At 41.1% G+C, this 72,089-nt stretch overlaps 2 protein-coding genes across 2 annotated transcripts; both read left to right on the top strand.

The window, feature by feature from the left end:
- Positions 1–7,235: 7,235 nt before the first annotated feature.
- On the top strand, positions 7,236–40,467 carry LOC114278510 (vacuolar sorting protein 18-like). The gene is made up of 3 exons (XM_028220583.2): positions 7,236–7,354; positions 8,581–8,808; positions 40,091–40,467. Exons 1-3 carry the CDS (start codon positions 7,286–7,288, stop codon positions 40,307–40,309), a joined length of 516 nt encoding a protein of 171 aa, XP_028076384.2. The 5' UTR covers positions 7,236–7,285; the 3' UTR covers positions 40,310–40,467.
- Positions 40,468–46,211: 5,744 nt separating this feature from the next.
- LOC114278524 (uncharacterized) lies at positions 46,212–47,950 on the top strand. Its single transcript, XM_028220595.2, has one exon. It carries the CDS (start codon positions 46,332–46,334, stop codon positions 47,781–47,783), a length of 1,452 nt encoding a protein of 483 aa, XP_028076396.2. The 5' UTR covers positions 46,212–46,331; the 3' UTR covers positions 47,784–47,950.
- Positions 47,951–72,089: the final 24,139 nt, after the last annotated feature.

Below are 72,089 nucleotides of genomic sequence, written 5' to 3' on the forward strand. Positions count from 1 at the left end.
TGATTAAATTCTACAAAATAGATAAGGTAATTGGTTTTACATAATGGATATGAGATAATTAGTAAATTGAAAAACTAAAAGTACGAAATTCATCAAGACGAAATATATTTATATTTTATTGTAAATATAATTATTATATGAGAACTAATTATTGTTAAATAATTTTTTTTATATTATAAACAAAGTTTTTGTTATAATTTACTTTCAAAATTAATTTTTTATTATTTATTTTAATCCGTGCATAATATGGGTATTATACTAGTATCTATATATACAAATGTAGTATAGTTTTCATTGTTTCTAAACTCTCAAACTTGGTCTCTCATTCAAAGTTGAGATTATTTTTTCTACTTGGCAGCCTTATAAATATTCCTTTTCATTTTTCCTAATTTCTAATGAAAATTATTTTTTTATGAAAAAAAGAGTAAAATTTGAAAGAAAAAAAGATATGGATATACATATAGAACTCAAAAAGATATGATAAACACTAATTTAAAATATTTCAAATCTAATTATTAAAAAAATAAATGAAATATTTTACTCTCAATTCTTCTATTATTATTTTTCTATTTGACAGTCTTAGAAATCTTCCTTTCCATTTCTCCTAATTTCTACAAAATTTTTTTTTTATGAAAAAAAGTAAAATTTGAAATAATAAAGATATGGATATAAATATAAAACTCAAAAAGATATGATAAACACTAATTTAAAATATTTCAAATCTAATTATTAAAAAAATAAATGAAATATTTTACTCTCAATTCTGCTATTATTATTTTCCTATTTGACAGTCTTAGAAACCTTCCTTTCCATTTTTCATAATTTCTAAAAAAAAAATATTTTTTATGAAAAAAAGTAAAATTTGAAATAAAAAAGATATGGATATACATATAGAACTCAAAAAGATATGTTAAATTCCAATTTAAAATATTTCAAATCTAATTATTAAAATAATAAACAAAAATATTTTACTCTCAATTCTTCTATTATTATCTTTCTTACTTGGCAGTATTATAAATCTTCCTTTCCATTTTTTTTCTAATTTCTAATAAAAATTTATTTATGTTATGAAAAAAGGTAAAATTTGAAATAAAAAGGATATGGATATACTTATATACTCAAAAAGATATGATAAACTTTAATTTAAAATATTTCAAATCTAATTATTAAAAAAAATAAATGAAATATTTTACTCTCAATTCTTCTATTATTAGAGTTTTATTTAATTTATTTTTTTCTCTCACAATTATCTTATTTTTATACATATCGTTGAATTTGAACTTGAATTTTTTTTAATAATTCAAATCTAATTATTAAAATAAAAATATATATTTTACTCTCAATTTTTCTATTATTAGAGTTTTATTTAATTTGCTTTTTTCCCCCAAATTTATCTTATTTACCCTATTATGGAAATAATACATGTTACTATATAATATGTGTACAAAATATATTTACTAATAGCCCCCTTCGAACTCAAGGTGGTTTCTATTTTGACTTAAGAATGCAATAATGCTTTATGTTTGTTTTGTTGCATTTGTAATCTCTAATATTGTCTTTGTTATGTTTTGGGCCTTTTGGTACATGTTTGGAATATTTATGTTACGAATGGAGATACACATCAAATGGAATTTTATACTTGTCAGTGAGTTTGAAAATTGAGATGGCCCAATACCAAATTTAATAAATGCAGATTTGCAAATTCATTAGCAAAATGGTTCTCATTTAAGGAAAATGGGTGTTGTCATGGAATTTCACTTGTTCAAGATGCTCATGTTCCAATAAAATTGAGTTCAACTGGTTGTGTATTTTTTGGGGGATATTTGTAGGCTGCATGGGATTTGAGGAGAGCGTATAATCTCTAGTTACAATTGCATCGTGACATTGAACATTGATCTTACAAATTTCTTTAAGACATGTTTTCTTCAGAAGATCTATCTATTTACATATAACTAGTGAGATTATTGCATGATTTTTCCCTCCACAAAAACAAGCAATGAATGCTTAAAATGCATCTCAGTTTGATATTAGTTTTCCTTCCATGTCACAATTAGGAGGATGACAGTACCCTTTTTCGTTTCTTGCAATGCAAGTTTGGCAAAGGACGGGTTAGTGCTAAGATACATGCTCAGGTGCAGCAGCAGCACTCACATACTCAGGAGCAGCCTCAGGTGCAGTCCTCACAGTTAGACCAGGTGCAGGTGCAGGTGCAGCTAGAGACAGAGTCGAAGCTTCAGTCTCAGCTTAATAAGAAGTCAGCAGTGTTATCTGATTCATCACAGCCATGTTCTCCTAAGTGTTCTTCAGAAAATATCTGTAACAAATATAGCTACAGCTATAATGTTTGTTAAACAGTTAAAGTGTTTGTTAGCTGAGTTAGTTAGTTAGTTAGCTGAGTTAGTTACTGAGTTGGTTAATTAGTTACTGAGTTAGTTAGATATTTTTCTCTATAAATATCTTGAGCAGTGTATATGAGGATTGATTGAATAAAATAGAATAGCCTTTTATTCTTCACATGGTATCAGAGCCTTCCTAAGCTCTTCCCAGCATCCTTCAAGAGTCATCCATGGCAGATCTTGTTTCTTTACCTTCAAGTCTTCAGTCTCTTCTGTCCAATTTTGGTTCTCTCATCACCGTTAAACTTGATTCCACAAATTTTTTGATTTGGAGAAATCAACTCCATAATATTCTTCGAGCTACAGGTCTTCTTGGCTATGTGACAGGTGCAATCCCTTGTCCTCCGTCTGAAATTACTGATGCATTTGGAAAATTTGTTTCCAATCCTGCATATCTTCAATGGGAAGCCATTGATGCAAATCTGCTTACGTGTTTAACTGCAACTTTATCTTCATCAGTATATTCCTCTGTTCTTCATCTCCACAGTAGTTCTCAAGTTTGGCAAACCCTAGAGAAGAAATTTACTTCTGTCTCTCGATCTCATATTCATCAACTGAAGAACAAGCTTCATACCATTCGCAAACAATCTTCTTCAATTGACTGCTGTCTTTCACAGATCAAAGCAGTTTCAGATCAGTTAGTTCTGTCTAGTGCACAGGTTGAGGATGAAGATCTTATTCTTCTTACCTTAAATGGCTTACCAGACGAATATGATGCATTCAAAACATCCATTCGTACCAGATCCAATGCTGTCTCTATGGAAGAATTATGTTCCTTACTTGGCTCAGAAGAAATTCACATTGAAAGCAAGATCAAGCATTATTCCAAACCTGATTTGCATGTTGCTTATTCAGTACCTAAAGGTTCTACTTCTGGTTCTGGTTTTGAAGGACAACACTCCATTCTTGGATCATATCCTCACCCTTCTTTTACTGGTAGATCTCAATACAAAGGAGGTAAAAGTGGTAGGTCTTTTCGTGGTAACAGATCTCATAATCGATTTTCTAACAATCAATCCAGAGCATCAGCCTATTCTGGTTTTTCTCACAATCAATCCAGAGCATCAGCCTATTCTGGTTCTGCTTCCTCTATCTGCCAGATCTGTGGCAAATCTGGTCATCTTGCATTGGACTGTTGGTATCGACTTGATCCACAATATCAACCTTCAGCACCTCCCAAGGCCTATGCTGTTGCTGTAGCTTCTTTCTCATCAGATTCTCCTGTTCCATCTTGGTACATTGATTCAGGAGCAACAACTCACTTACACATGATTTGACCAATCTTCAGCAGTATCAAGCCTATCAAGGCTCATATCAGGTTACAGTAGGCAATGGCTCAGTTTTACCTATTCAACATGTTGGAAGTGGTATTCTTCCTACACCTCAATTTTCCTTTTATCTGTCCAATCGTTTGCATGTTCCTTCTATATCATCCAATCTGTTATCTATTCATCAATTAACCAAGGATCATAATTGTCGTGTTATTTTTGATTCTGATTCTTTTGTCATTCAGGACAAACACACAAAACAAATTCTGCATAAAGGCTCAAACATCAATGGCCTTTATCAGCTGTCTCCCACTCTTCTATCTATCCTAAGCAACCACAGGATTTTCAGTCATCCACTGGTTCAGTCTCTCCAATCTCTGATTTGCTGTGGCATCAAATATTGGGTCACCCTTCTATTTCCAAGCTTCAACACCTGGCCTCTCATCTTCCAAATAAAAAGAGTTTTAATAAAGTCATAGATTGCACTGACTGCTATGTGTCAAAAAGTCATAGACTTCCTTTCAAATTGTCTTCCTCTTCTAGTGATAGTCCTTTTTCTCTTGTACATGCTGATGTATGGGGACCTTTTACTATTAATAATGCTCCTTTCCGATTTTATGTCTTGTTTGTTGATGATTGTAGTAGATTCACTTGAATCTATCCCTTACATTTTAAAAGTGAAGTTTATGAAAAATTGCTTGAGTTTAAAGTCTATGCTGAAAATCAATTTCACACTTCTCTTAAAATTTTAAGAACTGATGGAGGGACTGAATTTGTAAACCAAAAGGTTGCTTCTCTTTTCTCTTCACATGGTATTATTCATCAAACCAGTTGTCCTTATACACAAGAACATAATGGTGTTGCTGAGAGAAAGCATCGCCATATCACTAAAACTGCTATCACTCTGCTTTATCAATCTTCTCTACCTTTGACATATTGGTTTGATGTTATTACTACAAAAGTTTTTCTCATCAATAGAATGCCTAGTTCTGTTCTGTCTCATCAATCTCCATTTGAGATTTTGTTTAAAACACTTCCAGATGTTTTTTCCTTCAAAGTCTTTGGTTGCCAGTGTTTTCCTTGGTTAAAGCCTTATACCACTCACAAGCTCCAACCTAAGTCCTTATCTTGTGTCTTTTTAGGTTATCATCCCACTATCAAAGGCTATAGGTGTTTAGATCCTATTAGTGGCAAAATATTTGTTTCTAGGCATGTCATCTTCAATGAAACCCGTTTTCCTTTTTCTTCTCCTGCTCTTTTCTCTTCATCTTCCACTAGCTCTTTGTCTCAAATTCATAATTTCTTCTGGCCTTCTTCTCTTTCTTCTGATTCTCTTACCAATTCTTCTGCATCTACATCTCCTTCTTCTCCTCATGATGCATCTACATCTCCTTCTTCTCCTCATGATAGTCCTATTAATTCTAGTTCTCCAATAGCCTCCTCACCTCTGAATTTTTCTCCTTATGCTCATGCTATTCCTATTCATTCTATTTCCATTGATCTTCCTCCACCTTCTGGCTTGCCTTCTAACCTGGTTCCTTCCTTGGCTTCCTCTAATGTTCATCCAATGCTCACTCGATCCAAAACAAAACCTCCTCTGTGTCTTACAGCCACCACATCTTCTTATCTTCACATTGAACCTCCTACTGTTCAAGCTGCCTTAGGTTCTCTTGTGTGGCTTACTGCTATGCAAGACGAATTTCAAGCTTTGCAGCAACAAGACACTTGGGATCTTGTGTCTCTTCCTCCTCATAAAATAGCAATTGGTTGTAAATGGGTGTATAGAATCAAGAGGAATTCTGATGGTTCTGTGGCAAGATATAAAGCTAGATTGGCGGCAAAGGGATATCTTTAACAAGAAGGTGTTGATTTCCATGAAAATTTTAGCCTTGTGGCTAAGCAGCCTACAATTCGTATTTTTCTTTGTTTGGCTCTCCATTTTAATTGGCCTATTCATCAATTAGACATATCTAATACCGTTCTTCATGGCACATTAGATGAGGAAGTGTATATGTTACAACCTCCAGGTTTTATTCAGTCTTTTAATCAAGTGTGCAAACTCAAGAAAGCCTTGTATGGACTTAAACAAGCTCCTCGAGCTTGGTATTCTACTTTCTCTAAAGTCCTCATTTCTCAAGGCTTTGTTAATAGTCACTCAGATTCCTCTCTTTTTGTTCAACACACTTCCATCAATTTGCATATTCTTGTTGTCTATGTTGATGACATTCTAGTAATTGGCAGTGATCCTGTTCTTCTTGCACAATTTATTCAGCATATGCCTACAGTGTTCTCTATGAAGGAATTGGGGACTGTGTCCTATTTCTTGGGCATCTCCATTCAAGCCTTATCTCATGGTTACTTCTTATCTCAAACTAAGTATGCCACTAAGCTGCTTCACAAAGCTGGTTTAACTGATTGTAAACCTTGCTCCACTCCTTTAACTGTCAAGACTTCTTATTCACTTTCTTCCTCTTCTTCAGATGAGCTTCCATTTTCTAATCCTTCTTTGTATATGAGTATTGTTGGTGGTCTCCAATACCTCACTATTACCAGACCTGATTTAGCATTAGCTGTTAACCAAGCATGTCAGCATATGCATCTGCCCACAAATGCTGATTTTCAAGCTGTCAAACGCTTGTTGAGATATGTGAAAGGTACTCTTCATCATGGCCTACACTTTACTGCTGGTCCCTTATCTCTCCATGCTTTTTCTGATTCAAACTGGGCTGGTGATGGTGTTGATCGAAAGTCCACTTCAAGTTACTGTGTCTATTTGGGTTCTAATCTAATTTCATGGAGTGCTAAGAAACAGCTTATTGTTTCTAGATCATCTACTGAGGCAGAGTACAGAGCATTAGCTAATGCCACTGCTGAATTAACCTGGCTGCAGCAGTTGCTAAAAGATACGCATATTTTTCCATCTTCTATTCCTGAGCTCTGGTGTGACAACATTTCTGCAATGGCATTGGCTTCTAATCCAGTTTTCCATTCACGCTCTAAACATATAGAAATTGACTGTCATTTTATTCGGGATAAAGTTGTTGCCAAAGTGATTGCTTTGAACTATGTTTCTACAACAGATCAGGTGGCTGACATCTTCACCAAAACCCTTTCTACCTCTCGGTTTCTTTATTTGAAATACAAGCTTCTTGTGCAGCCTTGCCCTATAAGATACATACTCAGGTGCAGTAGCAGCAGCACTCACATACTCAGGAGCAGCCTCAGGTGCAGTCCTCATAGTTAGACCAGGTGTAGGTGCAGCTAGAGGCAGAGTCGAAGCTTCAGTCTCAGCTTAATAAGAAGTCAGTAGTGTTATCTGATTCATCACAGCCCTGTTCTCCTAAGTGCTCTTCAGAAAATATCTGTAACAAATATAGCTACAGCTGTAATGTTTGTTAAATAGTTAAAGTGTTTGTTAGTTGAGTTAGTTAGCTAAGTTAGTTACTGAGTTGGTTAATTAGTTACTGAGTCAGTTACATATTTTTCTCTATAAATATCTTGAGCAGTGTGTATGAGGATTGATTGAATAAAATAGAATAGTATTTTATTCTTCATAGTTAGCAGCCCCAATTCTTCTATGGACCCAACTATGCCCTGCACCTTTGCCTTAAGGAAAAGCGGATGCGGGCTTGTGTTCATATACACAGCATGATGTCCATGCATGAAGAAGCAGTTGCTCTTGCTCTACAGGTATTATTATTATCCAATTGGGTTGGTTGTGTTCATTGGTTCTTTGATTTCCCTTCTTCCTCCCCCCCTCCATCTTCAGTAGTAATGGTATTCTTCATACATTACCTTGTTTTTGGCTAACGTAAGCTGTACTCTTTATGCCAATAACAATTGTTCCTTATTTGACTAAAAAACACATGGTCATGTGATTGTTTGAATCATACAATTTTAACAATGGCTCATGAAAAAGATTCATTCTAGAACTTTTATGTTTTTTATTGGTGTACATAAAGAGGGCATAGGAAAAACCACATCCTGCAGGTGCTTTTTGATGGGTCCGTTGTAAATAGACATTGAACTGAAGATGTTGAAGTAGTAGTGATACAAAGTTCACTTAATTGGTTGTATGGATGTGACTAAATTAGCTCTCTATAAAATTTAAATTCACCAAATTTCACCAGTTTTATTTTGTCATCATTAGTCTACTTTACATAACTATTGTACTTTACCACAAAAAAAAAAAAAAAAAAAAAGCTATTAAATTGTTAATCACCAATTGTCTAGCATCTTTTACATGATTTGGCAGTTAACCTTCAAATATTATTAATATTATTATTAGTATTATTATTATTATTATGGTTCACCTTTTTGGAATGATCAGTTTAATTTCTAGTGGGTTTTTCCAAATATTGTCATATGCCAGTGGGGCAACTGACAATGTTCAAAATGGGATCAATTTTACAATCAGTTACAATCAGAATGGCTGGATGATCATTGGGGTTCTATAACCATCAAATCTGTGTCCTTCCCCCTTTCTCCCTTGTTTCCAATTTACTTTTTGGAGTCTTTAAAATAGATTGAAATTGGTTGGCTGAAAAGCTTAAAATTGAGATGAGTTGTCAGTTCCCTTGTATCTTTACTATGGGTCTATTAAACTTATATTTATTTAATTCTTTTGTCCATGACTGCTACATGAGGAATTGGGTGGTTGAGACTTGAGACATACTTTTAAAATGACAAATGGACAAACTTACTTTGTGTCTAAAGGTTTGGAATTCAGTTTGCTGTCAATGTACTAAAGATGTATCTTGTGGTTAATTGTTTTTTCACTTAAAATATTTTGTGGCAGTTTCTTATTCACTTGCTTGTTCTTGAAAACGTTAATGGTTATTTGTGCTCAAATACTGTAATCTTTTTGGAAATCTTGTATGCTGTTGTTCCATGGAGTTCTTCTTTTGGTGTGCTAGGTTGACCCAGAACTTGCTAAGGCTGAAGTTGACAAGGTTGAAAATGATGAAGACTTAAGGAAGACGCTCTGGCTTATGGTTGCCAAACATGTCATTGAACAAGAAAAGGGAACTAAAAGGGAAAATATTCGAAAAGCAATAGCATTTCTCAAGGAAACTGACGGGCTGCTAAAAATTAAGGATATTTTGCCCTTCTTTCCGGACTTTGCTCTGATTGATGACTTCAAGGTAACACTTTTTTACCTTAGTTTTTCACTTATAACTAGGCTAACATTTGTTTTAACGGAAGGAAATATTGAGTGTTAGATTTTATTCTTATTTATTTATTTGTTGCTATCATAGTATCAAATTTTTGTGCTGCAATCAATGCAGTACTATATGTTCTAGTCATTCCATAGGCTTCCTTTCTTTATAATAGTGCTAAGTGTTCGTTTCTCATATAAACTTCAGAGTTTACAATGTCTAACAACAACTGTATAACTGTATATTTTTTGAAATACATTTCATAACTGTGTCAATAGTTGCTTTCATATTCCCTTTCTATATTCAATAAATTAAAAAGGCAAGTTTGTGTTCTACAATATTAGGCTACCATTGTCTCTAGGTCACTTGTGGGGGACTGCAATTGGAATCATCACGAGAGAACGCAGGAATAATTTGAGAAAAGAACAATCACAAATATTTTTGTTCTAATTCGTATAGCATATAGTGGTGGCGACTTGGGGTCGTGGGGAGGCGCTAGTGGTGGCAATTACATGAAGAGTAGGGAGGGGCTGGGTTGGCGGGAGGGCTTGGGGGTGGTACGGCAGGGTCGCGTAGTGGTGGCTAGCAAGGGATGGCCAGTGTTAATTGTTGGAGAGGGAAGAGCAAGAGAGAAGAGGAAGAAGGAAGATGAGAGTAGCTTGGTCAATTCAGGGAGTAGTTTCCATCCCTTGTTAATTATTTTTCCTTCTGCGCACCAGTATTACAATTTAAAAATTCTTCACTGATTTGAGATTACATTTCCTAATTCCAACTTACTTTTAATTTTCCTCTGTGTGTGTGTGTGTGTGTGTGTGTGTGTGTGTATATATATATATATATTAATGGATTACCCTTGGGTAAGGGTCAACTCTAGATTCCCTAGTTTTTCCCACTTGGCATTTCTTGACATGCTATGATGTATGTCCATTGTGAAAAAAAATCTCTCTTTTTATTTGAATAGCTCTGTGTAGACACCCCATTTTTGACCGTCCTTGAGACTTGGACGTCACCGCTTGGAACACTCGGTGATTATTCATGTATGTGTTCGTTTAGAGTTCCCGGAGGTTTCGGCTCGCGCGCCCTGCCTCAGGATCTCCGAACTTGACCGTTTAGTGTCTGGTTTCACACCGAACACTTGTGTTTTGCCTTGGAAGGGAAAGGAAGGCCTTGTAAGGCATCCCCACACACCATCGGCAGTGGCTAGAGGCCACCGGCTGGTCTTTTGCTTCCATCGGCACATTTTGATGCCGGTCGGCACATTTTATTGTCGGTCGGCATAGTTTGTTGCCGGTCGGCACCTTTTTTTGTCGAAACAACTTTTTTGGGCAGCCGACCACTGTTCATCCACTTTATGGAGATATTTTGTGCCAGCTGTGATAGCTGGCACCAACTCTGCCTCCCTCCATACACGTGTAGGGAGGGATCTCCCTCTAAGCAAGCTTGTTGTATAAGCTTTGCAAGAGGGAGTCTTATAAGAGGGAGGGCCTTCCTCTTTGATCTAGGTTAGAACTTTGGAACCAAAAACCAGAGCTTTGAGATATAGATACACATTATCTCTATATCTCCTTCTCTCTCCTCCTTTGTGTGTGTTTCTTAGCTCAAAAGTGTGTTTTTACCTTACTTTTGCACCATTACACACACTATTACACCTTATTCCGAGATTGAGGAACTTGGGGGGTTGATTCTTGAGTTTTTGGACTGGTTTTGATCAAAAGAAGAGGGCTAGACCATTTGTTCTTCAAAGGTTCTTCAAGGGTGAGCATCTTGCTTTATATTCCCCAAACTTGCAATCTTGTTTTACCTATTTTTCTTTTTGATTTAGCTTTTGTGTATAACATGAATAAGGCTTAAATTTTCATGCTTTAGAACTTTCATTAAGGTGGTTTGGTGTTTTGAGTGCAAACTCACTCTATTAGGCCTTGTTTGGCCACTTTTGTTGCCTCCTTGTTTAAGCTTTGGTCATCTTTGTATTTTGATCTCTTCACCACTGAAAATCAGTGTATTTTTAGTGTTGAAAAAGTCGGTTTGAAGTCTTGCATAGGGGAGGGACACCCCCCTCCCTTTATGGTCTTGTTTCCTTGAGTTGTGGCCCAAAAGGGTGACATGCATGCTTGCTTGGTTTTTGCTTCATTTCAGAACTTTTTGGGTGTTTTTAGGTCATGTGGGATCTCTGTTTTTGGCCGGATTTGTGCCTCCTTGTATGCTTGTAGCACTTGCTTTGTATTGCTCCATTTGGCCTAGAAATGTCCCTTATGTTTAGACCATGATTTTTGCATGTGTTGGTTTGGTTCCATGAAGATGTTAGCACTATTTTTCCATGCTTTAAGTCTGTTGGTTATCCATTTGGTCATGTTCGACATGTTTGATATGGTTGCCATGCATTTTGGCTTGTGAGCCCTCAAGTATATGAGTCACTAGCATGCCTTAGTTGATCCACTTTAATGAGTTGAAGTTGTTTGCCATGCTATTTCAGTCCCTAAATCATGCTTGCATTTATGATCTCTTTTGTGTCTTGAGGGTGTGCCCTTTTATGCCTACATTTGAGCCTTGGTGCATACACTCATTTGGAGTATTTTTTTTAGCTGCCATACTAAGAGGTCTTGGAGTCCCATTTTGCATGAAAAAACTCTGTTTTTACTTGTTTAAACCATGCCATGATTTGGTCTTGTTTTTGGGAATGAAATGGCCCTTTTGGTGCCTTAGCCTTGGGTTTATTGGCTTGCATGTTGACATGAGAATTTGTCCATCATTTTGAGCATTTTTGGTGCTGTTTTGGGGTGAATTAAGGCCTGCACCTTTATAACTTTAAGGCCCTCTTGCATGCTTGTCCCTTGTTTGCTACATAATTGTTTCATAAATGTGTAGTCCCATGCTAACTTCATGGTAAATTGGTCCATGTTTGCATCACACTTGCATCTTGCATGCTAGCATTGCATTCTTGTCATATTTGTTGCATAACATTTGGCATGTCTTGCATAATTAGCATCATGTTGCATCTTGAGTCTTGTGAGCATAACATGCATTGCATCATTTGGCTTGGGGTGTCAAGCCAAATATGAGGGTCAAGGGACATTCATACTTCGAGTGATGTAATGTACCTTGATTCTCGGTCACCGGGGCCTTTGACTCCAACTTGATAAAGCTTCGGTTCTCATTGTGTTTGTTGCATGCATCTTTATATCAAATGGAAAATTTGATTCTTTGAGCCACCATGCACCATTGATGGTTCGGGGATCGAGGGACATGCTTCCTTGAGTTCAAAGCATGATAGGAAGCATGACCATGCTCACATGTGCCTGAAAACCCCATGCCATGCATTGTCTGTTCTCTGTTTGCTGTCAAACTGTCTTTTGCAGGAAGTTTCTGCCGACCGGCAGAATTTTGTGCCGACCGGCAAACTTTGAAGTGCCGATGAGTCCAAGAACAGCCGGTGGAAATTGTAGAGTGCCGGTGGGAATTCTGTCTGGCCGGTGGTGCTCTGCAAAGTGTAAGGAACCTGCTCCTGGACTTCAGCAATTTTCAGAGAGACGAGGCAGTACAAATAGAGGCGGCAGGGGTACGGTACGGGTTTTTCGGGCGAGCCAAGTTCCGAGCATGCATCATCTGCGCACCCCGAGGCAGAGGCTGTGGCCACCCTCCTTTTTTTTCTTTCGCATCCTTTCTTTTAATTAATTAGAAAATTCTGTAATAATTTTATTTGTTTATTATTTGGGACTGTAATATTTATTTGGGCCCTCCGAGTGAGGGCAAATCTGTAATAAGTGTGTGTGGGTGGTGTGTATGTCTTCCAACCCCACTTCTTTCTTCCCTTTTATTTACCTGCTTACGATGGTAGATTAGGGCATGTTTAAATTCAGCATACCTTATGCTATGCATGCGTGCATTCATGCATTTGTACTACATGTATTGGGCTCGGTACATCACGCTAACTGCATTGGTACTTCAATTTACAAATCGAATATGTGATAATTGATCGCATTACATATGCCATGCTTAGGTTAACCGAGCCTATCTAAATTGCATCTTGTATGTGTTGCATTAGGCAATTTAACATGAACTAGGACACGCATATTTTTGCTAACTAGTTTACTGTTTTGGTATGAGTACTAGGTAAGCTTTTATGCTTTAGCATATCGCATGCGTGTGAATGTTGCCATGATAGCATGATCACCATGAGGCTAGCTGCTTATGTGATATAACTGCTTGAATGCCTGTGGATGGAGGCTGAATTACCTAAATTGGAATAATGCATTAAAACTGTGAGTTTTAAGCCCACTAGATAGTGGCAAAATCATCTTTTCTAAAAAGCCCACTTGAGGGTGGCAAAATCCGCATTTTAGCCTACTTGCGAGTAGCAAACCAATTTCAAAACAAACATGAAATGTTTTTGTTCCAATTTGGGCGATTTGGTCTATACTTGTTTGCTGCGCGCACAACATAGTAATTCTAGGCTAATAACCGGTTTGAGAACATATAACACTTTCAAAATTGGATATCACGGTTAGTAGAGGCCGGCCTCCAGACCGGGCGAGAGGGGGTGCTCATAGCTGACCTTCCCCAATCGTACCCAAGCTCCCGAGCCGAGACAACTCCGGTGATAACGGACATGTGGCCTTCGGCACCGAGTCGGGTTTCCTAAATTCCCCATAAAAAATATTTAGGTGGCGACTCTGTATCTGGCAAAGCAGTCCATGTTTGGCACTTCTTTTCAAAAAAATCTGTTTTCTCACAAACGATTTGCCAGATTTGGACTCTTTGGTTCAGATTAAGAACCGTGACAATTTGAGAGTCCGAGCTGTAGTGACCCCAAAAATGAACGGAACGGGAGCTCACCCTCCCGGGGCGTTCGGGGATGTCTACAGTTTCTGGCCCGGCGGGGGCAGAAGTGTCAATAACAGTCGGGAAGGTCGAAGAACAGAATACATCGCCGGAGGGCGCCGGTGTCGAGAGTTTCACTCGAGAATGGAGCATTTTGAGTACAGGGATCATTGAGCAATCTACTGCGTTGGCACAGTCAGAACAGGAAAGATTCGAAGATTCTGAGAGGATCAGGAAGGCAAAAGGCCATGTGGGGGTTGAGACCGCCACAAGTACAGAAATGGAGGATGCTGCGAGCGTAGGGATAAAAGGTACTGCAAGTATCAGGACAGTTATGCCAGAACCAGACAGTTGCCTGTCGGCTGCAGATGGTATGTGGTGGGAAGACGACGATCTATGTCTTGCCCACACGGACGAAGATTGGGAAGATAACCAACCAGATGATACCTGGTATATCGGCGAGGTCGATCACATGACCAGGAGTGGACGGTACTTCAAGCCTCCACACCTAGATCAACCGGAAGCGTCGGGGAAAGATAAGGAAGCAGAGAAGCAAAAGGAAAAACAACTCGAAGATGAGGCCGTATTGAGACAATTGAAAAAGATACAAGCAGACATCTCCATCTGGGGACTGCTTATGGCTTCTCGAGTACATAGACAAGCCGTCCTTACAGCCATGGACAAAGCCAAGCTTTCCATAGACACCACGCCCGAACAGCTGGTGGGCTTAGTCTTTTCGGGAGGAAGTTCCCCAGCATTGAGTTTTTCTGACAAAGAACTGCCACCCGAGGGTGCGAACCATAACAAGCCACTCTACATTTCTGTGGAGTGCAAGGATAAATGGATACCTGTGGTGCTTGTCGACACGGGGTCCGCCATCAACGTCTGCCCGGCAAGGACAGCTTATGCGATTGGTTTGAAAGTCGCGGATTTCGTGCCAACGGCCCAGGTAATTCGGGCGTATGACAACACAAGCCGGGAAGTAATGGGAACAGTTAAGATTCAAACAAAGGTTGGGCCGGGACAGCACGAGATAGATTTCCATGTCTTGGAGGTTCCTGCAACGTTCAACTTGCTTTTGGGGCGGCCGTGGCTGCATCAGGTAAAGGCGATCTCCTCTACCCTACATCAAGTGGTGAAATACCCCTATGGGAAGGGAATAGCCATTGTTTTCGGGAATTCATCAATTCATCCGCCGCCAGAAGTATCCACGCCAGTCCTAGAAATTGAACACGGTATGGAAGATGTGTTCATATCAGGCTTTACCTTGGCTGAGGCTCGGGTTGTACAGGACATCATGGCAGCTAACGAAGGGATATACGTCAGTGCCCAAGCAGTCTATCTCATGAACAAACTCCAGCACATCCCCAGGATGGGACTGGGCAAGAGCGGCAGGAAAGGTGTCGCAGCATTGGCTGAAGTGCCGCATAACTCCCATACCTTTGGTTTGGGCTACCTTCCCACCAAAGAGGATTGGATAAGGAAAGGAAAGGAAATGGCCGGCAGGGCTAGGGCGAAACAGATGGGGAAGCCCTTTGACTTGATGCACCAGCCCATTCGGGGGACCCTAAACGGACGCTTCGTCCGGGAGGGGGAGGACTTTCCGTTCTGTGGCTTCCCAGAGCCGTGGCTCAACGCGGAAAAGAAGCGCGTACCGGGGTTTGAGATCTTCTTTGATTTACAGTTACCTGAGGATGACATCGCCGAAGGACAGGCAGATCTATCGGCTGAAGCTGAGCAAAGTAAGAAAGTGCAGTCTGAGGACGATGAAAACGAAATGGGGGCAACGCTAGCGTGTCTGCTTTCAGATCCTCCGATCGAACAGAGGTGCGTGGGGGATAGCTCCTCGGTATGTGTGATTGGGAATGAAACGGCTGCGGGCCTGCCATCAGCTATTTTGGATGCGTCCATCGCACCTTCTCTCATCTGGCAATATGAAGAAGGCTTTTTATCTAGCAGCACCGGGTCAGGTAGTGAGCCGAAATCTGATTCCACTAATCTTGTGCGTCGGAATCAGGTTCCAGCTCAACTGAGTCTGAGTCCGGTATTCCTGGGGGTGATAACCCGGATGCCACAGTCCTGTCTAGGTCGTCTTTTTCATTTTCTTTTGAGTCTGTTGTAACAGAAGAATCCGACGGCTCGGAAGTATTTAATGAGAACGACGTGGATGTGGTTTCGGAGTATTTTTCTGTGCCTTTGATTATTGCTTAAATCAGGATTTTCAAAATTTTGATGAAAACGATGAGGAAGAAATTCCTCCGGTTTTGCAACAGTTAATTGATCAAGAGCAGGAAAGGTTTGTTAAACCCTTAATGGATGAAATCACTACTGTGAATGTTGGTACTGAGAAGGACCCGCGGCTGGTCCAGATCGGGTCCACATTGTCTTCTGAGGAACGCGAGCGCTTAGTCGCTTTGTTAAAAGATTTCAAAGATGTTTTCGCGTGGTCCTACGAAGACATGCCTGGAATCGATCCTGAGATTGTACAGCACCGGATCCCTCTTGATCCCGAGGCCCGACCTGTCAAACAGAAGCTCAGAAGGATCCGCCCTGATTGGGCCCTTAAGATCAAGGAAGAGGTCACCAAGCAAATTGATGCAGGCTTCCTGCTGGTGTCTGAGTACCCGACTTGGTTGGCCAACATTGTTCCAGTGCCAAAGAAGGACGGCAGAATTCGGGTCTGTGTAGACTTCAGAGATTTGAACAGGGCCAGTCCGAAGGACGACTTTCCCTTGCCGCACATTGATGAATTGGTAGATTTCACGGCGGGACACGCCTTGCTTTCGTTTATGGATGGCTTCTCAGGCTATAATCAGATAGTAATGGCACCCGAAGACCGGGAGAAGACTGCATTCACTACCCCGTGGGGTACATATTGTTATAGAGTGATGCCATTTGGGCTGAAAAACGCTGGAGCTACCTATCAACGGGCAGCAACTACAATATTGCATGATATGATCCATAAAGAGGTCGAGGTGTATGTGGACGACATGATTGTCAAGTCCAAAGAAAGAGAAGGCCACTACACCGCCTTACAAAAATTCTTCCAAAGGATCAGAGAGTTTCGGCTGCGGTTGAATCCCCAGAAGTGTACTTTTGGTGTTACAGCAGGGAAGATGCTAGGGTTTCTGATTACACAAAGAGGCATCGAGGTCGACCCTTCCAAAATCAAGGCCATCTTAGAAATGCCACCACCAAGGACTGAAAAGGAGGTGCGAGGCTTTCTAGGTAAAGTGCAATTCATAAGACGATTTATCTCTAAATTAACCTTGACTTGTGAACCACTTTTTGGTCTCCTGAAGAAAGGAAAGAAATTCCAATGGGACGGCCGATGTCAAGCAGCTTTTGAACAAATCAAAGAGTATCTACAGAACCCGCCCGTGTTGTCACCGCCAGAACCGGGGAGACCGTTGATATTGTATCTTTCAGTAACTGAGACCACCATGGGCTGCATGCTCGCGCAAGAGTCAGAGGACAGAGTGGAAAGGGCCATCTACTATCTGAGCAAGAAAATGCTGGATTACGAGACCCGCTACACACCACTGGAGAAGGCTTGTTTGGCCTTGGTATGGGCTACCAGGAAGCTGCGGCATTACCTGTTAGCCCACTCTGTAATGTTGGTTTCACGTTTGGATCCCATCAAATATCTTTTCAAGAAACCAGCACTTACGGGTAGGCTAGCCCGTTGGCTGCTATTGCTTTCTGAATTCGACTTGAAGTATGTAACACGCAAGTCAGTGAAAGGAAGAGCGGTAGCGGAGTTCCTTGCCGACCACCCGGTTGAGGGGGATGAAGCGGTTGAGTACCTATTCCCAGATGAAGCCATTCTGCACATCGAGGATGAAACTTGGACGATGTACTTTGACGGAGCGTCAAACCAGTATGGGTATGGGATAGGGGTGTTGCTGATAGCGCCTGACGATTCCCGTATCCCTTTAGCATTCAAGCTCCAGTTCAAAGTCTCGAACAATGAGGCAGAGTATGAGGCATGTATTGCTGGTCTGGAAGTAGCCCTAGAACTAGGGGCAAGACGGTTGGACGTCATTGGGGACTCGAACCTTGTTGTGTCTCAAGCAAAAGGAGACTGGAAAGTCAAGGAGGAAAGGATGATAATTTACCACCAAACCTTGGATTTGTTAATTCCCCGGTTTGAGAAGCTAAATTTCACCCACCTCGTAAGAGAGAACAACAGGTTCGCCGATTCATTAGCAACTCTATCTTCCATGATAGACATCCCGTCCGGAGTCCAGATGCGTCCAGTCATCATTGATCAGAAGTTTGCACCGGCATACGAGTCGATTTCCGCCATAGATGAGGCTCAAGATGACAACCCCTGGTATTACGACATTTGGAACTTCTTAGAAAAGGAGACGTATCCACCAGGGGCAAGCGCCAAGGATAAGAGGGCCATTAGAAGAATGGCTGTTCAGTTCATCATCTGCGGGGGTAAGCTGTACAAAAGGGGTCATCTGGGAATGCATAAGCTCTGTGTAGAAGCTGAAGAGTCGAAGCACCTAATGGAGGCCATCCATGGAGGGGAGTGTGGTGCGCACATGAATGGAGTAATGCTGGCCAGAAAGATCCTCAGACAGGGCTACTACTGGTCAACCATGGAGGAAGATTGTATCGGCTTTGTTCGGCGATGCCACAAATGCCAGATCCATGCAAACCGTATGAACATCCCACCGTCCAAGCTATACAACATGACGTCCCCGCGGCCATTTTTCGTTTGGGAAATTGATGTGATCGGAGCTGTTACCCCGAAGGGGTCGAACGGACATGAGTATATCTTGGTAGCGATAGATTATTTCACAAAGTGGGTCGAGGCCCAATCATACGCGATGTTGAAGGCGTCGCACGTCGCCAAGTTCATCAGAAACAACATCATTTGTCGCTACGGGGTGCCAAACAAGGTCATTTCGGATAATGGATCCCACTTTAAGAAAGAAGTGGTAAGGTGGCTTTTCATAAGTCATCTACGTACCGGCCGCAAACCAACAGAGTAGTTGAGGCCGCCAACAAGAACATCAAGCATATACTGCGGAAAATAGTGGAGACCTATCGAGATTGGTCAGATAAGTTGCCGTTTGCTCTGTGGGGCTACAGGACTTCAATTAGAACTTCTACCGGGGCAACTTCGTATTCGTTAGTTTATGGAATGGAGGCTGTTCTACCTATTAAAATTGAAGTTCCGTCTTTACGGGTATTGGCTGAGTGTCAGATAGCTGAGGCAGATTGGCAGCAGAGCAGGTTCGAGGAACTCATGCTCTTTGACGAGAGAAAGCTGAAAGCACTGTATCACGTTCAGGGTTATCAGCGCAGGATTGCTCGGGCTTTTAACAAGAGGGTTAAGTCCAGAAATCTAAAGGAAGGGGATTTGGTGCTCAAGGACAACCGAGCTCCCATCCACGACCCGAGGGGCAAGTTCAGACCCAATTGGACTGGTCCCTACATCATCAAAGCTATCTGGTCAGGTGGAGCTGTGGTTTTGATGGACTTAGATGGCTTGGAATTCTCCCAACCGATCAACATGGACAAGTTGAAGAAATACTACCCTTGAGAGGCTCGCTAGGCCGAAAACCCGAAAGGGCGACCTAGGCAAAAGTCAGAGCACAAAAAATTAGAAAATATAAAAACTGAGCTCGCAAGGCTGAAAACCCGCAAAGGGCGGCCTTGGCAAAAGTTAGAGCGCAAAAGGAGAGTGAAAATACTCGAGCGAACCTAAGCCGGAACTACGTAAGGCTTGATTCCCATCCTTGGGATACGTAGACAGCTTCATCCTGAAGTTCAGCCATAACACTTCCTCGATCAACTTTGTCCATTTGATCATCTCAGTCATCTTTGTCTATCAGCATTCGTTGGAATCCCCAGTACAGCGCTGCTCAGACTAGGGGCAACTTTCTGTTGCTGTGCAGTGCTGCGGCGCTCTTCAGACTAGGGGCAACTTTCCAGTTGCGGGGATCTGGGGTTGTGCATCTCAGTGACAAATCTCAGGCGTGTCCAGTTCTGATCCATATCAAAAATATTTTTGAGTTTTAATAAAGCTGATTTTGTTCGAATAACCTTTTACAACTTTGACCATTTTTGGACCAAACGGAAAATTTTTTAGTACCACAACTTTCAATTTCATTGATTTCAAAACAGAGTTCTCCTGCTCTTGCATACAATTGAAGTTGCTTTTTATTACATTCATAAAGAAAACTTGAAAGTACTAATAAAGCAATAAATCTGGGGCATAGTCAAGTCAGGTGTTCCTGTGCCCCCTCCCAGAGTTGGTCGAAGCCTCTGATGCCAAGCTGGGCCCAATCTGTGCTTCTTCGTTAAGCCAATCCACGCACTCGTCAGACAAAGTGCAACTGAAAGTAAGAGCGGGAGCCAGGAGTTCTCTCATCCTCCATGCGGTGGCTTGCCAAGCAAGCTGTGCACCTCGGGCCGGGAATGCAGCAGGATACTCTATCCCCTCTGGCGGGCAGGTCTGATCATGGCCAAATTGGCGTCGAATCCGAAATGGGAAATAGAATACCCAGTGAGTGAGACCAATCAATTGAATCCCAGTCTGCCGGGGCATGTTGTAACTCATTGCCGGAAGGTCCAGCCAAGGGCACCGCCAAGCAATACGGTCTGCGGACAAACGGCACATCCAAGCGAACCACCATCCCTCATCCAAGGCATTGACTAGACGGTGCCGGAAGAAGTAGCCGCGAACTGAATATGCTGGGCAAGAGTCCACAACTTGTAGCTTATCCATCAGCCATACCTGGGGGAGGGATTGAAAAATGAGAGAGTAAAGAATAGAGAGATGTACGAGGAGAGAAGAGTGAGAATGTGGTTTTTGTGAGAAAAGACCGAGCTTGAGGGCCGAGTGATGTGAGCAATACATGAATGCGAGATTGGGTGGGAAACATTACCTGTAGTAGTAGTGGACTTCCTGCTAATCTGGTCGTCTCATGGCGATAAAAGGCGTCTAAGCCCATTAACGTCTCGGCCAGAGCCATGGCAATACAGCTCTTGCCCTCTCTCAAGCCTTGGGCAACCTCAATCAGCCGGACACTAGCCCCTCCAGAGCCTGAGACAAATAGAAAATGGGATAGCATGCACAAACAGAGGGCGTGCCGCCGGAAACCTTGCCAGTGATGGTTGCTGCGATCACCAGCATCAGAAAATCGATTGGCCAAACTCGGAATGTCCAGCATCCCGTCACAAATCAGGGACCGAGCGTCACGCATGCTGAATCCGCACATGCGCCCTAAGGATTGGGCATGACCAAAATTAAGTTGGGGCAGGAGCTCCTCGTCGCGCTCGGACTCCATTAAGGCTCGGAAGTCTTCAAAGGTAGGACATATCTCTTGCCCGGCGAAGCTAAAGACATGTGTCACCGGATTCCAAAACCTTGCCGCGGCATGAAGAAACGGGAAGTGCAAGGGGGTGCGACCCAGAGTGAATAGTGCATTTATGCCAAAACCCCGGAAATTCACTTTTTCCGAGCCATCCAAGCTAGCAATCCAAGCTGTGAGGTTTTGAGCAAGAAACTCTTCCATTGGAGCAAATCAGTGTGAAAATGAGAAAAACTACGAAGTTGGGATCTTTTGTAGGAGATAAGGTTGAGTGGGGGACAGGTGTCAACATTCTGCTGATCCCCTCATTTAGTGCCGGCCGGCCAAACTGTTTGCCGACCGGCCATAATAGTTTGCCGACGAGGCAATTTTATAGCCGGTAGCCATTCTTTGTAGCCGATGGTCTCTCCCCCCAAGCCGATGGAGCTTCCTTCTGGTTTCCTAAGCTGTTTATACTAGGCATCAGGGAATTTCACCACCTCCAACCCCTCCCCGGTGATCGATTCTCGCAGGGGCACGCCTGTCCGATTGTCAACTTGTTGTGCATTTGCTTATCGAGTTGTATTTCACCCTCTTTGAGTTTTTGATTTGTTTATCGAGTTGTACTCACGCTTGTTTGGTTATATTATGTCTTTGTTTTGCTTATCGAGTTGTAAGTCGGTTCACTACCTGATTATTACGATGCAAATTTCCAAAATGAGTTCAAATTTGTTCACATTGTGGTGTGATACCTTGCGATGCGATGCATAAGAAGTTTACAAATGCAACATCTTTTGAACAAAATGAATTGTTTCACTCCCATCACGTGTTTTGCAAAAAGTGTAACTTTGAAAAAGAATAAAACCTGCCCGAGGCAGTGCAATGTGCTTAAATTACTAGTAAAAAGGAAAGTAAAGCATAGAGTGACAAGAAAGCAAAGTATCAGAATTGATGCCAGTAAAACTCCCCTTTGCGGTCAACGCACCCTACGTACCTTTGTTCGGGTCAACGATGCGTTTGCGCACCTTCGTTACTTTAAACCATGTGAGGACGCGCACTTTTGAAATGTGAACCTTCGAGTTGACCTCAGGCCACAACTTCTGCGAACAATGCTCGATGCGCGCGAGGAATGTCCCACCCTGTATCCTTTTCATACCTTGTGAATTCCTCGAATTGTTTCAATCATGTTGTGTAACAATACATTTCATTACCTGCGTAGACCGCATGTTTTTTATTGCGTAGACCGCATCTACATTTCATTACCTGCGTAGACCGCATGCTTTGATTGCGTAGACCGTATCTTAATTTCATTACTTGCGTAGACCGCATGCTTTGATTGCGTAGACCGCATGTTTTTGATTGCGTAGACCGCATCTTAATTTCATTACTTGCGTAGACCGCATGCTTTGATTGCGTAGACCGCATCTTAATTTCATTACCTGCGTAGACCGCATGTTTTTGATTGCGTAGACCGCATCTTAATTTCATTACTTGCGTAGACCGCATGCTTTGATTGCGTAGACCGCATCTTAATTTGATTACCTGCGTAGACCGCATGCTTTGATTGCGTAGACCGCATGCTTTGATTGCGTAGACCACATCTTAATTTCATTACCTGCGTAGACCGCATGCTTTGATTGCATAGACCGCATCTTAATTTCATTACCTGCGTAGACCGCATGTTTTTGATTGCGTAGACCGCATCTTAATTTCATTACCTGCGTAGACCGCATGTTTTTGATTGCGTAGACCGCATCTTAATTTCATTACTTGCGTAGACCGCATGCTTTGATTGCGTAGACCGCATCTTAATTTCATTACTTGCGTAGACCGCATGCTTTGATTGCGTAGACCGCATGTTTTTGATTGCGTAGACCGCATCTTAATTTCATTACCTGCGTAGACCGCATGTTTTTGATTGCGTAGACCGCATGCTTTGATTGCGTAGACCGCATCTTAATTTTATTACCTGCGTAGACCGCATGCTTTGATTGCGTAGACCGCATCTTAATTTCATTACTTGCGTAGACCGCATGCTTTGATTGCGTAGACCGCATGTTTTTGATTGCGTAGACCGCATCTTAATTTCATTACTTGCGTAGACCGCATGCTTTGATTGCGTAGACCGCATCTTAATTTCATTACCTGCGTAGACCGCATCTTAATTTCATTACCTGCGTAGACCGCATGTTTTTGATTGCGTAGACCGCATCTTAATTTCATTACTTGCGTAGACCGCATGCTTTGATTGCGTAGACCGCATCTTAATTTCATTACCTGCGTAAACCGCATGTCTTTGATTGCGTAGACCGCATCTTAATTTCATTACCTGCGTAGACCGCATGCTTTGATTGCGTAGACCGCATCTTAATTTCATTACCTGCGTAGACCGCATGCTTTGATTGCGTAGACCGCATCTTAATTTCATTACTTGCGTAGACCGCATGCTTTGATTGCGTAGACCACATCTTAATTTCATTACTTGCGTAGACCGCATGCTTTGATTGCGTAGACCGCATCTTAATTTCATTACTTGCGTAGACCGCATGCTTTGATTGCGTAGACCGCATCTTAATTTCATTACTTGCGTAGACCGCATGCTTTGATTGCGTAGACCGCATCTTAATTCCATTACTTGCGTAGACCGCATGCTTTGATTGCGTAGACCGCATCTTAATTTCATTACCTGCGCAGACTGCATGTTTTGATTGCGTAGACCGCATGATTATTTTAGTTTCATCACCTGCGTAGACCGCATGTGTCGATTGCGTAGATTGCATTCTCATTAATCTCATTACTTGCGTAGACCGCATGCTTATGGTCAATTCGTTGCCTGCGTAGACCGCATGCTCCACCTGCATGTTTGTATTTCCACAGCATTGTTATGCTCCCCACTTGCTTCGCGCTGTCACGCATTTCAAGTACGCTATCCATGCATGCTGTTAACAATATTGCACCTGTTAAGTTTGTTTTCTTTGCAGGCACGATATTGTATGAACGGTTCATTTGAGGCTGGTGCAACCAGACGAACCGCACAGGTATTGTATCCTCCGAGCGAGAAGTATTGAGAATTACATAATTCTCTTACATCCTTTCTGCATTGTAGTGTAGTTTGGTGTATGCTAGCTTAAAATTGTCGCATGTATGCTTTGTTATAGCTTTCTTTGCATGATCATAAGTTATGTCCGGCTCTTTGCATTGTCTTGCATTTTGCCCCTGCCTTCGGGTGCATATCTTGTTTGTCTTGCATGTTTGTCTAAGTCTTCGGCCTTGTCAAAAATGGGTCGTCTCTGGGCTTTGACATTCACTCCCGTCATTGTTATGACTTTCGAGTTCTGTCAAAGAGGGGCAACTGTAGACACCCCATTTTTGACCGTCCTTGAGACTTGGACGTCACCGCTTGGAACACTCGGTGATTATTCATGTATGTGTTCGTTTAGAGTTCCCGGAGGTTTCGGCTCGCGCGCCCTGCCTCAGGATCTCCGAACTTGACCGTTTAGTGTCTGGTTTCACACCGAACACTTGTGTTTTGCCTTGGAAGGGCAAGGAAGGCCTTGTAAGGCATCCCCACACACCACCGGCAGTGGCTAGAGGCCATCGGCTGGTCTTTTGCTTCCATCGGCACATTTTGATGCCGGTCGGCACATTTTATTGCCGGTCGGCATAGTTTGTTGCCGGTCGGCACCTTTTTTTTGTCGAAACAACTTTTTTGGGCAGCCGACCACTGTTCATCCACTTTATGGAGATATTTTGTGCCAGCTGTGATAGCTGACACCAACTCTGCCTCCCTCCATACACGTGTATGGAGGGATCTCCCTCTAAGCAAGCTTGTTGTATAAGCTTTGCAAGAGGGAGTCTTATAAGAGGGAGGGCCTTCCTCTTTGATCTAGGTTAGAACTTTGAAACCAAAAACCAGAGCTTTGAGATATAGATACACATTATCTCTATATCTCCCTCTCTCTCCTCCTTTGTGTGTGTTTCTTAGCTCAAAAGTGTGTTTTTACCTTACTTTTGAACCATTACACACACTATTACACCTTATTCCAAGATTGAGGAACTTGGGGGGTTGATTCTTGAGTTTTTGGACTGGTTTTGATCAAAAGAAGAGGGCTAGACCATTTGTTCTTCAAAGGTTCTTCAAGGGTGAGCATCTTGCTTTATATTCCCCAAACTTGCAATCTTGTTTTACCTATTTTTCTTTTTGATTTAACTTTTGTGTATAACATGAATAAGGCTTAAATTTTCATTCTTTAGAACTTTCATTAAGGTGGTTTGGTGTTTTGAGTGCAAACTCACTCTATTAGGCCTTGTTTGGCCACTTTTGTTGCCTCCTTGTTTAAGCTTTGGTCATCTTTGTATTTTGATCTCTTCACCACTAAAAATTAGTGTATTTTTAGTGTTGAAAAAGTCAGTTTGAAGTCTTGCATAGGGGAGGGACACCCCTCTCCCTTTATGGTCTTGTTTCCTTGAGTTGTGGCCCAAAAGGGTGACATGCATGCTTGCTTGGTTTTTGCTTCATTTCAGAACTTTTTGGGTGTTTTTAGGTCATGTGGGATCTCTGTTTTTGGCCGGATTTGTGCCTCCTTGTATGCTTGCAGCACTTGTTTTGTATTGCTCCATTTGGCCTAGAAATGTCCCTTATGTTTAGACCATGATTTTTGCATGTGTTGGTTTGGTTCCATGAAGATGTTAGCACTATTTTTCCATGCTTAAAGTCTGTTGGTTATCCATTTGGTCATGTTCGACATGTTTGATATGGTTGCCATGCATTTTGGCTTGTGAGCCCTCAAGTATATGAGTCACTAGCATGCCTTAGTTGATCCACTTTAATGAGTTGAAGTTGTTTGCCATGCTATTTCAGTCCCTAAATCATGCTTGCATGCTTGCATTTATGATCTCTTTTGTGTCTTGAGGGTGTGCCCTTTTATGCCTACATTTGAGCCTTGGTGCATACACTCATTTGGAGTCTTTTTTTTAGCTGCCATACTAAGAGGTCTTGGAGTCCCATTTTCCATGAAAAAACTCTGTTTTTACTTGTTTAAACCATGCCATGATTTGGTCTTGTTTTTGGGAATGAAGTGGCCCTTTTGGTGCCTTAGCCTTGGGTCTATTGGCTTGCATGTTGACATGAGAATTTGTCCATCATTTTGAGCATTTTTGGTGCTGTTTTGGGGTGAATTAAGGCCTGCACCTTTATCACTTTAAGGCCCTCTTGCATGCTTGTCCCTTGTTTGCTACATAATTGTTTCATAAATGTGTAGTCCCATGCTAACTTCATGGTAAATTGGTCCATGTTTGCATCACACTTGCATCTTGCATGCTAGCATTGCATACTTGTCATATTTGTTGCATAACATTTGGCATGTCTTGTGAGAGGGTGGTTTATGATCTGGAGTTGGGCCGAGATATCGACCGATCAGGTTGAGAGCCCAGCAGTGCATTGGGCCGAGATGATCCACTGTTCGCCCAGAGAAGGGCTGCCAAAACTTGGGCCGGGCAGAGTTTGGACTGAGTGTGTGCCACCCCGGACCGTACAGAAATTGCTCGGCCAGGAAGTGACCGGTCAGACCAGGATGCTCGGTCCGAGGATGGTCGAAGCCAGACAGGCTGAGAGACCGGCGCCCGGAAAGGCGCGGTCAGCCGAGGTAGTTGATTGACCGGCAGGAAGGCCAACCAGAGGAGGTGCCCGGGCTAGGCTTTGCCGAGATGCCGCCTAGCCCGGTCATCCACGTGTTTGTCCGGCTAGGCGCATGAGTATGAAGCATGACATGGCCGAGGAAGAGCAGCTCGGCTGCCGAGCTCCAGCTGCGAAGTCAGGCAGTTGAGGTTAGGTGGTGAATGGCATGGTTTATGCTGACAGATGGGATAGCAGAGCCACGTGTCAGGAGACGACTGGGAGTGGATATGGGGGTCAGAAGGTATATAAGCATGTCTGCGCCCCCCATACGCAACACGCGAACACATCTGTAAGGATCTCTTACACTCAAACACTCTCTCCCTTTTCTCTATTCCCTTAAAGGTGTGTGCTAACTTGACCGTCGGAGAGTTTTTCCGGCCACACACCGCCGGGTAGCTCACCGTTATTTGCCCGCAGGTGATCGGATATCGACGGAGCTCGGAAGAAAGGAATACGGGCACGCCGGAATATTTGCTCCCCGTACAATTGGCGCCGTCTGTGGGAACTTTTCAGACAAAACCTTGTCTTCCAGGTTCATCTGATCGCCGTCCATGGCGAACAACGACGAGTTCCCGTTGACCGCCATCGACGGAGCCACCCCGGAGTATACCCGAAGGAGAGAGGGACCTCCTGCCGTCCATCCAATGGCTGACTTGGGGACGCCCACTGGAGGACAGTCAGGAGACGCGCGGGATAAGCGCGGAAGGAGTCATGGGCGTTCACGGAGTCCAGACGGTCACCGGCGGAGAGACTCACACGCCAGGCGACTGGAGAGCAAGTTAAAGGACCAAGACGCTGTTATCAGGCGGATGGCGGCGGAGATGGAGGATCTTAAGCGGCATGTCAAAGGGAAAGGTGTAGCTGGAGTGGGAGACCACAGTGAGCGCACCACGTCCCGCCGGTCAGGCGATCAGAGTCAGCGACGTACTCAGTCCATTTCCATCACCAGGAGTTACCAGGTTGGTGATTCCGACATGCATGCAGAAAAGTCTAGCGCGCAAGACAGTACCTACAAACCCTCACGTCCGGCGACGACGTCGAGGTACTTTTATTCTGCTCAGTCAGAGGACCTACGGGCGGTGTTAAGGGAGCGGGCTCGCCGGCGCGAAGCTCAGAGAATACCAGCTTTCCAGCGGCTCTCCTACGGGGTTCATGCCAGCGAGGAGGTCGGAATGCCTCCACCCCGCCAAACAGTGCCAATATTTGAAGATACAGACCTGGCCAGACTGAGTGCCACCCCTTTTTCCCTGGAAATAGAAACAACGCCGCTTCCGGCAGGTTTCCACCAGCCTAAGTTCACGCTCTACGACGGCAAAACCGATCCTTATATGCATGTGAGCCATTTCCGACAGGTCATGGCCGGACATAGGCGAAATGACGGACTTATGTGCCTAATCTTCCCGTCCAGTTTAGGTGAGCTGGGCTTAAAGTGGTTTGAGAGGTTGCCGGAAGGGAGCATACAACGGTGGCATCAGTTGGCCGAAGCGTTCGTTACGCGCTTCAAAACCAACACAAAAACACCAAAGGAAGTCGATCACTTGCTGAGTGTCAAGATGGAACACACTGAAGGCATACAATTCAAGGTATTGGGAAACCTTCAACGAGATCCTGGATTGCCCGGTCAACCTTGCAATCACACAATATAAGCGTGGTCTCCCGGTCGGACATAGACTGCGGGACTCGCTTACCATGCACCAGCCGACCTCCATGGGCCAGCTCATGCAGCGCATCAATGAGCACATCCGGGTAGAGGATGATGCGTCAGCTTCCACCGTGAAGGCCACTCCGGTCGGAACAGACAAGAAGACAGCAGGCAAAGTGCACGCAGTTGGGCAAGAGTCCAGCCGCTCAAATGACCGAGCAGAGGAATCAGACCGAGGTTCAAATCGTAAAAACCGGGGAAGAGGACGTCGGAATGACCGGGATGATTACCCCCGGGATGACATTGAGGACGCCAACAGAAGAATGAAGGCGAGGACTGGCATAACCACGGTCTTCAAGATTCCAATCTATCGCATACTTAGTGAAATCCGAGACGAGGAGTATGTCCGGTTTCCTGCTAAGTTGGGCGATGGACAAAAGGGCTACAATCCGCGGTATCGATGTACGTTTCACCGGGAGAGGGGCCACCGGACTGAGGATTGTTTGCCTTTACGACAACACTTGGAAGAACTGGTTGCGGCCGGGCATCTGGACCTTTACATTGATGGCGGCGTGAAACCGAATCAGGCTCCGGTCGATCCCAGGGGACAGGATGACCGAGATGCACCACCACAAGGAGTTATTAATGTCATCCACGGCATGGTGGAACCGGAGCGTGTCTGCGAACTCCGGGGCATGATCAAGAAGGCAGAACATATGAGAGAAGTTTTGTCAGTACAGCCCGCCATCAAAAGGGAGAAGACAGAAGAGAAAGACGTGATTAGTTTCACCTCAAGGGATTTAGAGCGTATCCAGACGCCGCACAACGATGCTCTTGTAGTAACACTACGCGTCAAAGAATTTGATGTTAGACGGATCTTGATCGATCAGGGAAGCTCGGTCGAGATCATGTATTATGATGCGTTCAAACAGCTCAAACTCCGTGAGACAGACTTGGCTCCGGCCACTTCGCCACTGGTTGGATTTAACTCGCAGCCGGAGTGGCCATTGGGAAAGATTATCCTGCCGGTCAAAGCGGGATCCGTGGTCAAGCAAGTGGAGTTTTGGGTGCTACAAGTGCCTTCAACGTACAACCTTATCCTTGGAAGAGGATGGCTTCACGCCATGCAGGCCGTAGCATCGACCTACCACCAGGTGATGAGATTCCCCTCGGCTATGGGGGCAATTGAGGAGATTAAGGGGGATCAGGTCATGTCCAAGCAATGCTTCGTGGCGGTCAACGGGAGCCGGGCTGCCAAAGGATTCGTTCAAATGATCGAGGGACCGGAGGACCGGAGTGTCTTGGATGATGTTGGCGCCAAAGCCGAAGACAAGGCTGTTGAAGAATTGGTTGAGGTGCGGATTGATGCCGAGCAGCCGGACAGATTCTTCTTGCTCGGTTCAAGTCTCTCGGCCATGGAGAGAACCGAGATGATTGAGTTTTTGATGGCGAATATCGAAGTCTTTGCATGGTCGCCCTACGACATGCCTGGCCTTGACCCAAGTTTTATCTGCCATCACCTCAATGTCTTCCCTGGAGCAAAGCCAGTCATCCAGCGAACAAGGAGATCGGCGCTGCATCACGCCGAGGTAGTAGCGGAGGAGGTAAAAAACTTGCTTGAGGCACGAGCAATACAGGAAGTGCACTACCCTCGGTGGATTTCCAACACGGTAGTGGTGCCTAAGAAGAATGGAAAGTGGCGAGTCTGTGTCGACTACAAGACAGTCAACCGAGCTTGTCCAAAAGATAGCTTCCCTTTGTCGCGCATTGACCAGCTAGTGGATTTGACGGCTGGACACAATCGGCTCAGTTTCTTGGATGCCTACCGCGGCTATCACCAGATTGCCATGCATGGGCCTGACCAAGAGATCACCTCTTTCACGACTCCAAGGGGACTCTTCTGCTATCGAGTTATGCCCTTTGGTTTGAAAAACGCCGGGGCAACCTTTCAGAGGATGGTGACCAAAATGTTTGCTCCTTTGCTCGGCCGGACAATGGAGGCTTACATCGATGATATGGTGGTAAAGAGCCGACATGAGGCAAACCATTTGTCCGACTTAACCGAGATGTTCGCCATTCTGAAGAAGCACAAGTTGCGCTTGAACGCCTCGAAGTGTGCCTTTGGTGTGGGATCCGGGAAATTTTTGGGATTCTTAGTCACGAACCGAGGCATCGAAGCAGACCCTACTCAGATTAGAGCCGTGCAAGAGTTGAAGCAGCCCCGCTCGGCTAAGGGCGTGCAGCATCTGGCCGGGATGGCCGCCGCGCTTAATCGATTTATAAGCCGGTCATCAGATCGCTGCCGCCCTTTCTTTCAAGCATTGAAGTCAAAGTTCTCATGGGATGACGAGTGTGACCGAGCTTTGGCCGAGCTCAAAGATTATTTGTCTTCTCCGCCGCTGTTGGTTACACCAGAGCCCGGTGAGGAACTCTACCTTTACCTTGCCGTCTCCCAGCACGCAGTAAGTGCGGTGTTAGTCCGGGCTGAAGGAATCAAGCACCTCCCAATTTTTTACGTAAGTAAGACTTTGCTGCCGGCTGAGACGAGGTACTTGCCGTTGGAAAAGCTTGCGTTGGCACTGATGATGGCTTCGAGGAAATTGGCACATTATTTTCACGCCCATACCATCGTCGTACTGACCGAGTTTCCCCTCAAGGCCTTGTTTGAGCGCGCAGACTTTTCAGGCCGAATTTTAAAATGGGCGGTCGAGTTGGGACAGTTCGATGTGAAGTTCCAGCCGCGCACCGCAATCAAAGCCCAAACCTTGGCCGATTTTGTTGCCGAGTTCTCACCTGGCACTCATCCGGTATGCCCGGTCGACATTGCCGAGGCAGATGATGAGACGCACACAATGCCAACCGAGGAACAACCAGCCCACGAAGGTCACGCCGCGGAGTTAGCGCGCACCACCGAAGTTCCCTCAGTTTGCACGGTAATACCATCCGGCGATGCGATGACGGAGTTGTCTATCACCAACCCATCCACTCTGTCCGGTACCGCATCACCAAGGGGGGAAGGAATGGTTCCACACAGCTCAGAACTTGATGATTCGCCTACGGACTTGGGCACTCTAAACCGACTTGCTGAGTCCGGTGCCGAATCATCAAGGGGGGGAGGAATGGTTCCAGACAGCTCAGAACCTGCGGCCGGCTTCACACCGCAACCTGGTGATTCGCCTACGGACTTGAGCATTACAGACAAACTTGCTGAGTCCGGTGTCGAATCACCAAGGGGCACTGAATTTGAACCGGTCAACACCAAACTTGATACCGCACAGCCGAGCAGTTGTGATCCCATTGCCCTTCGCAACTCTCAGGACCCGTCTGACTGCTGGAAGCTTTTTGTGGGGGACATGTGGAAGCTTTTTGTTGATGGAGCGTCCAACCGTCATGGTGCCGGCCTAGGTATCGTTCTTATATCCCCGGACGGCCTAACCATTGAGCATTCTATCACACTCGGCTTCCCGGCGTCTAACAACGAGGCTGAGTACGAGGCGCTTCTTGCTGGGCTCAAGAGCGCAATTCAAATGAAGGCTGCCGAGCTTCTGGTATATAGTGATTCCCAGCTTGTGGTTAACCAAGTTTCAGGGATTTATGAAGCGAAGGACGACAGGATGGCGAAGTACCAAGCTCTGGTCAGGGACCATATCAAGCAGTTTGAGGCAATCAGAGTCCAACGGATTGGCCGGGAAGAAAATAGCCGGGCTAATGAACTCGCCGGCCTCGCTTCCATGGTAGATAGTACGTCTCCAAACCCCCTGTTGATTGACTCTCTTCCGCGGCCGAGCATTGAAAACGCCGGGCAGACGGATGTACTCTGCGCCGAGCTAGGTCCTTCATGGATGGACCCCTTGATCTTGTTCCTCAGAGACCGGACTCTTCCAGCGGACAAGAAAGAAGCACACAAAATCCGGGTGAAGTCAGAGCGGTTTTGGCTCTCTCCATCAGGCGCGTTGTATAAGAAGTCCTTCACCGGTCCTTATCTCAAGTGCGTGCACCCGAACAGTGTGGAGGCCTTCTTGTTTGAAATTCATGAAGGCATTTGTGGCAGCCACATCGGGGGCAGGTCCTTGGCCTACCGAGCTATTTCGCAGGGATACTGGTGGCCGTGCATGCAGGCCGACGCGCAAAAATATGTCCGCAAGTGCGAGAAATGCCAGAAATTCGCCCATCAGATCCACCAGCCTGCCAGGGAACTTCTTCCCCTCACCAGTCCTTGGCCTTTCGCCATGTGGGGGCTAGATATAGTGGGACCATTGCCAACAGCACCGGGCAACCGGAAATTCTTCATCGCGGCCACAGATTACTTCACAAAGTGGGTTGAAGCTGAGCCCTTGGCAACCATCAAAGAGAAAGACGTGAAGCGATTTGTCTGGCAGAACGTTGTCACGCGGTTTGGCGTTCCCAAGATTTTGATCTCTGACAACGGCACCCAGTTTGACGGTCGCCTATTCAGAGGATTTTGTGAAGATCTGAAGATAGAATTCTACAACTCCACCCCGGCCTACCCGCAGTCCAATGGTCAAGCCGAAGCGTCGAACAAGACTATACTGGATGGGTTGAAGAAACGGCTGGAAAAGGCCAAGGGAAAGTGGGCTGAGGAATTGCCCAATGTACTTTGGGCATACCGAACAACCCCGCGACATTCCACCGGGGAAACTCCATTTGCTTTGGCTTACGACATGGAGGCGATCATACCCTTGGAAGTTGAAATGCCCACCCTCAGAACCGAGAGTTTTGAGCCCGAGCTAAATGCCGAGGCTATTGCCTTGGAGCTGGACTTAGCGGAAGAGCGCCGGGAGAAAGCCCTCATCCATGTGGCCGCCTACCAACAAGAGCTCTCCAAGAAGTATAACAAGACAGTGCACCCCAGACCGTTCAAAGTTGGAGATTAGGTTTTGAGGAAGACTATGGGCAACACCCTGGTGCCAGGAGAAGGCAAACTAGGGGCAAATTGGGAAGGACCCTACAAGATCACTGGTCTGGCTGGCAAGGGGGCTTACCACTTGGAGGATCTAGAGAGAAGAGCGATACCCCGGCCATGGAATGCGGCCAACTTGAAATTGTATTATTTTTAAGCTTTACTTTCCTCTTTTTGTAAAGAAATTTTTTGGCTTGCAAAGCAGAATGTAATTCTTTTTGCCAAAATTATAGAAGTAATTTTGCTATAACACATGGATTATTGTTTTAATGTTTAGAACCGAGATGGTGTACTCCGGTTGGAAGAGTTGGTGTTTTGTCCAACCTAGGATTCCCAACCGAGATGGTGTACTCCGGTTGGAAGAGTTGGTGTTTTGTCCAACTTAGGATTCCCAACCGAGATGGTGTACTCCGGTTGGAAGAGTTGGTGTTTTGTCCAACTTAGGATTCCCAACCGAGATGATATACTCCGGTTGGAAGAGTTGGTGTTTTGTCCAACTTAGGATTCCCAACCGAGATGGTGTACTCCGGTTGGAAGAGTTGGTGTTTTGTCCAACTTAGGATTCCCAACCGAGATGATATACTCCAGTTGGAAGAGTTGGTGTTTTGTCCAACTTAGGATTCCCAACCGAGATGGTGTACTCCGGTTGGAAGAGTTGGTGTTTTGTCCAACTTAGGATTCCCAACTGAGATGATATACTCCGGTTGGAAGAGTTGGCGTTTTGTCCAACTTAGGATTCCCAACCGAGATGATATACTCCGGTTGGAAGAGTTGGGGTTTTGTCCAACTTTGGATTCCCAACCGAGGTGATGTACTCCGGTTGGAAGAGTTGGTGTCTTGTCCAACTTTGGATTCCCAACCGAGATGATGTACTCCGGTTGGAAGTGTTGATTTGTTCGACTTAGTTACAGCCGAAGTGGCTACTTCGGTTCATGAATTTATCTTGTTCTGCTGAAGTGCTTAGACCGTGTTATGTATTCCGGTTCGATGAGATATACTGAGATGTTTTGCTGAAGACAGAACTGATTACAACCGTGCATACACTTGCAAAAATTTGAATTTTCATTGATAAGAAATTCATTACAAACGGAGGGGACAGAGCCCGGTTACATCAAAAGAGTTGGAAGCAAAAATACAAAAACAAGGAAAAAGAAACCTAAACTAAGGGGGAAAGATTGGTGAACGCATCCTCGGCAGCATCAGCATCAAGGTCAATAGCTTGGCTTGCTTCTTGGGCGCCGGGCTCATCGTTGCCGGGCTGCTCAGGTACCTCGGCCTCTTCTTCCTCAGAATCTGTCTCCCCGTCCCCATCTTCAAGTCCCTCCTCGGCCTCAGCCTGTAAAGCGCTGAAAACATCGTTTGCATATGGCACAAGGTAGACCGGTAGAGAAGCTGGAGGAGGGTTGGCAAATACGTCGGTGTCAGAACTTTGGCCGAGGTGTTCGCAGGCGGACTTCCAACCGGCCTTAAAGTAGATGTCTTGGGTTGCAAAGACCTGCTTTTTGTAGCTCTCCTCGGCCTCGTTGAAGCCAGCAGTGTTTGCAGCCCGGCAAGCTTTTTTCTTCGACTTCTTCAGAGCGTCCACCTCGGCTTGGAGCTCATCTCGTTTTTTCTCGGCTGCATCCAGCTGGCCGAGCAGTCTGTTGTTATCATTGTTGGCCATCTCGAGAGAAGCTTTAGCCCGGCCGAGCTCGGCTTGAAGGCTTTCAACCTGGCTGGCAGTGTCGTTGGCTTTCTGCCTAAGCCGGTGGATGCGCTCCAAAACCAAGTGTTGTTTTTGAATGGCCTGCAGAAAGAAGCAAAGTTGATCAGAAAGGAGACCGAGCAGAAAGGAAACCGAACAAACACTTATGAAATTTTTCAAAGCAACATCCACTTACCCTGGCCATGGACTTGACTGAGGATTTCACCAGCCGGGTGTCAGGGACGTGGTCGCTGCCGACCACGTCGCCCGGTAGGAGAAATGCTTTGGAGAGATCGAAGGCGAGCAAATGTTCTTTGTCAGCCTTGATCGAAGCCGTCGCCGGGATGTCCTGTCCCCGGTGCTTCAGCTGAGGACGCCAAGCGGGCACGGGAGCAGGAGTTTCAGCTGGATGTTCGGTTGTCAGCTCGGCGACGAGCTCGGCGGAGGGATCTGCCCTTGGTCTTTTTCCAGCCCGGCGCGCTTCTCTGGCAGATTGCCCGGCAGCTGGAGCTGGGGAAGCAAGGGCGACCACAGCGCTGCTGGATTGGCCGGCGGCTGGCGACCGGGTTACAACGCTCGGTATCTCGGCTGAGGTAGCGGTTAGAAGGTTTTTGATTCTGCTGCGCTTTGCCATCTCTTGCTCCTCGGTCAGCCGGATTAGCGGGACGTCGGGTAGGGTTGGATCTGGAGGTGGCAAAGGAGCTCTGAGGAAGTCGGTTACTCTACTCCGGCGCGGGGCAGAATACCTGTACGTCGGGGTATAGCCGAGTAAATCGTTGCAATCCCGGTGGCGGTACCTAAGCACGGCCCGAATTGCTTCGACGTTGGGGAACTGGTAGTTGGCTTGCAAGGCTTGGATAGCTGCAAAAGAAACAAGGAAACCGGTTAGTTAAACTAAAGAATTAAGTTCACCGAGCAAGTTTGAGTGGCTTACATGAAGAACCGAAGTCCTTGCTTATGCGCCAGCCCGGTACCTCGGCTGTTTCGTAATTGCCGGACACCCAGAAAAAATCATCGTCGTGCATATCTTTATCCGGGGTGCCGGTTACGATTTTTTCCTTGCCCGGTCTTATTTTCAAGTAGTAAGCTAGGCCGTCACCGGTGTGGCCCATTGTGTATTGCCTCAATATCTCGGCTAGGCCTAAGTTGGTGCCTAGCCGTTTGTTCAATTCGTGAACGCCGTTGATTATTCTATAAGTGTTGGTGGACACCTGTGTGGGTGCCAGCCCGGTGCGGCGGAGGAACTCGGTTATAAGAGGGTTGAGCGGGAAACGAAGGCCCCCTTCGACAATAGATAGCACGGTGAAGGGGCATTCCTCCCTACCCCAAGGCGTGGTCTCTTCCTCGGCCAGCTCGAGATGGACGTCGGCCGGGACGCCGTACTCCTCTCTGAAAGCGGCGAGCGCGGCCGGAGTATCCACTAGGAAGCGGAATTTCCCCATTTTTGGCCGGCTTAGTGTATCCCGGCTGAGGGGTTTGGCTCTGGGTATTGGATGTTGCCCGGTCCTGAGAGCCTCAGGAATGACAGTGGTCCCCTTGGACTCTGCAGGAAAAGGATGGCAAGTGTTAAGTGTTAGCGCGGTCGCGCGAAAGGTGCTGAATTTTAGCTCGGTCATTAAGGGCGCCAAACCACCTCGGTTGTCTATTCTATCTAAGGAGCCCGGTCGCCCAAGCGGACCAGATGTTAGCCCGATTGAACGGCCAAGTCCTTTTGTTAACTCGGTTTTCGCTGGGGTTGAAACAAACATGTTGTTTGCCCGGTTTGGTTGGTTTTTTGGATCAAAAGAAGGCCCAGAGCCCGGTTCACCCCAGTTCATCAGTGTTCTTTAGAAATATGAAGAACACCAAGAACAGAGGAAGGTTTTAATACGGATTCTACGACCTATGCCCTAATAGCTATGTTTTTGTACCCTAATGTGTGTAATATGAAGGAAAATAACAACGAAATGAGGGTGGAATGACTTACCAGTGAAGAGTAGGACCTAATCCTTCAAGCACGAAGAATGGCAGCGAGTCTGGATGAGGATGCAAGAGCTCTGGGATCGAATGTCGAAATGGCAGTAAGAGGATTTGGAGTTCGAGCAGGGCATGTATGTATAAGCAAAGAAAACCGCCCAAATTCGAATTCTGGCAAAAACGGCGGGTTGGCTGCCCGATGACCAATGGCAGACCGCCACGTGTCCCCATTTATGGCTTTGACAAGATTGAAGCGACGGGTTGAAAAGACGAAGAGCCAACCGAGCTACTTTCGACGAGAATAGGTCAGCCGAGGAATATAACCGGTCAAATCTGCGGACAATTACGTCAACTAGCTCGGTCGAGGCTTGGCATCTTGACGACCGGAGAAACGTTATCTCGGTCGAGGTGAGTAATCCCAGTCACGCTTCCGCGGACGGAATTAAGGGGCAATTGAGAGGGTGGTTTATGATCTGGAGTTGGGCCGAGATATCGACCGATCAGGTTGAGAGCCCAGCAGTGCATTGGGCCGAGATGATCCACTGTTCGCCCAGAGAAGGGCTGCCAAAACTTGGGCCGGGCAGAGTTTGGACCGAGTGTGTGCCACCCCGGACCGTACAGAAATTGCTCGGCCAGGAAGTGACCGGTCAGACCAGGATGCTCGGTCCGAGGATGGTCGAAGCCAGACAGGCTGAGAGATCGGCGCCCTGAAAGGCGCGGTCAGCCGAGGTAGTTGATTGACCGGCAGGAAGGCCAACCAAAGGAGGTGCTCGGGCTAGGCTTTGCCGAGATGCCGCCTAGCCCGGTCATCCACGTGTTTGTCCGGCTAGGCGCATGAGTATGAAGCATGACATGGCCGAGGAAGAGCAGCTCGGCTGCCGAGCTCCAGCTGCGAAGTCAGGCAGTTGAGGTTAGGTGGTGAATGGCATGGTTTATGCTGACAGATGGGATAGCAGAGCCACGTGTCAGGAGACGACTGGGAGTGGATATGGGGGTCAGAAGGTATATAAGCATGTCTGCGCCCCCCATACGCAACACGCGAACACATCTGTAAGGATTTCTTACACTCAAACACTCTCTCCCTTCTCTCTATTCCCTTAAAGGTGTGTGCTAACTTGACCGTCGGAGGGTTTTTCCGGCCACACACCGCCGGGTAGCTCACCGTTATTTGCCCGCAGGTGATCGGATATCGACGGAGCTCGGAAGAAAGGAATACGGGCACGCCGGAATATTTGCTCCCCGTACATCTTGCATAATTAGCATCATGTTGCATCTTGAGTCTTGTGAGCATAACATGCATTGCATCATTTGGCTTGGGGTGTCAAGCCAAATATGAGGGTCAAGGGACATTTATACTTCAAGTGATGTAATGTACCTTGATTCTCGGTCACCGGGGCCTTTGACTCCAACTTGATAAAGCTTCGGTTCTCATTGTGTTTGTTGCATGCATCTTTATATCAAATGGCAAATTTGATTCTTTGAGCCACCATGCACCATTGATGGTTCGGGGATCGAGGGGCATGCTTCCTTGAGTTCAAAGCATGATAGGAAGCATGACCATGCTCACATGTGCCTGAAAACCCCATGCCATGCACTGTCTGTTCTCTGTTTGCTGTCAAACTGTCTTCTGCAGGAAGTTTCTGCCGACCGGCAGAATTTTGTGCCGACCGGCAAACTTTGAAGTGCCGATGAGTCCAAGAACAGCCGGTGGAAATTGTAGAGTGCCGGTGGGAATTCTGTCTGGCCGGTGGTGCTCTGCAGAGTGTAAGGAACCTGCTCCTGGACTTCAGCAATTTTCAGAGAGACGAGGCAGTACAAACAGAGGCGGCAGGGGTACGGTACGGGTTTTTCGGGCGAGCCAAGTTCCGAGCATGCATCATCTGCGCACCCCGAGGCAGAGGCTGTGGCCACCCTCCTTTTTTTTTCTTTCGCATCCTTTCTTTTAATTAATTAGAAAATTCTGTAATAATTTTATTTGTTTATTATTTGGGACTGTAATATTTATTTGGGCCCTCCGAGTGAGGGCAAATCTGTAATAAGTGTGTGTGGGTGGTGTGTATGTCTTCCAACCCCACTTCTTTCTTCCCTTTTATTTACCTGCTTACGATGGTAGATTAGGGCATGTTTAAATTCAGCATACCTTATGCTATGCATGCGTGCATTCATGCATTTGTACTACATGTATTGGGCTCGGTACATCACGCTAACTGCATTGGTACTTCAATTTACAAATCGAATATGTGATAATTGATCGCATTACATATGCCATGCTTAGGTTAACCGAGCCTATCTAAATTGCATCTTGTATGTGTTGCATTAGGCAATTTAACATGAACTAGGACACGCATATTTTTGCTAACTAGTTTACTGTTTTGGTATGGAGTACTAGGTAAGCTTTTATGCTTTAGCATATCGCATGCGTGTGAATGTTGCCATGATAGCATGATCACCATGAGGCTAGCTGCTTATGTGATATAACTGCTTGAATGCCTGTGGATGGAGGCTGAATTACCTAAATTGGAATAATGCATTAAAACTGTGAGTTTTAAGCCCACTAGATAGTGGCAAAATCATCTTTTCTAAAAAGCCCACTTGAGGGTGGCAAAATCCGCATTTTAGCCTACTTGCGAGTAGCAAACCAATTTCAAAATAAACATGAAATGTTTTTGTTCCAATTTGGGCGATTTGGTCTATACTTGTTTGCTGCGCGCACAACATAGTAATTCTAGGCTAATAACCGGTTTGAGAACATATAACGCTTTCAAAATTGGATATCACGGTTAGTAGAGGCCGGTCTCCAGACCGGGCGAGAGGGGGTGCTCATAGCTGACCTTCCCCAATCGTACCCAAGCTCCCGAGCCGAGACAACTCCGGTGATGACGGACATGTGGCCTTCGACACCGAGTCGGGTTTCCTAAATTCCCCATAAAAAATATTTAGGTGGCGACTCTGTATCTGGCAAAGCAGTCCATGTTTGGCACTTCTTTTCAAAAAAATCTGTTTTCTCACAAACGATTTGCCAGATTTGGACTCTTTAGTTCAGATTAAGAACCGTGACAATTTGAGAGTCCGAGCTGTAGTGACCCCAAAAATGAACGGAACGGGAGCTCACCCTCCCGGGGCGTTCGGGGACGTCTACACTCTGTGCCAAACCACATGTATCTGTTGCAAACTATTTTTCCAATGCTTCATGTGGGCATATGCTAAACTATCTTCATCATTTGTCATTCAATTAAATTCTTTGATATGTTTTTAGGAGGCAATTTGCTCATCATTAGAGGATTACAACAAGCAAATTGAACAACTGAAACAGGAGATGAACGATGCAACACACGGTGCTGATAACATTAGAAATGATATCAGTGTACTTGCTCAACGATATGCTGTCATTGATTGTGACGAGGACTGTGGGGTAACGATATTCTTGATGTTGTTTTCTATAGATCTTTATTTCTTTCTTTCTTTTTTCTTCTGATAAACTATTATTTGCAATAGATTGGAAATGTAATCTTTTACTTTAATTTGGCTAGCCTTTGAAATGCTCCAAGTAGTTCCTCTGGATTTTTTATTTTTTATTTCAATAAGCAAAAACTTGTCTATTTTATTTGTGTTCATTTTAGAGAGATTTTTTCTTTTCTATTTTCTCTTTCAAGTAGGTTGATTTTTGGCTTGAGTAATTTTATAGTACTATACCGAAGCAATAAGAACTTCTAACGCACAATTGGTATTTTAGGATTCCCCCTCCCTCCGCGATTATTTTTTCAACTCCTTTGTCATCATATCTAGTTGACTTTCATCATTAGTTGACTTGTTGCATCTATTTATCAGTTGCGAGTTTCAAGCTTGTTAGAGGAAGATTCTAACTGCCGGTTTGGACCATTGGATGGCTAGGAGTTATACGTCAGTAGGTGCAATGGCCCCTTTCTATGTCTTTCCATGTGGATGCCTTCCATGCCCAATGCCTGATTGCCCATGTCACAAGGTGTACCCACCAAGATCAAGTAAGTTCTAGAATGATTTCACATAAATTTATGTATATTTGTAAAGATGATTGGGTATTGATCCATATATCATTACTTTAAGTAATTGCACGTTTAAAGTGGCAATGCATGACAATAGGAATGCTTAACTACACTTGGTACTTGCTCTTGTTATTGCCAGCATGGATGTACCACTTAAAACATAGTTAATATCCTCAAAGATGGGGTATACTAAAGCAACATTTGCGGCCTACAACAAATTTGGTTTGCAGTGGTTGTCAAAAATAAAATTAGAAAGTTTTAATATGTTTTCATCATCTTGACAACAAATAGTTTTATTAAAATTGATTTAAAAAAATGTGACTAATTTAACACTTTGCCATCGGATGGGAAATAAAATTGCATATGATAACCCATTGTTCAACTCATGCTTCCCTAGGGGAAGGGTAACTCTTTGCTGGTGGCCTCCTTGCCCTGGGTGTAGGCGAATCCTTGCCTGATTTAGTCATCATATGGCTTATAAGCTAGTTTTGGTAGTCTTACAATTGCCAAACAAAAGCTTATCAGAAGGGCTCACAACGTCTCACCTACAGCCCAGAACATAAGTATGAAATTGGCACCAATGTTACAATTTTAAATCTTAGTTCTGCATATGATGATTAAGCTGATATAAATATGTCCTTAACTAGTTCAAAAGAAAAATGTGGTTACATTAGGGGTGTGCATGGGTCAGGTCGGGTTCACCCTAAACCCATCAACCGAACCGAATGTATGGGTTCATGTTTATCTCAACCGATTTCGACCAATTCTAATTCGAAACCGTATCTTTCCTCAACCAAAATCAGCGGTTGGTTTTGACAGCATATGCAAACAACACAAAAAATAGAGAAGTTAAGATGTAGACAAAGATTCGATGATGGTAGTGGTTTGAGGAGAGATCAGTGATGGGGTTTCGAGGGAGAAGATAGTAGGGTAGCGAGATTTGAGACCAAAGAAAGATAAATGGTATGAGGGAGATCAGAATTGATAACATGATTCATCACCACCATCAGTCGACCACTATGATTCATCACCATCGTCAGTTGACTACCACGATTCCTCACCACCATCAGTTCAACAATATGCAAACCATTGCTTATTGAATTGAGAGAGATCCAAGTGAGAGAGATCTCTGATGGGGGTGAGAAAGAGCAGGTTTACAGAGAGAAGAACATAAGGATGAGATTGAGAGAGTTATGCAAATTGATGAGGGTTGGTGAGTATTTTGAAGAGAGAGAATGAGGGGTTAGGGTAGGTGATGAGACATTTGGAAGATCTTTGAGATAGAGAATGAAAGAAAAAATAATGTTAAAGTGATAAAGGTATTTAGTGATTAGCTAACTCGTGTATTAAAGACCAACAAATTTGATAAGGTGCAATCTTGTAAACCAAATATAGTTTGACACCTGTAAAATTTATATTTAATATATAAGATATACGGTCAGTTCGGTTTTTACGAATTTTCTGATTTTCAATCCGTTGGCCGACTGCTAATTCAAAAAATATAAGGTTTGCAACTCGTAGCCGACCGTGGCAGCAGTCGAAATCATCCAATGTTCCATCAGTTTGGTCGGTTTGAATGGGTTGATCGGTTGGTTCGGTTGTTTGCACAAGCCTAGGTTACATATTTAGAAACCTGATGATACAACTCCCATATATGAACTTATTTAGAAGTTTTTAGTATATCATCATCCCAAAATCATTCTGCGTATGCTTGTTTCCATTTTTGAGCTGAGTTGACCAAATTTAACGTTCTAACCATGTGTATGTCCTCCAATATATAATAGATTTTTATAGTGGCTCTTTGTTAATTTTGTTGTGTGAATCTATTTAGAGTTATGTTTTGTTAGACGGGTAATTTCGTAAACAAAGTCCCTTTTGCTTAATTTTTGTTTTCTGTACTTTTTCCTTCAAATGAATGTTGCAAGCAGAATATATACTGGATCTTCAAAAGCAACTTACTTTATTGGGAGGTAAATCCAAGAAGGAGTCTAATGGTACCTTAACCGAAGAGGAATCCATAACTAGCATGACCTCGACGAATAAGGTCCTTATGATGTTTTTCATATGTGTTTAAGCAACTCAAAATTGGTGTTGAACGTATCTCTGCTGTCGAATCTTCTCATGTTCAACATGCATTATTCTACTCCATTTAGTTTTTTCACTACTTTTGAGATGAGTCAATTTAATTGCATCGTAAAAAGTCTGAAACATTGCCATAAAGTCGTGTACTCATTTTTGTTGCTTCCTTTTCAAGCCCTTGGTTTTTCTACAATTTCTCTTTTTTCTTTTTTAATTGTTGTTGTTTGTTGGCGATCAAAAACTTTGGAAGTAAAATAGAAAGACTTTAGTTGTGGTACCTATGTGTTGATGGTTGGTGTCTAAGAAGTAAGGATACAAACATGTGACATGAGACGGACACACAAATTTTCATAAAATATAGGAGACGGCACATAAAGGACACATGCAAAACATGCAATTTATATATTTGTAATATGTCATATTTTTTAATATTATATATTTATTCTGTATCAAATATTTATTCTCATCAAATTTATCAACCTTGAGTATGCTGTTTCAGTTGAAAAAAAAAGGTTAAAAATAGAGCGCGCCCCTAGTGTGTTCCTGGCCAACACGTCTCGTTTACTGATACGTGACCTCCGAAGAGGTGTCTCTGCTGCACAAGTTGCAGTTGATGGTGAAGTAAATGATGATAATGGTGTTCTTATTGTTCTTATTTCAATAAAAATGATGGATTTTTGCTTCAAATGCTTTTGTAAATGAGATAGCATTATTTCATTTGATTTTCTTGTGCCAATTTACTCTAGAATAAATTTCGTACCCAACTGCTGACTGATTCATAAATTGTAGCTTCTTACATAGTGAATTAGATAGAGTAAAAAATGTTAATTTGCTTGTATAGATATGCTCACAATTGGATGATGCCATAGCTCGCGAATGCTCATTTTGTGGTGACTTGATGATTCGAGAGATCTCTTTGCCTTTTATCCTCCTTGGAGAAGCATACGAGGCTACTTCCTGGGAAATAAGGCCACATAACATTGGAGCCCAGAAGAGCCTTTCTTTGGCTGTATGATTGAATGTCTTAATGGATTTGCAGTACAAGTTATCATTGATCCATGTGCATGGCTGTTTTGAGGGGGTCTTTCAATTTTTGTTTTCCTTTATCATCTTTATTCTTGGTGGTATATGGTTTCAACAAGTTATGATTTGTGTTACGCAGAATGCATTCTTTCTTCTGTTAATTGGTTGTGTACATTTGAGAGGTTATATCTATTACCCTTTAGCTATCAGAGTGGTATCCATTACATCTCAGGTGTACTCGATTGTATGTTCCTAATAGTTTGTTGTAGGCTCGTCTGCCGAATTTTGACAGGGATGCGTTGATGAACTGAATCACGAGAATTCACAATAGAAAACTTTTCTACAAACCCAGTGAATGTGATTTCCATTCGGAGTTCATATGATTGTGATTTCCTTCTACAAAGCCTATATTGTATTGTATTGTATTGTCTTGTCTTGTGCTTTTTTTTTTAATTATTTTTTTTTTTTTTTTTGAAGTTCTTCCAAAATCAGTCTCATTTCTTCAATGTGTAACACCTCTACATCTATTGTTGTGAATGGAGTCCCTTTTGAGCATTTCCACGCCCACGTTGTTGTCTTGGTCAAGGAGACCTAAAGTTCTTCTTCCATATTTTTCATAAATGTTGTGTTCCTTTGATGGAGCCATTCTTTTTACTTTATTCTAATATATTCAATCATTATGTGAAATAAAAAAATAAAAAATAAATGAATTACATTTATTTTTCTTGTGATTTGAAAAAATATAGTAAGTTTTATATTTTTGATATAATTTCACTAACCTTTTTTCATATTTTAATTCATATAAAATTTAGATTTTTTTATTAATAATTTGTAAGTCGTATGAATGAGAAAAATAATATTATTGTGTAAATTTTTATTAAATTATATATTTATCTTTGTTTATTTATATTTGTACTCGCCATATAGATTTGATGGCTCAAATCTACTATACCATAAATTAGTATAATTATGTTAAGTTTATGAAGTTAATTGCATTTTTATTAAATTTCATGAAGAGACGAGTGTAAATTATCTAAATACAAATGAATAATGAGTAACATGATAATGATATATTTTTATAGTTAAGGTTATTAAAATGTATAAATTTGTAAATAAAAAATTAAAGTAATATTTATTAATAATTAATATTCATTAATAATTGAGATAAAGATAGGAATGGTAGTTGGGGGACTAAAGAGGCGGCAAAGATAGAAAGGAGAGTTAACAGCCAAGTAAAGCGCGGAGTTGGGCGCATGTGCATCAAGCTGCAGCTGACAGACTTGACTCTCTCTGATCACACCACCCCAACTCTTCCATAATCCTCATCAATAAGTAATGTGTCCTTGATTGTATTATTTAAAAAATCATTTATATATTACATTTTATTTATTTTATAAAATACAATTGTATTAATTTAATGAATCTCACTATTCATATATAATATCAATGTAATTATAACTCATAAGATAATAAATAAAATATGAATATAATGATTTTTATATTATTGTTATTAAAATTACTCTGATTTTATATAAGAAAAACTATAAGTAATTGACCAAAACTAATTACAATGTATGGGAAGCAAGTCATTTTTATGTAGAAAAATACTCAAAATTACACACCACAAAGGTTGTTACTTTTTTTCTGTAATAAAATGCTTCACCTCCTAGTTGCATCCTTTGTTCTTAAATATTTAATTTAAATTTATTTAATTCTTAAAAAGCTTTTACAAAAATATATAAATTTATAAACATTATAAATTAATAAAATATTCTATTTAGATTTTATTCCGAGTCCCCGACACCCACCGCCTTATTGTGGAGAAAATTCATCACTCACTCTGCTTTCTTTCAAAACTTGCATGATTTGATTTTGTTGACTAATTTGGTCACTCGCTTTGTTTTGTTTCAAATTTGCATGTGCTGATTTTGTTGACTAATTTGGATCTCTCTTCAGTACTCATTAGTTTTTCAAATGATAATTACTAAATCTAAATTTTTTTAAATAATAATTTCACTTCTATTTTTGTTTTAAAGTAACGATTAAGACCTCTACATATATATATATATATATATATGAGTGAATTCTATATATAATATAATTTTTAAAATTATAAAAAATAATTTATAATTTAAATAAATTTTAAAAAATATATTTATAATTTATCTATTAAAAAAAATGTGAATTGTGAATATGCAACTTTTTTTGACCAAGTCAAATAAAAGATTGGAAGTCCCCAACTCAAAGTACCAAAGTAGTATATAGGCATTATGAATTGCACCGAAACTAGTGTCTCTCTCCTATAAGTAGCCCAAAACTGTCGTCTCTCTCATTGACAACCCATTTCTAATTCCACTCTTTCAAACCCATAATATGCTTTCTCTCTCTTCCCGCCTCCGCCTCCACCTCCACCTCATTCTCCTCTCTTTCGTCACCCTCCAGTGCCTCACAGTCACCACGGCAACATGCCACATGGACGACGAGGCAGGCTTATTGGCTTTCAAATCGGCTATAACAGCCGACCCGTCCGGCAAGCTTAACTCATGGAAACCCGGAACCGATTGCTGCAAATGGTTCGGCATATCATGCGATGGTAACAACCACCGGGTCACAACCCTAACCCTAGTGGGTCAGCCCGACCAATCCAACACCTCCTTGTCGGGTACAATCTCCCCATCTCTCTCCAAACTCCACTACTTGGGTGGAATTTACCTCCAAGATCTCCAAAACCTTTCGGGTCCTTTTCCAAATCTACTATTCTCTCTACCAAACATTGAATACGTCTACATTGAAAACAGCAAGCTCTCGGGTCAAATACCCGCCAACATCGGGGACTTGACCCGACTCTTCGCGCTGAGTTTCGCTGACAATCGATTTTCGGGTCCAATCCCGAGTTCGATTTCCAACTTGACTCAGCTGGGTCAACTCAAATTTGGCGGAAATCTTCTCACTGGTACCGTACCGGCCGGTATTCAGCAACTCAAGAAGCTGACCCTACTGAGTTTGGACCGGAACCAACTCACCGGTACCGTACCGGACATTTTCTCGACCCTGACGGAGCTCCGTTCACTTTCACTTTCCCACAACAAATTTTCCGGGAAAATTCCTTCAACAATCTCAGCTCTAGCACCGAAACTTATATATCTACAGCTCGGCCACAACTATTTCACAGGACAAATCCCAAATTTTCTCGGAAGCTTTCACGCACTCGACACTTTGGATCTTTCATGGAATCGATTTTCTGGAGCAGTACCAAAATCTTTTGGGAATCTCACCAAAATATTCAATCTCGATCTTTCTCACAATTTTCTCGTCGACCCATTTCCAGAAATGAATGTGAAAGGTATTGAATCTCTAGATTTATCATATAATGGGTTTCATCTGAGTGAAATTCCTAAATGGGTCACTTCATCTACTATAATATACTCTCTCAAGGTCGCAAGATGTGGGATCAAGATCAAGCTTGATGATTGGAAGCCAGTGGAGACCTATTTTTATGACTACATTGATCTTTCCGACAATGAAATATCGGGTAGCCCGGTTGGGTTACTGAACCGAACCAATTATTTGGTGGGTTTTCAGGCCTCGGGTAATCGGATACGGTTCGACATGGAAAGTGTGAAATTTCCCAATACTTTGAAGGATTTGGATTTGTCAAGAAATTTGGTGTTTGGGAAGTTGCCTAAAGCAATTTCTGGGCTTGAGAAGTTGAATGTGAGTAATAACCATTTGTGTGGTCCTATACCGGCGAACAAGTTTTCCGCAAGTGCGTTTTCCGGCAATGATTGTCTATGTGGTTCTCCCTTATCACCCTGCAAAGCATAGTTAATAAAAAGATTAACCAAGTTTTTTTTTTTTTTTTTAATCATGAGACCAGAAAAGAAATAAAATAATAATATAATTCCTCTCTTAGGAGGAAAAGGTTGTAATTTTTTATTTTCTTATTTGAATGATTAATGAATAAAAGAAGATATATGTATCTTTTCATTTTATTTGTTTTTGTATTTAGAGGGATAATTTAAGTAGCGTAATTTTTTTTTTTGGTAAAAAATAATTTTGATTTCCCATCAAATCACACAAAAAACTGATGAGAAACAAAACTTCAATTTTCAGTAAACTCTCTTTTTCAGCATTTCTCTTTCTTTCACTTCTTTAATCGGGGCTTTTCTCAAAATAAGTCTTTTTTGTATTTTATTTCTCAAACTAGGTCAATTTCTGACGAAATTCCCAAACTAAGCTGAAGCGCCATTCCGATTCGCGCTTTTACTGTGAGGAGGTCAAAATTTGATGAACAGTGTAATCGCTATTCCAATTCGCGAGTTTGATTAAGAAAACGCTGTTGCAAATAGCGCTTCTAAATAAAATACTATTCTGAATATAGCTTCATTTCGGAATGCAGATTTGTGAAGAAAACGCTAGTACAAATAGCGCCTTCACTGTATATGTGACGAAAACGCTATTCGGAATAGCGCCTTTAGTGCGCAGTACTGTTCTGAAGAAAACGCTATTTCCAATAGCGTTTACACTGTACACCGCACCCAACTTTCATTTCTTTCCTCATTAGCAGATTATTTTTTTATTTTTTATTTTTTTTGTCTGTTGTCATTGTTTTGGTGATAATATAATTCATAAAATTGAAATTGGCTTTACTAAAGCTATTGTCATGTTGAAATATGTTTTTTTTTTCTTTTGTTTTTGAATGCAGGTTTACAATAAATTTTACATAATATGAGAAAAATCTCTTTTCATATATTAATTTTACATACTATTTTTCATATATATAATTTTAAAATCATATTCATTTAGATTTATTAAGCCAATCATGTTCATTTATTTGGCTTTACTGAAGCCATTCTCATGTTAAATTTTTTATTTTTTCTTTGGTCTTTGTTTTGATTTAGAAAATGTAATTAATAATTTTTTTTCGTCTTACTGAAGTTGTTTTCATGTAAATTTTTTTTTTGTTTATTATTTTGTATTTGTTTTGGGTTAGAAGGTGATAATGTAATTAATAATTTTTTTTTGGCTTTACTAAAGTCATTTTCATGTAAATTTTTTTTTTCTTTTGTCTTTGTTTTGGGTTAGAAGGTATTATTTAGAAAATTATTTTAGCTTTACGAAAGCCGTTTTCATTTAAACATACACATATATTTATTCTTTTGTCGTTGTTTTGGGTTAGAAGGTGAGAATGTAATTTAGAAAACCAGTTTAGTAAAGCCGTTTTGTACCCGTTTTCATTTAGAAAATTTATTTTTTTGTTTCGTCTTTGTTATGGGTTAGAATGTGATATGCATGCTCTACAGTCCGAAGCACACCCACACACTGTGCAGCTCGACGAGCAACGACAAAAGGTGAGACGCGAAGACCACCGCGGAGTAGGCCAAGAAGACGAAGGCCACAGCGAGAGCTCCTAAAATAAATTTTGTCAACAATTTTGTAATAATACTTAATACATAATATACGAAGTCACTAATTTACTAAATACTCATACAGGCATGAAAACAACATAACTGAAGTTGCAAATGTAATAGTTTCCAGTTAAATAGGTAGTACAGACATAATTCTCCCACAAAAAGACATTCTGGACACCATGAACTGAACACACATTACATATATCCTGGACACCCTGAATTGAACACACAATACATAAACATAACAGTTAGACAGACAAACACCTAATTCATGACCTAATATTGCATATTAATAGTCGTAACATTTGACAGACACAATACATAAACATAAACTTAAACATAAACATAACATAACATAACATAACATAACAGTTATACTTACTCTAACACAGATATTACATATTAATGCAAGTTGTTATATTGCCGAAGTGTAGACATTAACACCTAATTCGCGCTTAAATCGGCAGGTGGCTCAGAGTCTGAACAATCCGAAAGCTTAGCATCAGAGACAAGCTGAGGATCCTCCATGATACCCTTGATAGCCGCATCATTTGGTTCTGTTTTGTTCTTCTGGGCATCCTTCTTAACTATGTATAGCTTCATATCGCGAGCTAACCTACGGTTCATTTGAGAAATCTCACGTTGTAGTCTTTCACATAGTCGATCAACATTATCAGGATCTTCCTTTTGAATCTCAACAGAACGTGCTTTTGGCACCTTCAATCCATTTTCCCGACATAATCTTTCCATTTGGACTCGCTCTATAAATAGTGCGGGCCACTTCAGAAGTCTAGCGTTTGCTAAACCAGATCCTGTTTGATTATCTGATGGTTCCTCCACCAAACCACATGGATCTCGATAGTACTTGGGCATGACAAAATGTCGCTTCCCAAACCTATCATGATAAGCACAAGAGGCATCTAACGAAGCAAATGGTGTTTCATTTTTAGCATCGCCACTTCCCCTTCCCCCTCCTCGTCGTGAACTGTCACCCTTTTGCAAGTTCCTACCACCTCTGCGATTCCCACTCCCTCCCATGAACCATGTAGCCATGCTAATTTTTTAAAGCAAATAAATGATAATTTCGTAGGGCGAAATGAGTTATAAGGTTGTGTCTTCACCTTTACTCGTTTATATAGTTGGTTATGAACGACTTTAGAAAGATGCCTCTGCATGACAATCCGACATATATGAACAAGGTATGAGTTGTCACTAGATTGAAAAAACAGAGAAAAGCAAATACTGTGTACGAAGTCACGTGACTTGAGAATCCATGTACGTATACGGACAAAATAAGGGCATGCTGACTGTAAGGTAAATCAGTTAATTCACTGTTGCCATGTGACTTACTGAATTGAGAATCCCACATATATCAATAAGAGATGAGTTGTCACTGTAATAAAAAAATACATGACTTGACAATCCATCTGCATATACGGACAAAAAAAGGGCATGCTCACTATAAGGTAAAACAGTGAATTCACTGTTGCCATGTGACTTTCTGAATTGAGAATCCCAAATATATCAAGTAGAGATGAGTTGTCACTGTAATAAAAAAATCGAGCAAAAAATCGAGAAAACGAAAGCCTGTGCACCAAGTCACATGACTTGACAATCCATCTGCATATACAGACAAAATAAGGACATGCTCACTGTAAGGTAAATCAATGAATTCACTATTGCCATGTGACTTTCTGAATTGAGAGTCCCACATATATCAAGTAAAGATGAGTTGTCACTGTAACAAAAAAATACATGACTTGACAATCCATCTGCATATACGGACAAAATAAGGGCATGCTCACTATAAGGTAAAGCAGTGAATTCATTGTTGCCATGTGACTTTCTGAATTGAGAATCGTAAATATATCAAGTAGAGATGAGTTGTCACTGTAATAAAAAAATCGAGCAAAAAATCAAGAAAACGAAAACCTGTGCACCAAGTCACATGACTTGATAATCCATCTGCATATACAGACAAAATAAGGGCATGCTCACTGTAAGGTAAATCAGTGAATTCACTGTTGTCATTTGACTTTCTGAATTGAGAATCCCACATATATCAAGTAGAGATGAGCTGTCACTGTAATAAAAAAATCGATCAAAATATCGAGTAAAACCAAAGCCTGTGCACCAGGTCACATGACTTCACAAACTTAGTCCCCCAACTGGACCAACCACTTGGGTTTGAGCTTGTTTGTCCACCTCCTGAAGTTTAGTTTTCTGTCAACCCCTCATTTCTTACCAGAGTCATCATTTTTACTGGCCTTCCAAGAATTGGAATGCGACTCTTTCTTCTTTCCTGATGGAGATTGAAATTCTTTACGTTGAGGATCCCTATTTGACGAGGCCCAGTTACGGGAAGCTTTTCACCGACCTACCTGTTATGTTTTATGTGTTATTGAAGGCGGTAGTTCGTTTCACTGAGTTTAGTTTTTTGTCAACCCATCATTCATTACCGGAGTCATCATTTGTACTGGACTTTTAGGAATTGGAAGGTGACTCTTTCTTCTTTCCTAATGGAGATTGAAATTCTTTGTTAATTAATCCCTATTTCACCAGCCCCAGTTAAGGGAAGCTTTTGACCGAGCTACCTGTTATGTTTTATGTGTTTTAAGTATTCACATAATTGAACATACATTAATCCATTTATTAATCCAGAACATTCATTAACTCATTGCAATTCAATAAAGAAAGTCATGAAGTTCAGGTTCATAAAACAAATACTTGAAATACATCCGTACGTTAGATTAACAACAACATTGTCTTACACTCTAGTAACGAACATATGACACAACGTACATACAAAAATATATGGAAGATAACGGTGTTTGATTTCTTATTCCTCATCTGACATGTAGTAGTCAGAGAAATATTTTTCATTATTTAAGACATTATTTCGCTCAGTCATTGTCAAATCTCGGTTGCTTGCTTCTGCCATTTCGGTGGCTAGCTGAAGCATGAAATGTCGACATCTCCGCATCAACATTCTGTTATTCTCCTTCTTAATTCTGGTAATTGCTATTTCATAGTAACTCACATTTCATCTAGCCATGGTCAATGAACGACGATGAGGTACCGGTGCCCCAAAGTTACGTAGATCATTATACAATCCTTCTTGCTCCGTTACCCTGAACGCCCATTCTGCTCGGATACCAGCATAATAATCCTTCGGACTTGAGTACTTTTCGCTCTTGTAGTCATACGTAAATGGAGGTAGCAGCCACACTTTCGGATTTCTTTGTCGGCGTGAACTTCCTGCACCTCTTGAAGACATTGTTCAAAAAATAAAAAAGTTAATAATAATAGTAATTGTAGATATGTTACTATTTTTATGACTTCAACAAACATCATACTGGGGTATTTATAGACATCATAGTGGGGGTTAACTAGAGGTGATCTGGTGACGATAATGCGTCCTGGGGCACTATGGAATATGTGATACACGTGATATTATTTTATGTTATTCATTTCATGCAATTTTGAGTACCCGTGACTTTGTGTACCTGTGATGTAGTCACGGACGTGGTTGTCAGATAAAACAAAATGCAGTGAGTTGTCAAATAAACAAAATGCAGTGACTTGTCACATCGCCACATGAAACTATTATCTCATGCTATATTTTATCTCATTTTCACGATTGGAACTTTGCAGCCTATATTTTATCTTATTTTCACTTAATGAATTTCACAGTCATCCCACTTTCATTGTTATTACACAATCGTTCATGATATTTTTTTACCAATATAATAGCATTTTCTACTTTTTTTCACAGTCGTATTAATGTGACTTACATGAATTCTTAAATGCATTACTGCATCACTGTATAAAGTCACATGCTCTGATATAATGTGAAGAAAAAAGTCACAACGTATACAAGCATGGCAAAGTCAGAAAGTCACATGTATCACTGCATCACTGCATAAAGTGACATGCATCACTGCATCACTGCACAAAGTCACATGCATCACCGTGTCACTGCACAAATTAATAAAAAATAACAAATTAATAAATACATAAAAGTAAAAAATATTGTAGAAAAAGTGGTTTGCACAATGGGTAGAAAAATATATTGTACCTATGATGTAGTCATGGACGTGGTTGTCAGATAAAACTGCTCGGATTGTAGGCCAGAGAATCACAATGCAATCCCTTCATATTCGAGCAGTGAGTTGTCAAATAAAACTAAATGCAGTGAGTTGTCACATCGCCACATGAAACTATTTTGTCATGCTTACTTTTGTAATACAGTAAGTAGTCACTTGGAATTGACGTTTTCAGTACATATAGGTGTTTTAAAAAAATTATAAATTAAATCAAAAATAAAAACAACGGCTTTAAAGTAATATTGTTCATAAACAACTATGAAACAGAGTGCAAGTAAATACACAACCGTCCAACTCAGTTAGACCTATAAAACTATCGTTATTTTTTGCACCAAACTAATAAAATGGTCACCTCATATGTAAACACGATTGGAACTTTGCAGCCTATATTTTATCTTATTTACAGTTAATGAACTTCACAGTCATCCCATTTTCATTGTTGTTATACAACCATCCATCATGTTTTTTTTCACCAACATAATAGCATTTTCTGCTTCTTTTCACAGTCGTTTTAATGTGACTTAGATGACTTCTGAAATGTGACGAAAAAACAAAGCATGTAAGTTGCGCTGCAGAAAGTCACATGCATCACGTAATCTGAGGAAGCATCGCAAAGTCAGAAAGTCACATGCATTATTGCATCACTGCATAAAGTGACATGCATCACTGCACAAAGTCACATGCATCACCGTGTCACTGCACAAAGTCAAATGCATCACTGCACAAAGCCACATACCTACCTACTGTGCCCATTGGAATTATGCAACTCATACAAATTTTGAGGGGGTGTCAGAACAAAATAACAATAAATTAATAACCATTACAATACACCTAAAAAGTAAAAAAAATTGTTAAAAAATAACAAATTAATAAATACATAAAAGTAAAAAATATTGTAGAAAAAGTGGTTTGCACAATGGGTAGAAAAATATATTGTAGAAAAAGATTGTAATGTGAGGAAAAAATACACTTATTTTGATCATCCCAAACAATCTCTTAATTTTCAACTTCCATTTGAAGGTAAAGTTACATTTTTACAGTAGCCAGGCTGACACCATCTGCGGCACAATAGCCAATGTTACAGGCCCACCTCAAAGTTCATAACTTGACAAAAGTGGAGTCCTGCAAGCCGAATGCACTGCATAAGGTCAGTGGCATGCATGCAATTCATAAAAGTCGAAGTGACAACTCCTATCAAGTTGATGCATGGTTGTTCAGGTCATCAAAGTTGACATGACAACTCTGATACATAGTTGTCATAGTTGTTTACAATAATTTCATACATACAGCTACCATGTGTATATATGATATAAATATCGCATCATACCACAACAAAAGTTTTACAACTATTTCCAGCGATATTATCATGAAATATACGGTGGTTGATCTATACTCAGCAATGGGTCGCTATTGGGTTGCAGATGGAGATGAATTTCAATACCCATTAAATCCAAATTTGCGTTACTCACGTGGCACCGTCAATACCATGAGAGCTGAGTGGGAATTTCGCATAACTCGAGCAAACGTTCTCGTTGAGTTATGTCATGAAGTTAATATTAAATTTCCTCGCTGGTTAGCCATGCGTATGCCAACTGACACTCCACAATTGTTGCAAAGGGCATTGCATCGTATCCGCGACGAAGTTAATCGCATGACCCAACGTTTGCAAAGGTCCTCACTAATGAAGACCGCAAATGAGCGTGCTGAAGATGGGTTAATAGATGATGCACACCAGTACTACGCGTGGAGCATGGATGTTATGTATGAATCTGATATTGAGATGTCAGATAATGATGATAATGAATGAAATTGTTTGGATGAATGACCAAACCATTTATGTTGTAATGAATTTGTAATGCTTATCCATGACTTATCAATGAAGGGAGATTTTTCAATTTTTTTTAGGCTTGAACAATTGTAATTTATGATTTTCTAAAAATAAACAAAAATCAGTTTTTAATTTTTTTGTAAACATAAACCAAAAACGTAAACGTTACCAAACGCTACCTTATTTATTTTTATTTTAGGGTTTAGGATTTATAATTTAATTCTTCAAAGTTATTTAAACATCAATTTTATAAATGGTTGTCTCAATTTGTAAAATTGAGGAAAAATTGTAAATTACTATAAATAATGCACAGACTACGGATAATGATAGAGAGGTAGAGATGTGAAAGAGATTTGTGTGATTCATCAATATAAGTAAGAAAAAAAAATTGTGAAATTATAATTGCGAGTAAATAAGGAAGACACATTTACATCAGCTGTACAAGTTTGATTTACAAAAACTATAACAATTACCAAAAAAAAAAGAAAAACTATACAGTCCATATCACAACCGCTAATGCCCTAACCTGCCCCCAGTCCCACAACCCCGACCGTGGACCTCCCTCCTCGATCTCCTGCGGTAGACTCTCTGAATATCTGGCACTCCCTCCCCTGCATGTGGCCCTCCAGTGACTGCCTGTGGCGCCTGTGCGTGTGACCCCCCCTCTCCTGCATCTGCTGCCCCTGATCCTGTCTGTGTCTGCAGATCAGACACTGCTGTGAGCTGTGAAACTCCCTCATCTGGTGCAACTGTGTCACGATCTGCAGCTCGACCTCGACCTTTGCCTCTGCCCGCACCCCGACCTCGGCCGCGACGTCCCCCACGACCATAACCTCGGCCTCTCCCTCGCGCTCTAGGGGAGGGCTCAATATCGGCCTCATCATCAACGTGGGAGATGTCAGTGAGAACTGCATCATGTGTACTCATGGGCGCAGTCGAAATAGTCCCCAGAAAAGCAGGTGGTAACTGGGTGGGTGGGGTAACAACATCATGCATGAACCGGGGCGCGGTCGAAGTACTCCCCAAAAAAACAGGTCGTAACTGGGTGGGTGGGGTAACAACATCATGCATGAACCGGGACGGTGTCCAATCAGGGTCAGGGTCAGGGTCAGCATGCTGGGTAACATGTACGTGTGAGGAATCTGGAGAAATGTATGGGGTATAATGCGGTGGGGTCACTGAAGTCCAATGACCTGCTGTGGCTGGCGTTGAAGTGGGAGGCACTAACGTGGACGGGACTGATGTGTCTGGAGCAGCTGTTGCACTGTGTACACCGTAGTCCCCAAAATGCAGACGATCTACCCGATGGGCATGCTGCATCCCCTCGTACAATAACTCTCGGATCTCTGCAAGGGCCTGCAGACCAAGCTGTCCATCACGTCTGAAAAGGGCGTCCTCAGCCAAGTGATATGACCTCCCAACTCGACCCACCTGAACAAAAAATCAGATATATTAGGCTATAGTTGACTGAAAACAATCAATTATAATATTAACAATTATCTGACACATACTATGATACTCACCAATGCCTCGAGAGAAGGCCCAACTCCCTGATATCCGGCCTCAGACAGGTGGCTCGGATTACCGACAAGTAGGTGTGTATGTCGCCGATACCACAACATATAAGGGTCGGGAGAGGGAAGGACCCCATCGCTCCACTCAGCCTGTACAATAGTGTCGCGACAGGCATCCCACAACTGTATGTATCACATATGATGTACACTTCAGTCAGTGCTGGCTCGGCCACGTCTGTCAGTCGCATGCAACCGCCACTCGGTGTCGCACCGATCCGGTACGGACTGGACTCGACCAAACTGTCGGAGGACACGATCAGGGAGATGCCACTCAACCACGTCAAAACAAATGAGTGGCACTCTCGCCATCCATATCTCGTCACCTAGTCGGCAATAGTCTGGGAGCGTATCGAGGACCTCAGCATATGGCTGCCAGATAAACTACAATAACGACAAGTCTATTAAAAATCGCTCATGAACATATACACTCCATATGACAATTAAAATTTAGGTATTTAAATTTGATACCTCGCCATCTATCATCCGGTCAAGCTGGTCTCTATACACGACGACTACGTGGGTCGACATGACCTCGTGGCCCATGTCAACCCTCCACCGGCTACCTCGAGGTCCGGCCGTCAACTGCATGTCTCCCTCGCCGATGGGAACCTCACCAGGAGCAACCAGTTGCCGCCTAGACGGCGCAATGCGAATCAATCTCTCCCACGCCCAAATCTGCAATAGTTCGAACACAATTACAATACTAATATATACCATACAATATGAATTGACATGTAATAAAATTCTTACTAACCTGTAGCAAGACAAGGGATCCTCCAATCTGATTCGCACCCACCTGAGCTGCTCGACATAGCATCCTATACAAGCATGCCAAAGCCGCGGCGCCCCAGCTGTACTGGCCGATCACGTCAATGTCTCTCAATAGTGGCAAGTACATCAGCTTGAGCAGGTTCTGTGACTTATCAGGGAGAAGTACCCCCCCAATAAGCCACAGAATATATGCTCGGGCATGCTGATGTACTAACTCATCTGGAGCATGATCTGGAAGATGGCCCTGAAACTGCTCGAACAGCCACCTCACCCTCACTCTACCTGCCTGTAAGTCTGCAGGTGTAGGTGCTACTCCCAATAACTCAGCACATAGGGCTATCCACTGCTCCCTCGTCAATGATGGGTCAGGTCTAGTAACTGCTCGGCCATCAATCCGTAGACCGTATAGGACAGATACGTCCTGCAATGTGACGGTGGCCTCACCGGTCGGGAAATGAAATGTATGAGTCTCTGTGCGCCACCTCTCGACGAGAGCAGTAATGAGTGGGTGGTCCAGTCTGATATGGCCTATACGATATACACCATAGAATCTCGCGCGTAGTAGACACTGCAAGACTCTATGGTCCAATGGATGGTCCCACAGGCCGGAATCTCCCCGCCGGCATGCTACCACGGCGCGTGCCTGGTCCTGCATAACAGAATAAGTAGTTTAAATTATAGCATTATCACGTAATATAAAACAAAATGCAGGATATTTTCATTGTAAGCGTAAAGTCCAACAAACGTTATTGCATACCGGGTCCTCCCATATACTGTCAGCCCGATGTGGATGACTAAAAAGTGGGACCTCATCAGGTAGATGTGCCATGAAGCCTGTACAGTTGAAAAACAAATACATTTTTAAAAACTGTATTCGTGAGCATGTAATTTAACTATAACAATTAAACAATTAATTATTCAGTACATGACGACTTGAAAAAGTATCAAATTTGTGTGGTCGATTATTTTAAAAGTATCAATTTGTGTGTCATTAACATGGAAGCAATTCACTAAAATCTAAAGTTTGCATATTATGTGCCATTAAATATGATAACCAATTCAACAGAACCTATCGTTATGTACGCTATAACTAATATACAAATCTTTTACAAAATCATTTTACGGTCTCAGTTACATAAGCTTAATAACGACCAGTAACATGTCGATAGTTTTCGTACATAAATAATTGCGAACAACAAGAATGAGAATTTTTTTTCCAAACCTTCATTATTGATTTTGGCATATTTGACAAAACTTCATTACATTTATGGCATATTTGACAAAACTTCATTACATTTATAGCATATTTGACAAAACTTCATTATTGATTTTGTAAGTTTTTTTTCCAATAAAGTATATAATTTGTAAATTACGTACATCTAGTTCAGAAATTGTAAATGTACAAAATGCTCGCATCAGTTAAACTATTAAAATCTTCAAATGGTAGAAGAATTATGTGATTTTAACTAAAATTTTGTAATAGACATTTTCAATCAATTAGAGAATAAAAAACATAGGCCTATGTGGTATAGTTAAATGTTTTTGCATTGTCATTTAGTTTAATTTATTTGTTTAGTATGTTAGTTGTAAATTTTGGAGGGCCTATCAAACAATTACAACATATAAAGAATTACAAAATAGAAATGATCTATTACAAATAAAAAATTATCTATTTAAATGTACGACCCTGTTTACAAATAATGAATTACAAAAGAAAAGAAAATTATCTATTACAAATAAAGAATTAAGAAATGATCTATTACAATATGTAAGTCATACATAGTCTTCATCGACCAACTCGTGCCGGACATGTTCGCCTGTCATGACCTGTCTGCTGGCACTGATTGCAACGAGCGGTCAAACGCCTATCTGATATGTCCATCTCATTCGGAATACGAGACATAGATGCACGACCCCGTTTAACTTCTCGCAGACGCAGTACATTAGGCATTAAGGTCCACTGCGGATCAGCCCAATAATCTTGATGCGGTATTGGATTGAATTTAGTTTCCCAAACCCTCATGTATACAGGAAGCCTATATACTAGATCAACGTACTCGAATGGATTGTCACCGCATTCAAACATTACAGCGAGCATATGAGAACATGGATAGTGTCGTATCTCATATTTCCCACAACTGCACGTGGGTTGATTCATCCGCACAATTTGTGTATTGCGACCTCGTCCATGGCGAAAAGATGTTTGCACCTCAAACACGCGGCGTGGCCTATCAGAAAATTGTAATAGAAATTAATCAAGTTCATGTTTTTAGGTGTACTTAACTTGACAACATAATAACAACAATTTAGTTTATATTACAAACTAACCTGTCATATGATATCAACCTAAAAGTATTTGCCCTTGCGATGCCATCCTCAATAGTTTTTTGCATATCTCTAGGGTATTGAAACTCATTTCGTACATCTATTTCAGCTTGGGCTCCCATCTCGTCAAAATATTTTACGAGCCGCTGAAATGTAAATTCAACCATAGCTGAGATAGGTAAGTTCCTTGCACCTTTCAAGACGCTATTGAAGCACTCTGCATCATTGCTGGTCAATACCCCCCACCGATGTCCACTGTCATACGAAAGGGCCCACTCCTCAGGATTCATCTTGTAAACCCAATTGATGGCTTCTTGGTCAATAGCCTGTATTTGTTGTAAGTAACCATTACACTTCCGTCGTTGATGAGCACTCCCTGCTTTCCATAGAAGTTGTTTGAGCTCCTTATTTTTGAACTTAGTGTTGAAGTTACTACAAACATGTCGAAGGCAGTGCCGATGATATCCAACAAATTAGAGCGAGGGATTCAGCCAATGCCACCTCACAACAGCTAAAATACTCTCAGCTCGATCAGATATCAAAGTCACTCCCTGTCGATCCATGACAATATGTTCCTTGATATTTGCAATGAAGAACGACCAAGACTCCAAACTCTCCCTGTCGACAACAACGAATGCAAGCAGTAATATTTTGCCATTGGCAGTGACAATCGTTGCTACAAGCAACACACCAGTGTATTTCCCGTATAAGAATGTACCATCTATGGTTATAACAGGCCTACAATGTCTGAATCCATCGGTGACGGGTTTGAAAGACCAGAAAACAAAGTGGAAGACGGGCATAATGGTTGTACTTCCGGTATATTTGTGCTTCCATTGCACGATGGTGCCAGGATTAGATGTTTGTAATGCATACATGAATTTAGGCAACATCCTATATGATTCATCCCAATCCCCGAATACCATTCTAATTGCCTTTGCCCTTGCATGCCACGCCTTCTTGTATGATATACTATAGTTCATGGTCTTTTTTATATCTTCGATGACATTCTTAATGGGCATATCAGGTTCATTCTGCATACGACAAACAAATTATTTTGGTGTGAACACTTTAAACAAACAAATATGTATATAAATGTAAACATTTATTTTGTATACTCACCGCAACTTGTCCCAAAAGATGACAAGCAATGTAACTGGAGCTAATATTTGTGTGGTCCCTATTCATTCGTGGATATAAACAATGGTGAGGACCCCTATACTGCTTTATTTCAAAAAGACCATGTTTCCTACTAAGAGATGCACGCAACCACCATCTACAATCGTGTTTGCAAGCACACACCCAAACGTCTCGCTTGGAGGTTACGACTTTATACTCTCGATTATTTGTTGCATGGTACAATTTCACAGCATGTATCAGTTGCTTCTTATCAACAAAAACCATCCCTTTGTCCAACTCTGGATTTTCAGCATTCTAGATTCGGTTACGGGAAACGACATCGCGGTTACTAATGTCAAAATCACAACCTATGTGAATGTTTTCATAGAAAGGGATTTCAGGTCTAGGTGGAATGGGGGCATTCTGAATATCAGCGGGAGCGTCGGCATCATCTTCTTCATCATCATCATCATCTGATCCACCCAATAAATTTTCTTCATCACACATTTCATTCTCATCATTGTCTAGGGCGACATCAGGACCGTACATGTCACTGTCAGCAAACTGCACAGAATTAACCGTTTCAGCCATATTACCAGCAACTTCAACTGGAGTGGTATGATGACTGTAGGTGGGCACATCTTCGGTGTTATTGTGAAATTCAGTCTCGTATCCACCACGTGAACTTGATTCTCCACCATGGCCATGAAATGTCTGTTGTGTGTAGCCAGCTGCATAACATTCATTCGATTCATACATACGAGACTGAAACGCTGTCGTGTCAATCCCATGTGTGAGCAATGTAGTGAACGGATGAGAATCCATCTGTGTTATATTCGGAAGATTTTGTACAACCTGTTTCTCAATGTACACTTCCAAACAATTTGGTGGTTGGAAACTTCCACCGATACTTAATACGGTGTTCAACGCCTCATCGTCATTGATCGGTAATATTTGTATTTGCTGGTTGCTTGCCACTAGCGATAAGGATATCTGCATTTGAAGATCAATCGGACTGTTTCCCCGTAACTTGCCACCTTGGACATAAACATCTCCTCCAAATTGCTAAGTGTGGTGCCAAGTTGCACCCCATATATCCCTTTCGGCTCAGCATCATATGATGCACTTTCATCGGGATCCCGAATTATGTTTCCCCCCAGTAGAAGATAATTGGAACAGTTGCCATATACTTGTTTCAATGAAACAGTAAACATTAAAATATGAGCAATATACATATATCGAAACAATGTCCATATAACCACAAGCATTATTATCAGCATAATAAAACAACCTTACCATTGCGGCAAGGGTCTCCCTATTTGTAGCACGTCCGCGAGGGACCCGCTGCAGTTCGAACTCAATTTGTGTCACGGTTCTTAATCTGAACCAAAGAGTCCAAATCTGGCAAATCGTTTTGAGAAACAGATTTTTTTGAAAAGAAGTGCCAAACATGGACTGCTTTGCCAGATACAGAGTCGCCACCTAAATATTTTTTATGGGGGAATTTAGGAAACCCTGACTCGGTGCCAAAGGCCACGTGTCCGTCATCACCAAAGTTGCCTCGGCTCGGGAACTTGGGTGCGATCGGGGAAGGTCAGCTATGAGCACCCCCTCTCGCCCGATCCGAAGATCGGCCTCTACTAACCGTGATATCCGTTTTTGAAAACGTTATGTGTTCTTATTCTAGTTATTATCCTAGAATTACTATGTTGTGCGCACAGCAAACAAGTATAGACCAAATCGCCTAAATTGGAACAAAACATTTCATGCTTGTTTTGAAAATGGTTTGCTACTCGTAAGTAGGCTAAAATGTAGGTTTTGCCACCCTCGAGTGAGCTTTTAGAAAAGATGGTTTTGCCACTATCTAGTAGGCTTAAAACTCAGTTTTAATGAATTATCCCAATTTAAGCAATTTGACCTTCATCCACAGGCATTCAAACAGTTTATCACGTAAGCATCTAGCCACATGGTAAGCATGCTGTCATGATAGCATTCACACGCATGCGGTATGCTAAAGCATAAAAGCTCACTTAGTACTCCAAGCCAAAACAGAAACCAGTTAGTAATCACATGCATGATCCTAGTTCATATTTGAAATGGCTAATGCAACACATGCAAAGATGCAATCTAAACAGGCTCGGCTATCCTAAACATGGCATGTGAAGTGCTGCAACTAACAAATACTCAACTTGGAATTGAAATACGAGTGCAGTTAGCATGATGTACCGAGCCTGGTGCAAGCAAGACAAATGTATGAATGCACGCATGCATAGCATAAGGTATGCTAATTTAAATATGCCCTAGTCTACCATCATAAGCAGGTAAATAAAAGGGAAGAAAAACGTGGGGTTGGAAAACATGCACACACGCCCCCACACTTATTACAAATTTGCCCTTGCTTGGAGGGACCGAAAGAATAATACAGTCCGAATAACAAATTAACTATCCTAGCTAATTAATTATTACAGACCCTTAATTAATTAACAAAATAAATGCAGACAGAAGGTGGCCGTAGCCGTCGCCTTGGGATGCGCGAATGATGCATGCTTGACCCATATTGCCCGGAAACTCGTTGCCATAACACTGTTGCCTCTGTTTTTCACTACCCTGCTCCTCTGAGGACTGCCAAAGTCTAAGGACATGCTCTCTGGATGTTGGGGAATACCACCGGCTGGAAGAGATGGCCACCGGCCATGGGAAATGGTCACCGGCCGCTGATGAAGTTATCGGCCATTGATGGATTGCCGGTCGGCACTGTATTTAACCGACCGGCCAAAGCTTCCTGCAGAACCTGCAATTGGCAGCAGCAGAGGGCAAGCAGTGTATGGCATAGAATTTTTAGGCAAATGTATGCATGGACACGCTCCCTATCATGTAATGGACTCAAGGAAGCATGGCCCTCGACCCTCGGGCCACCAATCACACATTTCGATGCATGATGGCCAAAGAGTCAAGTATGCATTTCAATGTCAAATGCAATGCACACAAAACATACAAGGGACCCAACCTCAATCATGGTTGGTCAAGAGGCGAGGCAATGCACAACAATGCACATGCGACCTAAGCATGCAAGCAAACGTACAAACATGCAATACAACTACATGGCACACACAATGCTAACAACATAACATGCACAACGCATTGAAACATGACATACACAGTGCAAGATGGACTTACACCAATGTGAGTGGACCTCAGCCACACCCACATCAGTGGCCATTAGATGAAAAATGAGATACTCAAAATGCGTGCACACGTGCACGCAAACCGAGGACCGGCCCTAAGGCACCGAAATGCCACTCTAATGAGACATGGCAAAGACATGGAATATGATATGCAAACATGCAAAAATCAGCAATGAAATGTGGTATAAAACAGCCCCGAATCACGGCAAAATAGCACCCGATGCATGAAATGAAACCGAAATGCAAAACTAGGCCCATGCATTGGCCTATAGCTATGTAAAACATGCATAATTTGTACATGAGATGAAAATACAGAAGCAAGGCAGCCCCTATACAAGCACTTTTACAGTTCAAAACATGGCCAAATAGTAAGCACAAATATGGCAAAACTAGCATGCAAAAATGGCCCTAAACATGAGGTAAAGAAGCAACTCACAGCTGCCTACCCCAAACAGATTAGGGGCCTTCTACAATATTGAAGAGGGGCCAAAAATATGATATTTTACAGTTGATGGCCAAGCCTAAATCAGTACACAAGTATGCTCAAAATGCCATGCAAGATAGGGCCCAAAAGAGGTCAAAACACAAAGTATACAAAAAATTCATCAAACAGCCAAAGACCCTTAATGAAACATGAATATGGGGTCAAAATAAGACTGTTTTCAGTTCTGTAAAATGACCAAAAACAGAAGCATAATAGGCTAATAGATCATGCAAAAATGGGGACCAAAGAGGGATATAATGACAAGTGGCACATGGAGGTCCCAAACAGTGATGAGTCCTTCTTCAATGTTGAAGAGGGGCTCAAAATAAGCCTATCTACAGTTTACACCATGCTCCAAAACAGATCACACACAGGCCAAAAATACTATGCAAGATTATGGCATACAAGAGGGATAAAGAAGGAGGTGCAATATGGGGACCTCAAATGACAAAATTCCCTTAATGAAACATGAAGTAGAGCTCAAATAAAGGATACTTTCAGTTTTGGTCAGAGCTCAAAACAGCAAGAAAAAGAGGCTAAGAAAACTTACAAAAATGAGCTAGAAAGAGGGAGAAATCAACTCACCCTTGAAGACCAATCATTTGCCACCTCTTGGACCAAGAAAAGCTGCCTCCTAGCCTTTGAGAAGGCCCTCCAAGCTGCTAGAATGGAGTGGTGGTGTGGTGCTATAGGGTGTAGTGCAAATAGGCCAAGAACAAGGGTCTTTGAACACTCTAACACACCCAAATGTAGAGAGAGAGGAAGATATATAGAGAGAGGGTATATATATCAGATATATATGCCCTAGGTCTGGTTTTTTGCTCAACCAAAACAATGGAGAAGGAGGCTTTCTTATATAGGCAAAGGGAAGGGCTTGAAGCTTATAAGACAAGCTAAAAAGAAAGGGTCAAGGGGGGCAAGGGGGGCAAAGGGGGCAAGGCTTATAGAGGAAGCTAAGACAGCTGGCCAAGCTTCTTGAGGAAGCCAAGACAAGGGGTCAAAGCTTCCTCAAGAAGCCTTGAGCAAAGGGTGCAAAAAGAGGGGTCAAAGGTGGTGCAAAGGGTGCAAAACAGCCACACACGTGCATGGGGAGCAGAGTCTGTGCATTCCAGCTGGCACAGCTGGCATCCATTCAATCTGTAGAATACTCCGGAAGGTCATCGGCTAGCAAACTTGGTCGGTCAGCCATCTTTTCTGGCCGGTCGGCAATCTATTTGGCCGGTCGGCCATCTATTTGGTCGGTCGGCCATTTGTTTTGGCCGGTCGGCAGGAAAAATCTGCTCTGCAGGTCTAACTTCAAACGGGCATAACTTCTTCATATGAACTCCTTTTCAGGTCATTCTTGTGTCGAAATTGAAGCCCCGGAAGTAAGATTTCCAATGGCACCAGCCTTGCATCAACATTACAACTGTGCAAAAAGTTATGCTTGTTTTAGTGAAGGCTGCTCAGTTTCGGTCCAACCGGGATGATGCCCAACTTCAACCAATCATATCTCCGCCCTCCGGTCTCGGATTTAAGAGATTCTTGAATGAAAAATGAAGCCCCGGAAGTCTTATTTCCAACGGTGGTGGCCTCATACCTTAACTCAAAGTGTATAGACAAATAAGCTTGATTTAGCGAGGACTGCTCGTCCCTCTCTTAGCAATTCTTGCCTATCTTCTTCTCCAACTTGGCTTCTCCCCTCTTCTCCCCTTTTCTTCAACTTCAAACCCCTAAGTAAGGTGTTTTGAAATATTTTTCAAAGATTTCATCTCTCTTTCATTCATTTCCACTTTGTCCTTACTCGGTTTATCGAAAAGCGCATTTTTTTGACAAAATGTGAGCCTCGGAACATCGTAGAAACTTTATTTCAAAAATGTTTTGAAAGAGAGGGTTTTAAGGTCTAAAAACCATTCAAAATAGCTTTGGTCCAAAATGGGGTGTGAAGTTGGGATTTGACCCTCTCATTGCCGAAGAAATTGGGTCTTTGCCCTACACACCTTTTATCACCAAGTAAACCATCAGTAACGCCCAAGTCTTATGGGCTGTCAAAAATGGAGTGTCTACACTATTACAATATGATCAATTTTTAAAAGGCATTCACTGAAAATAAATAAATAATAATAACTCTACAGAACCGTTAATTTACGCAACGATTTAATCGTACTTTGTATTCATCGGGATCCCGAATTAGTGCTTTGTACTCATAAAAGATGTGAGTCTAGGTATAGGGCTTGTAAAATGTTTACCTTAAAAAAGGTTCATGTTTCTTTAATGGTAAATGAAAAACATTTAAAAACTTAAGAGATGAATATGATAGTGTAGATGAAACCAGAGAATATAGGTTTATCGTTGACTAAGGGAGTTTGAGGTGGAATTTGCACTGAAGAAGATGAAATCAGGTAATTTATTAGGATAAGATTGTTTCCCTATTGAGGGTTTGGAAATGTTTAGATAAGGAAGAGTTTGTCTTGATTGAAAAAATTCTTTAATAAGATTCTAATGAGTACAAAAATGTTTGATGAGTGGAGAAAAAGTATTTTAGTACTTTATTTATAAAAATAATGGAGAGTTGAGTTCATACCCTTATTTGCCTTCGTCATGGATGAGTTCATACTTGGGAGAATATCTCATGGTGTGGGTTATTCATTGATGATATTGTTCTAGTTAATGAAACTAAGGAAGGAATCAACAAAAATATAATAATGACTTATAATTATATAAATCAAAATAAAAATTATAAAAACATAATGTTCAGATTTTCCTTTTCAATGGTGGCGGACAGTCACAAAACAGAAGTGGCGATAAACCACTTCGTTTAATACCCATTTCAAAAACTTTTTCTAATTTTCTTAAGTTTTGTGAGGAAATTTTAATTTCTACTATAATGCTATTATATGTATTACAAATTTAGCTCATTAAATTTTTTAAAATTTCTATGACAAGATTATAAAATTAAATGTTAGTATTTTATGATGAAATTTCTTCAAATTATTCTAATATCAAAGTTAATATTTTTTATAAAAATTACTAATTTTATTGAATGTATATTAAAGATAATACATGATATAGCGGTTTGGTTTTATTTTTTTAATTATTTTTTGATTTTTTTGAAAAAATATAAATAAATTTGACAAAAATAAATTGTTTGGTTTGATTTGCAAATGGTTGTGAAAGAATGTGGCACCTCCCAAAATTACACTTTTTTGGTTGGTTAGCTTGGAGGGGCAGAGTGCAAAATGATCTTACATACAATTTACAAGTGAGTATGTGCTTATATGCAGACACCTGCAATAAACTATGTCCTAAAGTATGGATTTCGATAGTTAACAACTAAGTGGAAACCTTTAGCTAAACCCAAATGAAAATAAATTCTAAGAATTTGTAATCATATTCTGGGTGTCTGACCCCAAATATAGTGAAATAAACCAAACGAAACTATACCAAAATATTATTATTTGAATAAAATAGAGTCAAAATTAAATATTTTGAAAGACCATGATATTTTCATTTATTATTTTGAAGTCAATAAAAATATTTATTTTTTAATAAACTAGAGTCAAAATTAAATGTTTTGAGAGAACATGATCTTTTCATTTATTATTTTGAAGTCAATAAAAAAATGTTTTATTTAATAAAATAGAGTCAAAATTAAATATTTGAGAGAACATAATATGAATTTGAATGAGGAAAAATTCCAATTCATGAGTAACATAATATGAATTATCGGTTTATGAGTAACATAACTAATAGTTTGTTTGATATTTTTTTAATGAGGAAAAATTATTAGGTACTCTTGGAAAGTCATGCGTTTATGTTTTTCAGTAATCATCCATTGCCTTTAAGTAAAAATTGATTTATTGACCTCTTAATTTATAAATAATATGACTAAAAACTTGTTTGATATTATTTTTTTAATGATTTCTTTGACTTTTTTTATAAGTTAAAAAAGTTAATATAAAATTGGGTTGCTTTTTATTTTTTATTTTTAACGGGTGATAAACATAATTTTTTTTATCAATTTTAATTTTTTAAAAATCAATTTTCACAAAATAATGTTTTTTGGGTGAATACAAAATAAGGTAATATTCCTTACAGTGTACCATAATATCTATACAAGTGATTGGACTTACAGATTTTCGTAAGTCAGTATTATTTGGGTGAGTGGCAAATCGAAAATGAAATTTACCTACTTAGTTCTAGATTATGCCAACCAATTGATGTACAAACTGAATAAAAAATTCAATATACAACCATAAAGTGAACAATTTATGCTATGTATATTAGTAATTATGTATAACAAATAAAGAATACTCTAACTATATATATGATTAAAGCAAATTGACTTTAACACATCAACTTCATATATAACATATACAAAATGAAAAACATTATACAAATTCATAAATTTTATAAATTATTCTTAATAATTGATATATCATGTACTAATAAAATTTTTAAAATTAAAGCTTGAATTATGTCAATGATGTAATAGGTGTTATACTAGTAGTTAATTTTTTTTTTATAATACAAATTTATTAATATATATAACATTATCAATTTAAAATAGGGATAATTGGTGAACAGTCCACACTTAGTGAACAGTCCACACTCATGGGGCCATATGTTATTTGGTTCATGAAAAATTCCAAATTCCAATTCAAACAAACTCTTAGTTATGTTACTCATAAATATCTGAATTCATGAATTTCATAAAATGATTTTCAATTTTAAATTCTCAATTATATGAATTTCATAATATGACATTAACAATTATCAATTATATGAATTTCAATTTTTTTAATTTTATTCTTAGTTAAAAAAAATTACTTTTAAAACCCTAATTTCAAAACCTAATTTCCTTTTAATTCCTCTTAACAAGCAACAAATAAAATTTCCAATTCAACAAATATAGGTTGATTTATACACAATTCAAAATTCCAAAAAAAATATAGACATTTTGATTCACAAGCATAATTTCAAAATTTCAATTTCTGCTTTCAAATATCAAAATATAGACATTTCATAATTCCAATTCAACAAATATAGGTGAAGAAGATGATTTTGTGTATAGATCAAATATAGACATTTAGCTCAAAATGTCTATATTCCAATTCAACAAGTATGGCATCTAGCTCAAATATAGGTGAACAAATATTGGTGAAGAAGATGTCTATATTTTCTTCAGAAGATGATTTCGAAATATAGACATTTCAAATTATTCACAAACATAATTTCTGATTTCTGATTCAGAAGCAAAATTCCAAACCCTAACATTTTCACAACACTGATAAAAAACCCTAACACATTACAACCAACACATTTAATAATTGACATTTAAAACCCTAACATTCACATTTTCACAAACACACATTCACAAACACAATAAATAAATACATAAAATTCAGAAAAAAAGACAGAGCCATACCACGGAGACAGAGACAGAGAGTGAGAGCAGCGGGAGAGCGAGAGCGACAGTGAGAGTTGAGCAGAGGGAGATCAAGAGAGAGAGAGAGTGAGAGAGATCGAGAGCAGAAGGAGAGAGAGCTGAGGGAGATCGAGAGCTGAGTGTGAGAAGTGTAAAAAAACGTGGCTTGGGTGTGTTATATGCTGTCTGAAAGCGTTATTAGAAATGGCGAGTTTGTAAGTGCACAGTGAAGGCGCTATTCGGAATAGCATTTTCTTCACAAACCAAATGAAGCGCTATTTGCAACAGCGTTTTCTTAATCAAACTCGCGAATTGGAATAGTGATTACACTGTTCAACATATTTCGACCTCCTCACAGTAAAAGCGCGAATCGGAATGGCGCTTCAGCTTAGTTTGGGAATTTCGTCAGAAGTTGGCCTAGTTTGAGAAATAAAATGCAAAAGAGACTTATTTTGGGAAAAAGCCCTCTTTAATCATCCACAAAAATTATAAGAAATCATATTCTTTGTATATTCTTCTCACTTTTGGTCTAAATTCTAGCAACAGTTATACTATTGTGATGGAAATAGAGTAAATTACACAATCACTCAGCAACATTTTTCCACTTTGGGTGCTAGAGAAAAACTTGTTTCCAACTTGGTTCCTAACCCACGAAAAAATGTCTAAGAGCATCTCCAACGGTAGTAGGCATTTTACCTATCTAAATATTACTATAAAATATATTTTTTATTTTGCCTATCGACTGTTTTATGTTTTTACTCCAACCATGCTCTTTATTTTAGCTATTTATCCAAATACTATTAATTTTATAGAATGCCACGTCAACAACAAAGATGGAGGAAAATGATCGTAATGATTGAATACATTTTGCCTAGCGTTGAAGGCTAGCTACATGTAGCTAGTGAATATGAGTTGAGGCAAAATGCCTAATCATATGCCTAGTGCATTGGAATTGAAAAAAGTGAATCACACTAGGCATTTTAACTAACAAGTATTATATGCCTAGTGCATTGGAGATGCTCTAGGTGAAAAATATATATATATATATATATAAATCTTAATTACAACTAGTGCTAACACCCATGCCATGCATGGGACCTTATAATTTAAAATGAGTTATTCCACAATTTTTGTGGTAACGTGTGTTATGATATAATCTATGTTATACATAGAATTTATAATTGTTAAACAAACTTATTATAATTTATAATTTATAATTTATAATTGAAGTATGCAATTTTTAATTTTAGCTTACAAGTTGAACCATACATTTAAGACATGCACGTTCAATTATTTATTACAAAAAATTGTATAGTTCAATTTAACAATAAAAAATTGTAAAGTGAATACTGCATGCACCTTTCAAAAATATATAAATTTGAACTTTTTACACTAATTAAAATGGTTCGTAACATCTACACCATAAAAATAAAATATATATTTAAACTTTTTACACTAATTAAAATGGTTTGTAACATCAACACCATAAAAATAAAATAAAAAACTACAAAAAGATTGCAACCAATTTTTTGCAAAAACAAAAACTGAATAAAAAATAAAAAATGAATCTACAATGTGAGGTTACAAATTTTATTTTTAAGACAATTTTAAAAACACATATGGACTAATAACATTGTTAATCTTTAGATTTAAAATAAATTAAATAACAGTTATTGCCTAACCTTCTTTAAAATCCTTCCCAAATACAACTATATCAAAACTATTGATTAAATTTAATAAATTCAAAAGCTAAATTTATTTTTATTTTAGATTTTAAAAGATTAAAAAGAATATTTATGAACCTCCTCCTTAGTTACAAATTTATCCAAATGATATTAACAACATTTAAAATATCTGTTGGCTAAATTTGTTAATTTGAATTAAAAAATAAGATACATGCTTAAGATTTTTTATATCTTGC

This window comes from Camellia sinensis, chromosome 12 (genome assembly GCF_055761805.1).
Source record: "Camellia sinensis isolate YWXY chromosome 12, ASM5576180v1, whole genome shotgun sequence".
Classification (NCBI taxonomy): Eukaryota; Viridiplantae; Streptophyta; class Magnoliopsida; order Ericales; family Theaceae; genus Camellia; species Camellia sinensis.

Coding starts and splice junctions, on each gene's coding strand:
- LOC114278510 (XM_028220583.2), top strand. CDS start 7,286: ATGCGGGCTTGTGTTCATATACACAGCATGATGTCCATGCATGAAGAA. Junction 7,355..8,580: donor CAGTTGCTCTTGCTCTACAG/GTATTATTATTA, acceptor TTGGTGTGCTAG/GTTGACCCAGAACTTGCTAA. Junction 8,809..40,090: donor CTCTGATTGATGACTTCAAG/GTAACACTTTTT, acceptor ATATGTTTTTAG/GAGGCAATTTGCTCATCATT.
- LOC114278524 (XM_028220595.2), top strand. CDS start 46,332: ATGCTTTCTCTCTCTTCCCGCCTCCGCCTCCACCTCCACCTCATTCTC.